This window comes from Fistularia commersonii, chromosome 20, assembly GCF_037954325.1.
Source record: "Fistularia commersonii isolate RoL2024-O1a breed Wild chromosome 20, RoL_Fcom_v1.0, whole genome shotgun sequence".
NCBI classification, from domain to species: Eukaryota; Metazoa; Chordata; class Actinopteri; order Syngnathiformes; family Fistulariidae; genus Fistularia; species Fistularia commersonii.
Window position 1 is genome coordinate 3773404 of NC_141303.1, and position 72089 is coordinate 3845492.

Here is a 72089-nt window from a genome sequence, read left to right on the forward strand (position 1 = left end):
AAAGCTCTTTATAATAAGCTTGGGCAAAGCTTATTGTTTGGGCCAAGCATTATTTTACTTTTTTAAATGAACAAACACACAATTATCAAAATCCCAAGCTGCAGATAAGAGCTTCAGAGGTGGCAGGCGGATTTTGTTTTGCCTCAGAAGTAGCCAGGCTGAACATATCTGCCACTTTTCTGGATGCTAACTTTGACTAATTGGCCGCTTTCTTTAACGCCACTCATCTAATTTCTGGCAGCAAATCCAATATGTGTTGCCACATCCCAAAGTGTCAACCTTCTTTTTTTTTTTGCGGCAAAGTTATTCCGTACGAGCGCGGTTGAAAAACTACAAGATGTAATATGAAAATGCTATCCGTGCTCGGAACTGCTTTGATGGCTTATCATATCTTCCAAAAAGTGTTCCCGGCAGCTGCCCAGCTGCTCTCATTGACTGGCTTTAAAAAGCTGTAAATTCTTCTGTACAATCTCATGTTTCTAACCCTCTGAATCTGTTTTCCTCTCACTCGCTTCTGACTTGATGAATAAATCTTTACAGAGGCATCTGGCTTTCTCCCCCCGGGCCTTGAAATCCATAAAATTAGTTCCATCTCTCCCCTTTTTTTTCTTCTCCTCACTCACAGACAACCTACAAGTGCAAAAGCGAGATAAAAGCTGGAGTTATGTGAAGACATGAAATCCCGCGCTTTCATTGCATTTAAAAAAGCTCTTTTCTGCAAATGAATGGCCTGTTTACTTCCAGAGGTGTGCGGATTCATGGATGGAGCTCGGTAACAAAGCAGCCGTAGGTTTAGGCTGCACCTTTTTATAAAGGAGGTTTTATTTCCTCTTGACGGGAGCTTCTCCAACACAAATGTGATATTCTGGAGTCGCGTCCCGGCTACCTGCATGCATACAGTTGGGGTTTCTCACGCTCGTGCAGGCGTGCTGCCGTTTTCAGCATTTATCAAATATAATTTTAACGTGCATCCCTCAAACTGGTGTGGAAAAAAAAAAAAAAAAGCATTTTACAAATAATGACAGCCAGTGGGGATGCGATCTTCTCTTGTTTCATCGAGGCCTAAAAAGAAATAGAAAAGTAAATACACCAATGAAGCATATCGGACTAAAATTTGTCCATAAAGCTAAAGAATCTTTACTCCTGTTTTTTGTCCACAGTGTTTTTCTTGTGAATAGCTGTGCATTTTAAGATTGCTAGACGTGGGTTTCGTTGTGTAACTGCAGGATGGACAGACATTCATAAACACCCGCCTCGGTCGGTCGGTCTCAGTTCTGAGATGATCAGATTTTAAGTGATTCATTTCAACAGTCTAAAACGGATGGAACTGCGGGTTTCTATGTAAGCCAAGGTGCGGAAAAAACAAATTCTGTATTTTCAAACCTTAAACCGAACCAGGGGGCGCGCACAGATCGAAGGGCTTATCTTTTACCCTCTCTTATCAGAACGCCAATAAAACAATAAGAGGGTCAACTCCCATGGGGAGGCAGGAGGCAGGTGTGTTCAGTCCTCTGGCAAAAAAAAAACACCTTAATCCATGAGTAATTCATTACCATTTTTTTTTCTGGTCATTGCCACAGATCATATGTCCAATAAATTTGCATTCAATGATCTCACCCTCTTTACTTTTGATCCGAAAATTCAACCATCCATCCATGAGCTGCTGCTTATCCTGCACGCAGGGTTGCAGGAACCTTTCCCAGATGCCACAGAGTGAGAGGTTTGGTTCACCCAGTAGATCCACTGCAGGGTCACGAGCATTCACTCTCTCTTTCCCACATTATATAGAGACATGCAATGACTTCTTGCCTCGCTCACACATCTGGGTGTTATTTTTGGAAACACATGCAGACGCAGCCTGGAAGCAAATACTAGAATTAATAGGGTATAAATAGGATGTTTGCCCTTAGAAAGGGTAAATATTAGAATCATAGGGTTAAGGTTAGTCTGTACCAGACATGGGCATTTTACGGCCCGCGGGCCACATGAGGCCCGTTTTGCTTTTTTATCCTGCCCGCCAAACGACTTTCTTTGAATATTTTAATAAGTATCTTCAATCAATATTGAATTTAGAATCTCCTTTTTCTTTCCTTTTGTTGAATTTTGTATGGATGATTACATGCAAAATAATGTCTGTACATTTATATGATCATTCATGATTTTAAAGTTGAAATAAAATGCTAGAAAAAAGAAACATTTAAATTGCAATTTTTCATTTTGTTCAATTGAAATGATACCCAGTTGGCCCGAGCATAAAAAAATTAAAGAAGAAATGTGGCTAAAATAATTGCCCAACCCTGGTCTATAACATAATCTGTGTCTATCTGATATAAATAAATCAAAAAAATAAGTATCTTTAATCAATATTGAATTAAGAATCTCCCTTTTCTTTCCTTTTGTTGAATTTTGTATGGATGATTACATACAAAATAATGTCTGTACATTTATATGACCATTCATGATTTTAAAGTTTAAATAAAATGCTAAAAAAATTAAATATTTAAATTGAAATTTTTCATTTTGTTCAATTGAAATGATACCCAGTTGGCCCGAGCATAAAAAAAAATTAAAGAAGAAATGTGGCTAAAATAACTGCCCAACCCTGGTCTATAACATAATCTGGGTCTATCTGATTTAATAAATCAAAAAACCATCTGGTTTCAATATCAAATCAATGCATTGCCAATTAAAATGAATCATCATTTCTCGAAGCAATTTTCTTTTTAAAGAATTGATGTGAAATCATTCTCATCAGGATGTGATGTCGATGAATGGTGTTCGATGAATCCGTTCCCGTTCCCTCCGCCCTCGCCATCACGGGCCGGCGTTGACCCGGTCCGAACGCACGCGGGGTTCGTCCGAAACGAGCGGCGTTCCAGACAGAAATGTGTCGGGCATCTGCTCATCTACACCTCATTTTCAAACAAACGTGACCAGCAGCGCTCACAGAGACACCGGTGGATTTGCTATTTTTGGCCGAGAGGGCGCCGGACAGGGAAATGACAAGCTGTGTGAGGTCCACCATAGATAATTCACGGGTGCGCTCTAAATCAATGCCTGTTTGTCCTGGTATTGTGAGCGTTCGGGAAAATCCGCTTTATCTTTATCCATCAAATAATCCATGCGGCGGCCAAAAACACGTCTTGTAAAGTATCATTTTTGTTTAAAAATGTTTCGACGGAGACCATTTGCTTTGCATTATTCTCATCTCCCTCACTGGAGCGGTATGAAATCCTCACACGGCGCCCCGGAATTCGGAAAGAGATCGAAAACCTTAAGGTTACCGCGCATCCGATCTGCCAATCTTCCCTGGGAAACTAAAATTTCTCGCGGAAAAAAAATCCCAGTAAAATTGGTAGACAAGTGCCGTCTTCTCTCACACCTCGCTCTATCCCTCTGAGAATAAGATTTCACCTTTGTAAGAAAAAAAAAAAAAAAAAGTGGATGTGCACCGTGGGGAAAAACAAGCGTGGCTTGGAAAGGAAATCACTCCGAAAACAATCTCTTGTACGAGATGAAGTTGTGTCAGCGGTGCAATAAGAAAGTTCTTGACATTATTTCAGGTCACTAATAATCTTTCTGCTTGTGTTTTGTGGACGCATCAGGCTGTGTGTCTATTTCTATTTTTTTTCATATCTTTCATTACCACCCACAATCTATTCCAGGAACCCACTGGAAGGCTCCGGGGGGTCTTTGATGGGGCGAAGCAATCCTTCAGTATTAGAGATTGAGTCTGTAAACACAGATCAAGACAATAAATCCAGCTTCCGCCTTGCGGCAAAAAGGTCCCTGGTATGATTCCGACACAGGGCCTTTCTGTGTGGAGTTCGCATTCTCCCCCCCAGTGTTTGCGTGGGTTTCCTCCTGATCCGAAAACATGCAGGAGGTTCACTGGAGACCCGAAATTGCCCGAACGTGTGAATAACGGAGTGAACGGTTGCATGTCTCTAGGTATGAGCGTGCAAAAGGACCGGGGTGAACCCCGTCTCTTGATAGCCGGGATAGGCTCAGTGGCATTGATAATGAAACAATGAATGAATGAATTAATTCATATTTATTTCTGTCTGAAAATTCTATACCAAATGTACTAAATACCCTAATTTCCGGCTAGCCGATCGCTATCTTGGGCTTCCTCCTGCGCACTAAAACCGTCAAAGTCGTCGTCTTCGGTATCTGAGGCGAACGGATTCAGAATTTCACGGTAATTTCATCGGTCCAATGTGACCAGGATAAATGTTTTAGCGGCGTGAAGCTTGTTAGCCCCCCCCTAAAAAAATCTGTATATTTGCCGCATTGTTGTTTAAGCGAAAAAAGTCGCGGCTTATTGTCCGGAAATTACGGCAGTTGTATGCTACGTCATCATAACCACTGATTGAAGTTTTCTTCTTTTAAATTCTCACCTTCATCTCTTCAAATTATGTCTGAAAATAACGATTTCTGTTCAAACAACTCATTTCTGTAAGTATTTGAAGACATTAATTTGAAAACCACAGAAACCAAAATGGATTTTGAAAATGTCTGCTCTTTGGTGTGAAATCAAAACACCTCTACGTCCTGAAATGCGAGGGACCAGAAGACTCAGACATGATACAAGCAGACGAACAAAAATGTATAAAAAAAAACGTCTTGTTTGCACGGGAACAAAAACGACTTCTTTTGATATATTTGCACATTTTTATTTAATCTGCCTGACTTCTGGTTTTGAGCTTGTCTACTTAGCATGCTGTATGAAAAAAAAAAAAAAAAAAAAAACAGCGCAAAAGGAAAATGTGGGGCTCATACTTTGTTTTGTTCCAAATAAGCTCCTCTCACCCCTGATGACAAGGCGGGCATCTCAACACGGCTGAACGCGTTGCTGCAGGTTTACCCACAGAGAAGCCGGTGAGTCACTCCTTCCTCGGATGGAGCTGCAGTTGCAAACGCCGCTGTCAAACTGAGACGGGACGCTTGGACGAAAAGAGATTTTACCTCCTCCTCTAGGTGACTTCTAGCTATTTTGGATAATAATTTCCTTGGCCCAACTCATTTATCACATCTATACGTAAATGCTTCTGTACCGAAGGCGCGGTTTTAAGTATCAATACAAAGATCCGATGTGATCTATGATAATATTCCAGAGAGCTGTTGTGGATTTTTCTCGTTTTGGTTTGTTTGAGATCGAAGGTGTTCATTCCCGAATGCCGACAACACATTTCGAACTCCATCTCTCAGGAAACCACCTACACTTCATGACTCAGTCCGTTTGCTTCTGCTTGAAGGACAACATAAGCATCTCAATTACTCGTCCAACTCTCCAAGCGTGTGTCTTTTTTTTTTTTTTTTTTTTTTTTTGAAACATGACATAGACCGCACTGATACGCAAGTTAAAAAAAATGCTCCAAAAAGAAAAGATGATTTATTTCACACGAAACACTCATTCTTGCATGCGTGGCATTTTGAGCAAAACAATAGTTTACAAAAATGTATACAAAATATGTGTACACATATTTCTAGTAAGCATCTGTGGAAGAGCCATGCATATGAGAAGAAGTATTTTGTGTTATATGTAAAATAAATAATCTTTTCTTTTTGGAGCATTTTTTCGGTGTGAGGATTTTTTCAAAACTGTACAAAGTCGAACTTTTTTTTTTTGCTCCAGCACCCGTCCCTTACTGGGCACCGGATGTGGGTGTGTTTTTCTTTTCTCACACTAATACACAAACCACAGTGCAAACATTTAGCTCTTTAGAAAGGCCATTCTTATTTTCGGATTTATTTAACATTACATTTTAACATGTTATTTTCACTATTTACATGTTGCTTTCATACACATTGAGAAATCCCCAAAAAACATAAATGTGATTTAAAATATCCTCATTCATTCGTCTGAGCACGACACAGGAAATATATCACCCCGGCATTAAGGAAATGCGGTTAGTAAATACGTTTGTTATGTGGAGGTGTACATCAGCTCATTACAGTGACCAAAAATAACAACAGCATCGAAAGCAACATACCGTTGTAACACATCGCACAGTAGCATTTTGCCAAAGAAGCCAGATAATAACACATCATTTGAATGACCAGCTATTTGACATTCATTGCGAATGAAACTTTATTAAAAAAAAAAAGAGAGCAAACATACAAGAACTCTTTTTTTTTGGGGAGTGTGTGTGTGTCTAGATACAGTTATGGTCATGACATGTGCGTATACTTGGATGGCATCGAGAGATCGTGATTGCGACTGGTGGTCCGGAGAGGTGAGAGGTTATAAGGCCAGATATACACGATAGAGGAGTAACCAACTTTTTAGATGACTGGAAAGTCAATGAGGTGATTCGTTCAGGGATTTGCAGGAAAAAAAAAAAAAAAAAAAAAAAAAATCAGTCGGCACTCAGCATTTGCTACCTTAGATCATAAGAAGACTGAGTGTTGACCTCCAAGATGAGTCAGCCTGGAGTTTTTAGCTGCGGTTTTATCCAAGCAAAGTGTAATGGAAGTGTCCCCTTGTGGAATATCCCAGCTTATACCTATTTTAGCACAACGGAACTGATTTACATGTCTATTTTGAAATGTTCGCAGGGCTGGGGATCTGTAAATGGATTGTTTACTTGCAGGGTTTGACAGCAACCGGCGACGCCAAAAGTGGCTTATTAGTAAAATTAATGTGGTTGTGCTATTTAAGGGCTACGCTCCAGAGAGCACACATTCCCTCAGAAAAAAAGCCATTACAGGGAGCTAATTGTGCACCATAAATGTCAGGTATGACTAATGTGGGTCCTGTGCAGGGAAACTAACTGTATAATGTCAGTTCTTGAAGCTTTACTGCTTGAGATAACATCTGTTGGGCTTATAATCTTATATGAAAAAAAAAAACAAAACAAAAACACCTGTCATTAATAAGCCCTTCGTAGAAAGATTCATTCAGTTTGACTGCACACAAGTGTCATACTTCCAAAAGTAGAGCTGTAATAAAAAACACAAATAAAACAAAAAAAAAAAAAAAAAATCTCCGTACTTTACCGAAGTATTCTATTCGCCTTTAAAACTGAGTCGATGGATGTGGATTTAAGTATTGCACATATCTAAATCCCTTTACAGCCCGATCAATTTTAATTTAAGCATCTTTATGATATGACAAAGACAAGCTCTGGATCCAATCAATCATGCATAGCAGCACACTGCTGGCATAGCTCGAGTCATGCAAAGAATTATTAATCACGGCAAAATTCAAAGCTGTCACAAGGCGACACCTTGTTTCTGCGTGCAGCCCTGGAGGACACGTAAGGCCTGCCTTATGATCTACCTGATTTATAGCTTCCTCCCAAACGGCCTCATTTGTTTCACACCCCCCGCGTGACATACTGGACATCACCTGCATTTCTGAAAATCTGACAACTGCGCACCCGTGCTTTACTTCCAAGGTTATAAAAGAATACTCCTTCCAGCCAGATGAGTCTGGGTGCCTGTACGAAGCAGGGAGCACGATGAAACAAACGGGAAAAACAAGCCCTATTTGTATTCATCGTCGAAGCGTATCGGGCATGAGCAGATTTTTGTTCGATTTCCGGGCATGACTCCAACAGATGTGCAGCAACACCTTCTTAGAAGTAAGACTCAAGCTGGAGGCTCCATGTAATACGTATTGTTCGGTGTGAAAGACATAATCTCTGTGCCACCTCTTTTTTTTTTCTTTCTTTTTTGATCACTTTCTCAATGGTTTGTTCTGCCGACGATGAAATTATTATGACTAGTTTTGTATTTCTTAAAAGTTTGTCTGAAAGCGCTCCTTTGACAAGACCGATCACCCTCAGCATCCCGGGAGGAAGTCTGAAATTCACGTCGAGGCTCCAGTTTTTTCACTGCGGCTCAAAAGACGGCATACGTACGGTTGGAATGTGGTTCTGTGATTTCCTCGATCCTTTGACAGTTTGCTCGAGTTCAAGCAATTCGAGTGATCTTTTCACCTCTCCTTTAGTTTCTGAAGGGTCTTGGAAGTTAAAAAAAAAAAAAAAAAAAAAATGAATAAAACAGCCGACGTGAAGATGTAACCACCGGGGGTTTAAGCCAATATGATGCCAACTGCGCTGCATCGGGGGAATACTTCCGTTATTCCAATCCTTCTGAATGTCTCAACAAAAAACATCCCCGAATGCGCCCTCTTCTCTGTCTCCATCGTGGCCGCACTCGGGTTTGGCTAACGGGGGGATCGGGAGGGAGGAGGGGGGACTATAGGGAAAGGCTAGAAACGAAGGTGAGCAAAAACTCTGTACGCCACCCCAACCCCAGAAAAAAAAAAAAAAAAAAAAATTCCCTTAAAATTTGCAGTAGTGACACATTTCCCCAGATGTAGCGCTTCTCTCGCCGGGCTCCCTGGAGTGTTTGAAAGGTAGGTGCTGCTATATGTGTCCCGGTTTTGAAAGGTAAGCAATGAGAGCTACCACCACCCCCACATACACACCGGTGCCTATAGTGATGGAGAGGGCGGCGAGGAACAGAGCCCGTCGGGAGGCAATGTTCGCAAGTGGGAAGTCACCTTTGTGCACCGCCTTGGAGGTCTGAAAAAGAAAATAGGAGAAGAGACAAACTGTGACCCACAAGAAACATATCCCAATTTTTTAAAAATAAGCATCGCTACAGAAGCTGTTCATTAATTCTGTTACAATGTAACTAGAGGAAAAAAAAAAAAAAAAAGGATACAGAATAAGAGGCCGTCAACCAATCAGCTCCGAAGACAGCTCGCCATGCGTGGTGAGACTAAAAAAAATGCCAATTAGTGCGAAAATGTCAAGGAGTGTAGTTAATGGTCCGATGAGCTTCCAGCATCACATGATAAACGGTGTAAAAAAAAAGTATATTAATTATATTTTGTCATTTAAAAGGACTCAAGACAGCAGCAGGGGCGACGTAAGGAAGGGCTCCGAGGGAAACGCTGAACATTTTGAAAGATTTGACCAAAGAACTCTGTCAGTCTATTCTGGAACATGTTCAAAAAAAATTTGAACAACTGTTTCAGAAAAAAAAAAAAAAAATGATGCATGTTGCTGTCCAGATAACCACAAGCCAGTTAACAATTTTTTTTTGTTTGTTTTGCAAGTACTGAGTAATGTGTTGCACAGACGCTTTAATTTTAACAAATATAATTGTTTCATTTAAATCTTTGCATGGATATTAACAAGCCTGCTTCTCTGCTTTATCTTACCCTGTTTGTGTTTGGAAAAACACCAGTCGCCTTTAGATGTCTTTAGATATGCCAGGAAATAAGTCTCCACTTACTTTTATTGTTTATCGTACTTAATCAGAGTTTCAATTCAAATTATTTCTGGTATTTTTCTTGTCTCCACCAAAGCAGGAACCAGTCAAACTGTCAATGGAAATGTGTTTACTAACCGTGTCATTTAGGAATAATAAATGTGTTTCGAGAAAGCGTTTTATTGCATTGCTCTGAAAACACATTTGTATTTGTCTCCATTATCTTCCGCTCCATGATGCGCTCTAACTATCCATCTTCGAGGGGTGAATTTACTTTTCCCATCACCTGTGACATTACATAAACGGGTCCAACTTTCGAGCGCTGGGAGGGGAGGATGATTACGTTCAATATGCAGTTATTGTGGTTTTAGTACTCTACTAACATCCCGCTCCTCCCCCGCCCATCAGATGGTTTGATCCAACATGAAGTATTTCACAGCTGGCGGGTCATCCTGCCTTCCACCATCTTGTTGCTCACGTTGCTGCAAGTTCTGGCCGTGTTGACCCTGACGAAAATGGCGGAAACTGCCAGATGGCCGGTATGAATCTGGGTACGGGGTGTTTTTTTTTACAACCCACCGAAGACAAACATAGAAGATTCTCTCCTCTCATGTGCGTTGTTTTTTTTTTTTTTTTTTTTTTTACTGCAGGCTAAAGCCAAAGCCAAAAAAAACGGATCCAATAAAAATGTTGTTTTTAACAAGCGTGCTGTGATGCAAAAAGCGAAAAAAAAAAAAAAAAAACTTCATAGAAAAAATCAACATGAAAAGTAATTTGTTCAGAAATTATTCAAAAAATTGTTTTTGAAAAGCAAATCAAAAATCTGAATTAAAAAAAAAAATCACAGAAATGTCTTTTCAAGGTCCTGATGAAATGAACCTCAAGAAGCGTCCTTAAAAACCGGATCCAATAAAAATGTTGTTTTTATCAAGCGTGCTGCGATGCAAAAAGCGAAAAAAAAAAAAAAAACTACATGGAAAAAATCAACATGAAAAGTAATTTGTTCAGAAATTATTCAAAAATTGTTTTTGAAAAGCAAATCAAAAATCTGAATAGAAAAAAAAAAGTAATCACAGAAATGTCTTTTCAAGGTCCTGATGAAATGAACCTCAAGAAGCGTCCTTAAAAATGATCCTATAAAAATGTTGTTTTTAACAAGCGTGCTGTGATGCAAAAAGCGAAAAAAAAAAAAAAAAAAAAACTACATGGAAAAAATCAACATGAAAAGTAATTTGTTCAGAAATTATTCAAAAAATTATTTTTGAAAAGCAAATCAAAAATCTGAATTAAAAAAAAAAATCACAGAAATGTCTTTTCAAGGTACTGATGAAATGAACCTCAAGAAGCGTCCTTAAAAATGATCCAATAAAAATGTTGTTTTTAACCTGCGTGATGTGATGCAAAATACAAAAAAAAAAAAAAAAAAAATCACTTCAGTTCATTAGGACTTGTTAACATAATTGAAAACAGAATATAAGGTAATATTGTGCCTTCAAATGAGTGTTTACCTGCATAATCGGCGAAAATGTGTTGAGCTTTTTTTACTCAATCTAGGCTTGTTCAATATACTGTATCAGTTCTTTGTATCCCATGTAGTATTATCAAAATTTCAAGATCAAATTGAACCCGATAGCGGAGTTTCCGTGTGACTAACAACATTTCCATTCAATTTTGCTCAGAAAACAGCTACAGCACTCGTAATGTGAGGGGAATGCCTACCAAGCCGGCTAGAGATGACATAAAAAAAATCACCATGAAAAGTATTTTATTCAGAAAACATTCGAAAAATATTTTAAGGGCAAATCAAAAAATCTGAATAAAAAAAAAATAATTCAGAAATGTCTTTACAAGGTCCCAATAAAATGAACTTCAAGAAGTGTCCTTAAGAATGACATTGAACGTTGATGTCTTTACCATCAGAATGGCTGTGTTGATGGGAGATGTAGTTCATGAAGGCTGTTTAGACGACCGTGCTCATAAGAAGAACTTGTAACCTTCTTGCAGGTAATACTAGGTTGTATTTACACTTTATATTTTATGTGGTACATACACAAAAACACTTAAAATTGGATCCAAACAAGCAACTGCTTGCTATCCCGTTTTACATTTTCCCAGGAATCTACAGGGATTGTTATTTAAATGTTGTACCGAGATGTAGCGCCTCTTTCCTACCTCTTCCTTCCAACGAATTTTGTGTGAAAAGTGGTGACGATACTCGGTGAACTACCCTCCGAAAAATCACGTTTTTTTTTTTCCATTGCTAATCTACCGTAATCAAGGCTCCCTCCCGCACCAAATGATGACATTAAAATTTATTGTAAAATTACAAATGATTTCCGAACAATAAATCTGTAATTCTCAAAAAGGATGGAACTACAATATTGCGATTGTTTTTTTTGTTTTTGTTTTTCATGCCAGCGCTGCTACTATTGTGCTTTCTAATTGATCACGGTGCAAACATCAATAACGATACCTTCCATGAAATAAGAGCGAAAGCAAGTCACTGCAAATTGCACTACTATGATAATAGTGGTGGAAATGTATAGCCAGGCATGTAGAGGAGTAATAATACAATGTTATGGCAGGAATTCTATTGGCATGAACAGAAAGAATGTCAATGACAAAAGCAAATGCGGTACGGATTCAAGCCTTGTAAGAGAAAGGATAATTTATCTATATCATGAGTCTTATTTTTATCAAATAGGGATTCCTCCTTGTGAAGGGGGGCTTTCGTCCGGTCGACGCAGGACAGCAAGAATTAACCGCAAGAGTGTGTTACTGACATGGATATGACCACATGCGATTGGAAAAAGATAACCCATATAATTGATGATTAGCGAAAAAGAGGACCTATCATGAAAAGATACCTCGGGTAGGAACTGAAAATTGAAAAACAGGAATGAACAGTTTTGGAATCCGGGCTGCTTCGAGTGGTTGTGCAGCTCGGGGTGGGTACCCTGCAGCTATTTTTCTTCTTCAGTGAACTCGGAGAAAAGAAAGATGAAGAGAAGAGTGTCATTTTGATTTGTTGTATTTATCAAGGGTGCTGAATGAAGGTCAGGCAGAGCACACACTGCAACACAGAACCATTGTTTGGACTTTGTTTTGGTGTCTGTCTCTCTTGTGTTCCCTCAAAGTATTTTCTGCTCTGCTTTGTTCCCATCAAGACAGTGTTTGTCATTTACTATTTATTTTATTCTATTTGTTTATTGATTTTTTGATGGTGTCACAAGTTCAGCCTGAGGAAAGTTTTTTTTTTTTTTTTTCAGTTTTCTCAAACAGACTAAATATGCCAGCATGGTACAAGCAAGAGCAAATTAATAGTATTTGCCCGCTTGATTAATTGTGACGTAAGTGAGACCAAGCAGCTCCATCCAGGAAGTTCCCGATGTCGTCTGCGATGAATCGCTGCAAGCGCTGCTATGGGACAAAATTAAAGGTTCGCATTTCTGAGTTGGGTTAAAAGAGCGTGTCGAACTGACCGGCAGCCCGGAGTGGACACCTGTTAAAAAACAAACTCGGAAAGCAACCCTGGAAGCAAAGAGGAACTCAAACACTCGTTACGAGTCCATCCATGTTCTTTAACCTTCACTCAGATTGTAGATTTCTGTTATGTGTTTTCTTCGCATGATGCCTTTGCTAGCTTAAAAAAAAAAGAGTAACTCTCAGAAAACCCCAAAGGAAGCTCACTTCTTGGTAATGCACATTCGGTAATGCTATGACGTTTTATAGTTATATTTTACGTGAACATAAAAATCAAATTCTGTCAAACAGAACTGATACGGTTTTATGCGATCTTGACGAAATAACTTCATAGAAAAAGGTCACCTTAGATCATCTCTGTGTAACAATCCATCATCCAATTAAGATTCTGACAGCAAATCACTTGAGCTTTCCTTTGGACAACATGGGCATAAATAAAACACAAAGCTTAGGTCCATAAAAAGGGAACTCGGTTTTTAAGTGTCAAGATGGATCAACGCCCCGATTTTCAGTCCACTGAAAGGGATCCGTCAGGTCGAGCTTTGGTCTTTCCTTGTCGAGCGCTTTACAAATCTGACTCTGGAGAAATCAAAAGCGGACTAATACTAAGACGGAGACTCGCCCTCTCGGCTAAAGACGGATGCTGTTTTTATTTGGAAGCAACATCATTTCATTGGTTAAATCTACGCGAAATTAATTCATTATCAAGAATTTGTTCGTTGTACCAGAGTTTCAAGCAAAAACATAACAATAATGTATACTAGTAGGAAGGAGGGAGAATAAGAAATACAATAATATATAAATTGTCAAGTCTAAGTCTATCAAGTGTTTTAGGGTCTTAAGTACAAAGATTTGAATGTGATATGAATATATAATGAATATATATACATATATGTAATGATGTTTTATAAAAATCCAATAGTTGTTTCACCACAATTTCCATGCATTGATTATTTCTACTTTCTACTTTCACTGCAGTTTCACAAGTCATGGCCTCTTGTGTCTTTAATAGCAGCATCGCTGCACAATAACTATTTTCTAATTCCAAATCGTTTGTTATTGTTGATCGCTTTGAACCTCTTGGATTAAGTATTTGCATTTTTAATCTTGCTTGACTTGGACAATCTCTCTGCAGAAAACAGGGGTTATAAAATGTCTTGGTGGCACTCCAAAAAATTAAAATATTGGGGAGTCAATACTATTTATGAAACTATTTCAAAATAATCTTGCATTTTCTTGCCTCTGTATGAGATGTTGTTTGGTATATACAGTATACCAGATTAAGGGATGAATAATCAAGGCAAACAAAAACAATCAATTGGAAAAACGAACAAAAAACGCAAACGGCTACTGGTTTTGCAGCGAGCACCTCTTGCTACAAATAGCTTAGAACGGAAGAGGTCGGGACAAAAGTCTTACTAAAATATGTGTTCAAGGGCCAACAGTAACTTCCATGTTAATCCAGCAATTACGAGAACAAAAGCCTCTGTTTTTGGAGGAATTAGATTTGATTTCGCTTTAGAAAAGACCAAGACGGCACTTTCTGGTTGTTCTGACCGGGAGAGGAAGCTCATCCACTGCTCTGGCGCCAGTGATGAGAAAACCCATGACTGTCTAGAATTTGATGTATGCAGAAACGGGTGAAAGGGACCAGAAGAGGAGTGCGATGTGGTAGAATTCAGATCGGGTGAAAGCCGGAGCTGCAGTTGCATTCTCAATGTGCTGGAAAGGCCCGATGACAAGAGGAGGCAATTCAGATAAGAGAAGTGCCTGAACCCCGAGATAAATCAATTAGAGGGAGATCGATGTATGTACGGATGGTTGGAGGGAGATAGAAGGACAGACAATTCCAGAAGATACAAACATAAATATCCTAATCAAATTAATTGTGCAATAATTCTCCATATGTGTAATATTTCCATTGTCTTTCCATTGATTTATACACATAAATACCCCATAGAATCATCTACATGTCCTTGTAAATACACATGTTCATACAGTACATATATTTTTACATACCTTTAACTTTATTTTCAATCATTTATTTTGATCTTTACTGTTTTTATTCGCTCGTGTATTCTGTATTTTCACATAGAGTTCTATTTTGGTTCTTCTCCACTTTATTCTGTGAGCAGAAGCTGCTTTCAACAAAAAGCAATTTCCCCCTTCGGGATCAATAAAGTATTCTGATTCTGATTAAGTAAGTCGATCGTTAGATTTTCACGAAGTCAAAAGACATTTTGATTGCTTCTCTCACTTATTGGATACAAACAATACAGCTGTACGTCCCAGGGCACGTCAGAATCTCTTTATCTCTTTCAGTTTAACTTTACATTTATTTTCATGCGGTCATTGAGGTTTTTTTTCCCCAAATATTGCAGATACGCTGACGCAGTGGGAGAGCAGCGACGCGAGGAAGCTGCGTGGCTCGATGATCGTGCCTGGGGGGTCACCGCCGTTGAGTGTGTTACAATGTGATTGCACCGCTTTGCATATCCGAAAGTGATATTCTTAATGGAAACAAAGATTAGGGTTAGATGGACAGGGTTGATCCGCTGTGGCGACCTCTGAAGGAAGTAGCTAAAAGGAAAATGTATTAAAAAAAAAGTGCCTGATTCTCAATAAGAAAACCGTTTGTGATTTTCATTATCTAACAAGGATGCTGTAATATTTCAGATCTGCAATCGTCCTCTTATCTTGAAGAGAATACAGATAACCCAGTTACAGTGAATGTTTTTTTTTTGTGTTTTTTTTTCTTCTAAATATCCTTTTTGTTTTTTAAATTCACTAAATATCTTTCATCTCAAATTGTGAAACAGTCCCATAATCATAATATTTTAAAATCAACGCATGAATCGTCTCATAAAACAAACATATTAACTTGCCAGAAGGGAAATAAAAATAAAGAAATAAAGACTAAAAAAAAAAAAAAGGAGGGTAACATATCGCCTGCTGTAATATTTCGGATCCGCAATCATCCTCTTATCTTGAAGAGAATACAGATAACCCTGTAACAGTGAATGTTTTTTTTTTGTGTGTTTTTTTTTCTTCTAAATATCCTTTTTGTTTTTAAAATTCACTAAATTTAATCTCAAATTATGAAATGGTCCCATTATCATAATATTTTAAAATCAACGCATAAATCGTCACATAAAACAAACGCATTGACTTGCCAGAAGGGAAATAAAAATAAAGAAATAAAGACTAAAAAAAAAAAAAAAAGGAGGGTAACATATCGCCATTGCCGACTAACTTTGCAAGTACGTCGATTTACATATGAATAATGTATAATAAAATCTAAACGATATCAAATAACAGGTACGTGCATTTTTGCTGCTCATTAATTGCTGGTGTGTCTCCATGGTTACCGTAAATCAACAATGCAAATTTTCTTCTGCTCTCTTAAGTTATTTATTAAATAACCAGTTGCAAAGCAATGCGGCCACTTTCGGCTCGACGCCACCCCCCCCCAGGAAGGCCTTTAACAAGAATGAGTCGTAAACAGAGCAGTAGTGTGTCGGAGGACAGTTTAACTCCCCCCAACCCTGGCAGGAACCTGCTCGTAAACGCCAGGCGCGCACGTTATTCCCGCTCTCTGCTGAAAGCCTTTTGTTTAAAAACCAACCGTCACATGAAATCGATGCGTGCCGATTTGTTTCTATGATGAACGGGACTGTGAAAGACTAAATAGATCTGGAAATAGATATCGAACTGAAAGGTGTGTCCTTATGCTGTTGATTCTACGAACCGGACACATTCGTCAATGTCCGGATTTTTCTCGAATAGCCTTGAAAGAAAAAAAAAAAAAAAAGTGGTTAGAAGCATAAAGGCTTTATCTTTGCAACCTTGACAAAACGATTGAGATTTTTATTCTGCGCAAAAGATAAAATCTCAGTGTAAAAAGTAGACGAAGCCCTGTATTGCCATTTGTTTTTTCTTTTTTTTAATGAGCTTGAGAAAAAAAAAAAAAAAAACACGCAAAGACCAAAAATATCGACTGAACAAAATCTGCACACCGAATGCTGAACGAAAATGTTGTTGAGCAAACGTGTATAAAAATGTGATTCCTCGCACCTGCCGTCCATCATAAATTAAACACGGGAACCTTGAGCAGATATTTATGTTTCTACCTTGAGATCAGCGGCAACAAAAGGCGCCTCTTATTAAATATATATTACATTATCTTCTTTTTTATCAGAAAAAAACAGATACTCTTAGTATATATGAAGAGATGGAACTGAACATTATTGATCAGAAAAAAATACGTCTGGAAAAACATTGACGACATGACGCTGAAAATAAAGTAATGTGTTGGGTGCAATATGTACAGTCCTAGAAGATTTCAAAAGCAATATATTCTGTTCCAAAAAATAAAGGGAACACAATATAACTCCAAGTCTATCACATTTCTGTGAAATCAAACTTAGGAAGCAACACCGATTCATTTTGTCTTGTTTTAAGGACATTAAATCAGCCTATAGTGTGTTTTTTCCACTTTAATTTGGGCTGTGGCTCCAAATCCAGACCTCCATGGATTCATACATTTGATTTTCATTGATATTTTTTGTTTTATTTTGTTGTCAGCACATTCAACTATTATTTATTAAGAATATTTCATCCATTCAGATCTAGGATGTGTTTTTTTTTAATGTTTCCTGTATTTTTTCGAGCGTGTATACGGAGGAGGAACTAGAAAAAGGACGGCAAAATCGACAAAATCGTCTCTATAGACAAGGTCTAATATTGAAATCTCATTTTGGTCCGGTGGCCGCATACGGCCTAATTTTATGTCAAGTGGGCCAGACCAGTAAAATCATTACCTAAACGTAACACTAAGTCCAAATATTTCCTTTATTTTAGTATAAAGGGGCTTAAAAGGTAAATGATAAAAATCTTTATATGTAATGAACTGTTCCTCTAAAAAATACATGACGAATTAATATTAAAAATGAATATTAAAAAAAAGAATTGATGAAATTATACCCTAAAAACATTGTTGAGTTAAAAGAGAAAATCTTGTCACTGTGGGAAAATTTGCCACTAGAATTTATTAGAAAATTGTTTGGCAGCATGTATAAGAAGAGGTATAATGTTTACAAGGCTAATCTGGTTATTAAATCAATCTTTTTAATTTGATTAATTTATTTATTTTATTTTTGGTCGTTGTTTTTGTGTTTTTTATAGAAATAAGAAAAGATCGTTTTCACAATGTCCCTAGATGTTTTTTCATCAAATAATCATTTCGTTCCCAAATTTTGAAGCAAAAAAAAAAAAATACATTGCAAGGTTACTTTTTCATTTCTTCCTTGGCCGTTTTTTTTTTTTTTTTTTTTTTTTTTTTGAAAAAAACCCACTGTATAAAACCCCCAGATGCGTGTGTGAAAAAAACACGTGGGCCGCACTAACACAAAGATTTGATTTCACAGAGGGGGCCACAAAATATTGCTCCGAGGGCCGCGAGTCTGAGACCCCTGTTTTAAAAAGGAAAGAGTTCAGATCCTCCCACTCTGCAAGGACATTTTACGGCCTCAATGCCTGGGTACTTTTAAGGCGGAGACATTATGTTCGGCTTCTTTAAAATTTAGTGCTACGGGGCTGCAGGCCACTTGATTTCTGATGGCGCTGCCATGTTCGGCAATGTGGGTTTTTAGAAGCTAAACCACATGGGTAAATTGCATGTGTGGTGGAACATGAAATCACACCTCTTATGTTGTATTTCTTACCTGTATGAGGATAATAAAAACATGTTTTATATGAGAAATGGCATCGTTACCATCACCATGGGGGATAGCACTAAGAAAATAAGGGGGTGATTCTTGGGGGAGATCGGCTCTCAAAAGCATGTTACGCAGGTTTGGGAGTCTTATCTTTTTTAACTCATTTACTCTCAAATCTCTTCTTAGAAGATTTATGGATGTAGTGAGAGAGGATATGGAGGTAGTTGGTGCGAGAGAGGAGGAAACAGAGATGGAGAAGGTCAATTCGCTGCGGCGAAAAGTCAAAAGTAGACTTTCTGTGGCAGCTGCGAGGTAGAGTGGGCGTCCCTCTGATCGGACGGTCGGAAGTTCGTTTCCCGGCTCTTCCCGTCCGGATGTTGGCGAGACACTGAACCAAAAGTTGCTCCCGCCTCGCACAGTGTACAGCGATCCCTCGCTGTAACGCGGTTTACTTTTCACGGTTTCGCTACTTCGCGGATTTGCATCGTGCATTGCGTTCTGCATTGTGATTGGCTAAAAAAGTCACTCCGCTTCTTCTCTACCTGCGCGTCGATAACGTTGCAGTTTAATATGTACACGTACGTAAAACAGCTTGCCAAATTTACATTACGTACATGCAAATTCTCTCGCAAATTTTGAGTTTCTCTAAAACCCATAATGTTGACAAAACGCTCTGGACCGACAAAAGCACCTGCGGCAGGGCCCAAAAGGCAGCGGAAGATGCTATCTATCGCAGATAAAGTTAAACTTCTGGACATGCTAAGGGAAGGTAAAAGCTAAGCGGCATTATGGAATTAATGAATCTTCCGTTCGTTCCATAAAGAAGGAAGAAAAAAAAACATAAGAACGACAGCAGCAATAAGTTTCGCAGCAGCAACGAGGTCGCGGTGGTCGGCGCTAATCTCCGCAATTTGAAGCCTTCTGTTAACATTGATGATTAAAATTATTATTTGACAGTACAGTACAGAAGTTATTTGTTGAAAAAAACGTTTCTAAAGTACAGTACTTTTATTTGTGAAACAAATGATTGAGCCTGTAAAATGATTTGTTCTTTCTTTCAATGTATAATAGCGTATTTCATTGTATAATAACTGTAAAAACAGGTTTCTACTTCACGGATTTTGCCTATCACGAGTTCTTTTTGGAACGTCACCCCCGCGAAAAACAAGGGTACACTGTATTGCCGTTTGAAAAGGTGTGAAAGGGCTATAAAAGCTGTATAAGCTGTATACACATTGTTTTCCAGTCTCCTAAATGCAAACACTCACCGTTGCGTCCCATTTGATCAGAATATACGCAACTTTTGTCCATTCATTTGCATCTGCACACTGAGCCTCGTCTCGCTGTCACGACAGAATCGCAGTGTTTGAATAGAAAACGAAAAAAAAAAAAAAATGAACAAACAAGAAGCAAAATCCACATACGCCCCCCCCCTTTTGTTTGTAAAGATGAATTTCTCCGAAGTAAACAGCACAGTGTTTGGCTAATCAGCGCATGGGATATACAGAATAAAAGATATCAAGAGGTGAAAACTGCATGCTGGAGAGCGCAGTGGGAAATATGCCCCGGAGCACATGTGCTATTTGAGCAGAACTGAATCCAAACCATCTTTCCCGCTGAACAGCGTCGTGGAAAAGCTGATCAATATTAAATGGACAACTCTGAATAATCTGTCCCATTTACGGGTTTTCAGCTCCATGAACAATTTCTTTTCTTTTTTTTTTTGACCATATTTATCTCACCAAACTCCACCATGTGTTATACATCAGTCACTTTGCAACTTCTACTGGTAATAAAACAAGATATGTACATAAAACATGCTCACTAAAACTCAGAAACCTAAATAAGCGTTGACTATTTTTCAAAAGATTTCGCTTTGCTTCGAATTCTTCTCACGTCCTAACAAGCAGTGATTTCTACGTTAATATATTTACAGTCTCCAGGTTTATGTAGAGAATATTGTTTTTCGTAGCCTACGAATGTGGCCTCCATGACACATTGACCGACGGCGACAATCTCGGCCTCCTGTATCGTGCGCAGCGTTTCAACGTGCACGTGGGTCGGATCTCAGACCGGCGTCGCAGAATGAAGTCGAATGAAGAGATAATCACATTACGGCTCGTGTTCTTACAAAACTTACAACTGTCCATCTGCTAATTCCTACAATTTTAATTCATTTAATTTGAACAATCCTTCCTGAACAATTTAATGAAATGAAGACCAGTGAAGTGGGTTATTGAGCTATAAAATGAAGCAATCCCATACCACCCCCACCATATCTTTTCCTGACAGCTCCTCTGGACTGCACCTTCTTAAGGGGAAGGATTGGCATAAAAACCATCCATCCTTAAACAAAGCCATCACTTTCCCATAATTACCCCAGAAGAATCAAATTAGCTCCTGACGAGATAATTCACTGACTTCCTTCATCTGCTCCGGACCGCTCGCGCCCTCAGATAAGACAGCTAAATGGTTGCCTTTTTAAAAACACATAAGTAAAGGTTAATAGTGAAAAATTGAGAATTTTATTGCAGCGCTCACCCGCTGTCCGTCCTGAGCTGTATCCATTCCATCTGTTTTTTAAAAATGGATTTGTGCCTATGCAAGATCTGTTAATGCACTCGCCTGCAGTATTGATAACACATGGACAAGACTTTATTGACTAGCACTGAGAGAAGTGACAATCACGCCGCTTTCAGCTCTGACTCAAACATCTTTATCTGATTTGTTTCCGACGGAGCTGATTGGCAGCGGGGATCCGGTCGGAATCCATTAAATGACCATTACCTGCGGGTCGTCAATGCAACTGGAAAGAAAGCATTGGTGTTGAGGAACAAGATTAAGTGCTATATTGATGGACACTTACAGAGTGAAGTGCGAAACTGCGAGGGCTTTTCTTTCACAAACATTAAACTGCCCTTGGATACACAATGCATGCACATTGCGACAACCAAAAGATCCTGCAACTCCCTCCTTGCCGGCGTCCCAGCAGGTGACCATCAGTCCTCTGGAGCTATTGGTCAAGCCCCACGTCCCTACCCGTCCCCTCCGATCTGCCACCTCCGGGCGACCGTCCACCCCATGACTCAGAGCCCGCCGCCGCCGCCGATCGAACCGGTCTCGGCTCTTCTCGGTCTCGGCTCCTCAGCGGCGGAACGAACTCCCGAAAAAGGTCAGAACAGCGGGGTCGCTGCCCATCTTTCGCCGTGAGCTGAAAACATACCTCTTCACCGAGCGCTACCGTACTAATCGCACTTAGTCCCCAATCCCCCCCCAAAAAATGAGCGTTTGAATGTATATGGTTCTGAGATGGCTATTTGGTTGAGTGGGCACTTCTGACTTCTGACTTCGGATCTTCGGTGACTGAATTGCACTTCTTGTAAGTCGCTTTGGTTAACAGCGTCTGCCAAATGACTATAATGTAATGTAATGTAATGTAATGTAATGTTATGTAATGTAATCCTCCTCAGACAAACCTGGGCAGATTCTGACACATGGGCTACATGAATGACATCATCAGAGTTATTGTTTAGACACGGGAAATTGGAGGCTTTCACAGAAAAGGAAACCCCAAAGACATTAGGTAGACATAACTACGGGTGAGGTGTGAAGACATAACCGGTTTATGACAACATTGTTAGCAAAATTGGAGGAAAATATTCAAATGTTTACTCGTGGGGAAATGGTTCTTGGGCAAAATGGAGACAGTGGATCGCTGAATCTTCATGGATTTACTACAGAGGGATGCAAAAAAACAGCGAGACGCAACGATATACAACAGAGCCAGCAGCTACATTACGTAATGCCAGTAACAACAGGTTTTTTGCATTTACATTGACATACTGACCTATGCTAAATTCTCACAATCCTCAGTTATCTAAGTTTTAAAGACTGCAAAAGAGAGAAATTCCCGCTACAAAATCTGTACGAATGCCGACAAAACGGTGAAGCTACTGAAAAGGGCACTGTGGAACTGGGAAAAAAGGTGCGTAGAATTTATGTAGGCAGCAGTTGAATAATGTGCCGTCGTCAGGGAGAGACAGAGGACCATCCAGACCTCTCCCCTCCAGAGTCCCATTAAGTGGACATGAGTTTATTTATTCGCATGAGCAATTTGCTGTTCATTCACGGTGCAACATTGCCATTTTGGCGCGTCTGTTTGACATTTGAGGGGTGGAACTACACAAAGCATCCGTCACCATCCTAGATAAGTGTCTTTCTGCATGAAGCCGAAGCTCAATCACAGCTGTTCAATCTGCCTCCTGTGAAAAAGCACATTGCTGTGGGTTGAAAAAGGAAAGGGTCAGGTTCGGCTAGTTTTGTTTTAATTAGCCGGATGGCTAATGATGGCGAGTGCTAAATGCTCGCTAATTTGAAAGAGCTACTGTGAGGCGTATGTCACTATGAATAAATCTGACAAGACACGTGGTTTCAGCCACTTCAGTCCCAGTGCACGGCTTGCAATCTATGACAAGAAGTCGCTTTCTCGAAAAGCCAATAGGACACGGATACTTTCAACTTGCAGGGTTTGTGCTCAATTCTAATTTGAACTATTTTCAAACCGCGAATTGCTGAGGTTTTTTTTTCAAAATACGAAGAAACCTTTGCGTTGACGGCAAGATGTATGTGGTTCGTCCCCTTTATAATCATTTGATTGTGAGTCAAACGTGTATTTTAGTTTGCGAAACCTCTTTTGTGTTTCTGACAGTTGCTAAATTTTTACACAAAGAACGACATGTGATGACTCATCCGTATTCCCCTGGATATTTTTTTTTTTTTCATATTTGTCTTTAAAACACCACCATCTTGAAGTTTACAGACAGAGATTTGAGAAGGATTTATTTTCCTTAAGCCGCGTGTCAACCCATTTACAGATTAACAAGCCATTGCAGCTCTGCCTAAACTTATCGACGGGTACCAAACAGCGACGTTTTTTGACTTGTGATAGACTTTGACATTCTTGAGGATATATAATATAGCTATCTCATTGCAAATGCATTTATTTGCCGATCAAACAAACAGCCGATCGGTCAACTTCCTTTCACCGTAACCCTTGATTGCAATAGCATGCAAAATATATTCCCGCTGGCTGTAATAATGGTTTGCAATGGCTAAACAGTGGTTAAGGTTTCCCTCCAAAAATCACTGTAAGTCAGTATAATGTCCTCTCAATTGAATCCCAAAGGAATGTGGTTGGAATCATGATTGTGTGTGTGTGTGTGTGCGTGTGTGTGTCTCCTCACCCCCTGTGAGAAGTAAAATGCTGCAATTCCCAGAGGCCAGAAACAGCAGAGCATGGAGAAAATGGCCAAGCCCAGGTGGTCTCGCGGCGGCACAACAATAAAGTTGTCCTCGCTCTCGCTGTCACTGGAGCAGTCCGTCTGCGTGCAGAAGAGAAGCTCAGGTCAAATATCAAATCTTTTTACCAAAGTAAAATGGACAGACAAAACCGACTAAATCATTGGCATTGATTCATGTTGCGTCATACATCTCCAGAGAGGATTTAAACCTAGGAAAGCTGTCCTGAAATGGTGGTTCCTTATCTTTATTGTGCAAATAATGCGAAAGTATACATTTTTCTGTCACTGTGTGTTTTATAAAACTCACAGCAACTCATTTCTGCAAGAAGTGGAAAAATAAAGAAAGAAGTTCTGCGCATTGATCGCCACCCTAATACAGAATACCAATATAAACCTACTACTGCATAAATATGAATGTTTTTTTGTAATTAAATTGTCCAAACCTTAATCACATCCAGGTAAAATCTAAGCCGCGAGACTCAATAACAACAATATAGTGGGGAACTTTATTCGGTTAACTTCTCGAAGAACAATCACCTCTCATCCATGAGAATACTTCGAGTTTTCTTTTCTTTTCTTTTCACTCTTATGGATAATTCAGAGTTTTCAGTTAATGTTCATGTTTTGGATTGGTAGAAGGAAATGCCAACACAACACAAAAAAAGTCCAGACTCCACAGTGGACACTGGAATCAAACCAGGAAGTGGGCGGTAGGAGAGTTAATCATAACGCCACCTAGGAGTGCATTTATTGAAAAAGATAAAAAAAAAAAAAAAGACATTTGTGTAATGGGAACCAAAACAGAGAAGCATCTCTGCCTGCAGGATCATTTGCTTCCTCATAATGTCATAGCTCATATTCATGGACTTTTTGTGATGGCCCATTAGTTTCTCATTAGTTTTGAGATATGCAGATTCTCACATTTCAGCATCTAAACAACAGATGGCATTGTAAAGAGCTATGGTTGAAAGTACATTTCATTTCAGATGTGGAATACTTATGAATGAAACACACCTACTCCCCAAAGCTTTATGAAACTATTTCACGCTCCACGCAACATTCGTCACATTCAACTGGAGTGCCTTCAGCGAAAAAGAAAAGACCTCGGCATCTCTGCGTATTGTTCAGGGAGTTCCACGATCTGCTTTGTGATACACACACACACACACTAAAAACAGATAAACAAAACAAAAAAAAGTACTTTAGTCGCTATTTCAAATTCTTGTGGTACATTTGGATGTATATCAAATACTGCAATACATGGAGAGAAATGCAGAGAGTTTGAAAAATGTAAAAAACAAATAATGTGTAAAACATGAATACAGATCTTCATGGAAATATTCAGGGATTTTCAGATTAGCGATGTTAGGTTAAAATAGTTTGGGAAGACATCTGACTGGACGTAAGCTCTTAAATATCAAACATCAATAGTCAAATATTCCCCTTCACCTCTATCTGACTGATAAGAGTATCATAATTGAACATACAATTTACATAACAATTCATAGGTGTCATTTGTTTTCATTGAATTTAAGCCTGTTATATTGATGTTATCGCAAACACATAAACGGACACACATTTTACCGCCTGTTCGTCTTTCCCGACAAAGGCAACACTAAGAACAAATAATCTATTTTTAGTGGCATCCTTTAATGAAAGATATCTGAGATTTAGGCCATTGGTTTCTGTCTGAAATATTAAGCTGCATCCTTCACACATCATCATCCTGTTTGGAGGATGATCCATCACGAGGGCGGAAAAAAAATAAAATAAAGATAAACATGAAATGACAATCTATTTTTGTCCGAGAAAACGGGAATATAGGTTGAAACGGCGATTGTTTAAATTGCAGAGGTGATGCTGAAAACTCCAATCATCACATTTAAGATGGTAATCTCACAAAAGAAATGAACCGTCCTTAAGCTTCCTTTCATTTTGTTGCTCTGTAATCCTTTTTATATGCAAGTATTTTTAGTGGGTCTTAATCCTCGCATGTGTCTTTGTGATTATGCTGTACTTTTCAATATTTATTTTGGATATGTAAGCCTTTTTTTCTCACGAGACCGCAGACTGCAATTTTACCTGGGTAGCCATGGTAGTTAGATATCAGTCCTGCAGTGTTTTTTTTTTGTTTTTTAGTTTCTCAGCCAAGTTGGATCACAACCTGATACACGGTGAATATTCTGAACTTTCCATTTTAATTTAAGACAGCATTTGATGCAATTTTAATTTACTCCATGTATTAGCATTGCAAGTCAAGTTCACTTGAAATCAAGCCACAAGCTTTTTCAGGAAGAAGCAAAGTTTATCGACCATTTTAAAACTTTTAAATTCATTACTTACTATTTCTACCATTGATTAAAAAGTCTGTCATATTTTACAAAATGCCGATTTAATTCTCAAGTCTGAGTTCATTGAAATTGACTATGCGGCGTTTATTTTTGCTTTAAATTTTTTTCTGAAATATCTTCTGCTAAGCCTTAACAGGCTAATGAGCTCTGTCACATATTTAAAATTTAGAAAATGGAAATAGAACTGGTTTCTTACAAACCCCCAGTTTCATATAAGGCATAAAAAAAAGGCACCGTGGAGTAATTTCAAATACACGGTTTTATTTTGGAAGCGTTTTCGTGGACCAAGTATAAGTTCAAAACAATCTAAATGCTCGGCATTTTAATTTAAATTACCGCATTCTGCTTTTAGTCATGCATCTTGCGTTATGAGGGGGGATTAGCTGGTGGGTGGTCACCCTGCTGGGGCCCCGTCCAATAAATGTAGAGAAAACGCTGGATTAATTGATACCAAAAGTAGACCTTTGGGAAAAAAAAGAACATTAGGTACAAAAATCATACAGGAAAGCGCCATTATTCTAATGTGTGCCTTCAATTGCAGACAGCTCTGTTTGATGTTGTCAAGCTTTACATACGACGCTTTCAGAGCCACGAATACGGTCCCCCGCTGTGTTGATTGATATATATTTTTTCATAACGCAACACTTAGGCCGAAAAAGGTTTTAACACTGAAGCACAATGCAGCTCTGCGTAGTATCGCTGCGCTTTCATGGACCGGAGCGAACGCCGGAGTGCAATCTCTGCAGAGCCAGCCCTGCTCAGACGTGCCTCAGAATCCACTGACAAAAAACATGCATTTCCTTAGGGCTATTTGAAGAATGAAAACTGACATTGACTGGAAATACTATATGTTTTAGTTGGCTAGGAAACTGAGAGCCAAGCTATGGGGGCAGAAGAGGACAGTCAGTAAGGCTAGAGAGAAATTGGATGTACATGTGTAATACATTTAGCCCAACTGGAAAATACAATGAGCACTCTATCGCTATATTTCCTATCTGCTGTAATGTATTCTATAATATGTAACAATCACATTTCATTTTTTTGATATTCAACATTTTGATATTAATTCTTGAATATTTGCATTCAATACCTCGTGAATTGTAAATCCTTTTCTTTAGCAAAAGGAAAAATGATGATAAAATGGCCAAGATATTAAATTAGAAAGAAATCAAGAAAAAGTAAACACTTGAAAAAGAAGACAAACATATTCAAAAGGCATCGAATTAAGTTAATAGTTTTGAGAAAATGAACAAAACATTTGAAATGACATTCAAACAGGCTAGATAAGCGCTGCTATACTCCAGGTCTATGATTCATGTTATCAAACATGTTTTAACATTTTAGTAACATGTCAAAATGGCTACTGCAAAAAAAAAAAAAAAAAAAAGCCTGTCCCTCTGCAACACTATCATATATAACAACAATCGTGTGATGACACCATGATCATTTTCCTGGTTTGAAACAAAAAAAAAATCCAAAAAACATCACTCGATCATCAAAAGCATGTGGATTGAATCAATGATCTGTTTGCTTTTCTGAAATAAACAAAATATATATATATATATATTTTTTTTTTTACATCAGTTTTCTGCAAGAGTTCTAATGAGTTGGCGTGCTGTCACATGTCGCTGTTCTCCGTGGCAGACAGACCTAATGACTTTACACACCACTGCTGCAAGCTGCGCTAAGATATGTCACGGGTAGTGTAAATCCTGTCAACACATGGGCAACACGCCGACAGGTAGCGCCGGTATAATGGATAGTCTCACCACGCTACTATGACAGTGTTTCCACCAGGGTGGCTTGTGAAGTTTATTTGTTGACATATTTCCACTGCGGCATAAATTAAACGTGTCCCCGTCCACTCTTTTTACAGACATCTTCCAATTTGTCCTTCACTTTATTTTTCGTTTTTACTTTATTCTGATTATATGTCAAATAAACGTCTCACGGCGTGACTTTTTTACGTGCTTTGAAAGTAGGTATCATCATGGCAATGGTTTGAGACCGAACACAAATTTTAATGTATCTCTGAATTGATCTTTTCCGGTGTGCAGAGCATCTCCGTGGCTGTCAGATTTATTAGATGTTCTTTTCTGTGCAGTGCTGACATGGTATTAAACATTTCAAAAGAAAGAAAAAGCCGAAGATGAACCTCATATGTGTCTCAATCAAGAAAGTGCAAATTAGGGCTTTGTCCCCGATACATGACAGTGTAATAGCACATTCTGGATATTTTGATAGACAGAAAGTATTGTTGTGACACATATGTCGTAGTTATTATCCGCATATTTAAATATTTGGTTTTGAAAAATTTCCCAGTGTATTTTGCGTATATTTTAGATCCGACGTCGCAAACAAGAGCATTTCTGAACAAACGAATTGAAGTTTTGCCACAATTTAGTCTAACAAAAGACAAAAAAGTGGTATTTTTATTGTCAAGGCATGAAAAATAATACTGAATTCGGAAAAGAAATAAATTAAACCAAGCACTGGCAATACCGGTGATGGACATTGAAAGCAGTCCAATTCTTATCATTTGTAGTGGAATTTTTTTCTAATTTCATTATGATAATATCCATCCCATACAGTCAGCGAGGCAGTTTAACAACAGAAGGTTTTACGAAAGGTGACGGAAAAGACACGGCAGCAAAGAAGACATGACACAGACCACACTGATTAAATTAGTTTTCTACTTTTCATTAAAAAACAACAAACAAACAAAATGAATTGCTTCACACAAAGGTAAAGCATAAAGTCTGGATTTTTAAAGAAAGTACTTCATTAGCGAAGGAAATTCATTTTCTCAGCTGAACGGATGAGCTGAGTTCAGGAGTAATTGCCATTCCAATTTAATGAGTATTGCCCATTAAAGACACATTAAGGTGAGAAAAAAGGGAGAGAAAAAAAAATAATTCAGAATATAACAAAATATAATGGATTATGGAAGGTCTTATTCATGCATTCATTCATTCATTGCAGGGGGCTTCATATGTGGAGACATGCAACCGTTCACGCTTTTATTCAGGCGTCTGCACGATTTCGGGTCTCCAATGAACCGACTGCATGTGTTCGGACTGTGGGAAGAAACCGGAAAACCCGAAGGAAACTCAAATGGGAAAACGTGGACGCTCTGCGCAGAAATAATGCAGAAAAAGGCCCCGCGGTCTGGATTCGAACCTTCTATCTCGCCACCACGCCGGAGGTTATATTGCGCATTTGCGAAAAAGGAATAGATGCGATTTTGAAAAGCGGCCAATTTGAATTCATTACGATCGGTGGCTTCGCGTGGGAACGCCGACAGGTCGCCGGACACATCCGTCTACGCTCGGCGACTCCGTCTGCATCCCAACGCAGCATCGGTGCAACACGTGCCTGGTCTATATTCATTACATTACATTGCATTGCATTTGGCAGACGCTTTTATCCAAAGCGACTTACAATAGAGGACATGGGGACTGCAAATACACTTGCAAATACACGATGCACAGGAAATATACAGAACAGTAAGCTTGGGTTAGTGAGGTTTTTTTTTTTTTTTGACAAAGACATACACAAACGTACACACACACACACACTGCATCGCCTGACTTGCTGCCTAACCTGATCTGGGGCATCAGCGCAGTAAAAAGTCCTGAAAGAGAACAGTTTTTACCTGTTTCTATATTCATGCTCTAGGTGGCCGTGTTAAGTTATGCCACAGCAGGATCCCGTGGCTCCGGAGGCGACAAGGGTCCTGCCTTACAACTTTCTATACCTCAGATAGCGGTAGAGTGGAATGCTGCTGGTAAAAAGAAATGCAACCTTAACATCACCGTGTGTGAGATTTACACAGTGACTGGGCTCAACAGCCCTATGAGGTCACTCAATAGGCCCAGCAGGACTCTCAGTCTCACTGTGTGTGTGTGTGTGTGATCCAAATGATAAGAACTTCATCATGACGCGGTCCTCTCGAGCGAGCCAAGCATGCACAAATTCTATTGAGATAATGAACGTAATATGTGTTATTTTTCATTCCATTGCACAGTGGCCTCTTGTTGACAGGTGCGCGATTTGGGATTTTGTAATGAGACAACAACAAGGAAACACCACACGCCGCGGTTAGTATTCATATCATGCTCTGTAAACAGGTAGAGGCACAAAAGAAAGACGGCGCCGTGAAGCGAGGAAATCAGTAATTGAATCTGTCAAAAATGACAACAAATTATTTCCACACGAGACCGAAATACATAATGTATATTTCATTGCAGACGGTGAAAATACTTTTTCCAAACTTATGTAACCCATATTCGGCCAGTGCTGAGGATGTGGGGAGAAAAACAATGCATAAAGCTTAATGCATTGCGAAGCCAAATGCTGAATCACATCCGGACCAATATAATCACAGTAAACAAGGAGGGAAGTATGTTTTGGTTTCGAACAAAATAGAAACACCAGCTCAGCTAATACCGTTGAAGGAATATTAGCAGTATTTATAATTTTGAAATGCATTTTTCCTCACATACGGTACAAAAGTCATCATCATCCCCAGAGACAAATCCCCACTGCAAACATAATGGGGACAAAAACCTTATTCGCTGTGATTGATTGGTCCACAGATATTTTCTACAGGGAAAAGACAAAGATATATTTTGTGAATCGTGTCAGAAACGCCTAAAGCAGCTTAATGCGCATTTTCTGGAGGAATAAAGTTTTATTCAAAAAATTACTGGACGGTCACTCCAAAACTGCTGCTTAACATTGTAAAATGTAATCACCCTTGACAGGTCACTTTTACCCAAAACTCTTTGTATTACAGTGGGAGTTTTCTCATTATTCCCTTTTCTAATACCCTGAGCTGCCATTCAGAAAAGACCTGGGGAAGCACGTTGACTTTCTGGTGAGGAGACAAGAACCCGCTTTGCTCGTCTAACCTCTTCTCTTAGCTTTAAAACCAAAGCGGAAAAAATTCTTGCAGCGCCCTTTTAATCATGTGAACATCCATCCATCCATCCATCCATCCATCCATCCATCCATCCATCCATCCATCCCAGCTGTCGCCAGTCAATTGCAGATCATGTGAACATGATACAGCCATGATGCTATGTTATGATTATGTCAAAATGATAAACATGTTAGATCTTATCTGTGCATATTCTGCAGCTGTGATCGTGGGAAAAAATAAATAAGAATTCTTCTCGCTGAAAAGGAGAAGTATTTTTACAACTTTACTTCATTAAATGTATTTAAATGGTATTTATAACTGTCGGGTTGCTCACATTTTCACACTACACGTCGCAGAACTCTAATTGTATAAAGGGAGATTCTCATGAAAACACATCTTTGGTTCCAAACAATGAATTCAAATGTTTTTGATCAACCACAATATCTTTTTGTGTCAAATGAACAATTCTTTTCTTTTTCAAGTGTGTATGTCTAAAATTTAAATGAATCAATGTGAGCGCATTTGCGTGTTAGTTTGTCACACTGGCGTAGGTAAAACATCGTAGACGGTTTGCGCTCAAAGGGCTTCCTCGTGAAATACGAAATAATTATTTCCTTTTTTTTTTTTTTTTGTCTTCCTAGCTTTAATCATCATTTATTATTCTCAATTATCAGACCTCCTCAAGGGTATCAGTTTAATTTTCTTCTTCTCTTGAACTCCACCTCCTCACTCCGCCGCTGTGCCGGGTACCATTTGTGTGACGTATTGTGCGAATGTTGTTACCACACGGCAAGGAGAAATGAAAGAGGGAATGTCAAAAGGTTACTGAGAAGCACTCATCATACCGAATTGCTCGTTCATTGCCGTTCCATGGAGTCGGGCTACGGAGGCTGTCGGCTGACTTGGGCTAGCTTCACTTCACTGAGCAGGTCGTCCTTGAGCGTCACTTAGCACATCATGTTCTCGTGACGGCACGAGACTAGGAGGGACGTGAATCGGTTAGAATATTTATGTCCGAACCCGGCGGAGTCTGACCGCATGATAATTGATCCAAACTAGGGTTCCCTCTAAGCTGCGCAACTGCGCAATTGCGCAGAAGAAAACCTAACCAGCGCAGTGAGCGCGCTGCAAATGTATTAGATATCGTCATCCTTTTAAAATTATCGCCTAAGTCATTTTTTTTACAAAAATTTTTTTTTTTTTTTTTTTGCCTAAATCATCTCCTCATGATGCTGCAAAATTGCCTACATCCTCAGTTAAACACATTGTGCCATTCTACCCCTTTAGAAGAAATTGAATATGTCAAAAGTGTGTCAAATGGTTCCGTTTTTGTTATTCCTGAGAAATCAGAAAAAATGACTTAGGCGGTTACTTTAAGAAGGTGACGATATACAACATTTTTTTTGTATCATTTTCTTTGTAACTCAGTGAGTGACAGGTATACAGCCAATCAAACGATACGATGCAATTACGCCAAGCAGCCAATCACGGCATTGACAGTACTTGCGCACGTGCTCTGCCCCTACACGCAATATAACAATAATAACAGTGTGAGTTAAGTGATGCTAATGCTAACCCCATATCACGGCGAAACGATGTGCAAATAGAAGCGGCGAAACTGGGTCCGATTTTTTCTTTTTCCAGTGAGAAAGGACTGTTCTGCAAAACATGCAGCGAAGCTAAAGTAATAATTTGATTCTTTTAATAAGCCATGAAACTTGCTATGACCCCAGGTGTAATAGCAGTGTGCGGCCACAGCGTGCACATTTCATGTTGCTCAGGGAGGTTGAAAAAAATGAAAAATTAGAGGGAACATTGATCCAAACCCCATGCGGACTTAGAGGAACTCAGTTTGATGCAGAATTGAGGAAAAACAAATGCGCTATTTAAAACTGACAAGTTCATCCGTGTGACCAGTGCCCGGCTCTCTTCCCACCCATATGCTGCAGAACGTGCACGTTTTACATCGAATGGTCCGCGCGAGGTGACTCGGTCGACATCATTTCTACATTTCCTTCTGAACCCGGCCAAGCGATGGTGTAAGAGAAGACCCGGGAAGTCGGCGCAAACCATAAGACCTTTGGCGTTCCCGTCATTATAGCAAATTATCGTTGTCTTCTAATTGAGTTTGATGAGTGTCATGGAAAAAGAACAGGGGATTTGGAGAGAAACCGACTTGGACGAGCTCAGTGTAATGTTTCCAGAGATCTCATTAAACTGTCTGAGGCCGTTTATACATTTTTCAGCACGTATATGTTCACTTATTGAAATGAAATCAATGCATTTTTTTAATGAGTGTGTGTGATTTGTGTGAACGTAAGAGACATATTTAAACAACAACGTGATTTAAAGTCAACGTTCACACGACTAAACAACCACGGTTAGCGGCCGCAATGCTGGTGCTTATTACTTAGCGACGCATTTCTGAAACGATGATTCATCTGAGGGACAATCTGTGAAATACTACTCATGACTCAAAGATCGGTACTTGCTAAATTACTTTTATTGTGAGAAACGGGCTCTTCAGTAGAAAACAGCAACAATACATACCGAGTTCTGGGTGAGTAGGATAAGCGATAGACAATAGATGGATGGATTGATGACGGTGTTGACTTTTGGGTATGAAATAAGCCAGACTTTATTTGTTTTACCTCACAGGCAAAAGCCTTTTTACGAGAAAGAAAATATCGTGTCATTATCTACTCATTCCTCTGAGGATGGAAGATCTGGGGAAGACAAAAATTCCAGAAAACACACATGAATTGCCGCCCCCTTCAGCTTACAGGAATGGTAAATGGTTTCCTTGAGAAGGAAAAAAAAAAGCCTGAAAAGGTGGATTATGATGTTATTAAGATTACAACCAGATAAAGATAGAGCTTTCATCTTCCTGCGAGTTGTTGCTTTGAAAATGTGTTCACCGCTAAAGTGTTTCTAGAGGTTTGAGATGAGGGGTTGCATTTTTACACTCCGTAACAAACAACTGAGTGATGAGGTGTTGAGCGTTATGTATTTTTTGCCTTTTCAAGGACTGTTCCAGTCTGTACTTGTCGCCGCAGTTAAATAACAGGGACAAACACCAAAGAGACCGACCGACGTATAACGTCAACAATAGCAATGGAGGAGCTCTTGAGCCAAAATGATAGTCCCTGCTCAGATGCTTCATAATGAGCCTACACGGCCCGCCAGTTGTTTTTTTTTTTTTCTGAGAATGTGCTTTTATATCGACATTTTTTTTACTAACGCTGACATTCTGCACCATGGCAACAGGGCCGTCTCGGTCAAATTAATGCTAAACTTCAAATGCACTCTCGGGTTCTGTTGGGCTTTTACAGAAAATAAACCTGTGGCTGATTAATTCAGCCCATAACATGGAAACAAGGTGGCTGGGGATTATAAGGGCCATACGGTAATTTCAAGCTGGAAATCAGAAGTTTATCTAAGGTGCGTTTGGCAACACAGGAGTTGGATAGCAACGTAACGCGAGCCTCTAGAGAATCATATATTAAGCGATGAGTAAATTTCACTGCAGCTAAACAGCACGTTTTTCTGAACCGAAAAAGGATGAGGAGTGAAATGTTTTCGAGTGAAGAAATTCAAGTCCGGTTGCCACGACGAGAAGATTTGGACAAGACTTCAGACTTTGTGAATTAGCATGGGTTTTATTACAGTGCTTTACCGTCATGGTTGTACTCGAAGATGTTTGATCGCCCTGTGATTCATGACTACTGAAGGGAAATTCCATGTTGTCAGCTAAATAGGTTTTCTTTGTCATATTTCCGGATATGTCTATCACTTTTTCCACAGCCACAGAGGGGCTGCACACGTTTTTAAAGCTTAGTGAGACGCGCAGCATGGGATAAATATCTCCAGTTAGCAGAAGGCTGCCCGCTATTTGACAGACTCACTTACTGGCAAATTGAAATGAACCGCGATCCAATCATTTTGTCATTTATTGCTAAATGAGAAAAGGGATATCTACAAAAGATTTCAATACATGGCACAGGCTCATTGGTTGTTGGCTTCTTGAGAAGAGGAATGATAAGTGTGTACTGAACTGAAGCATGACTGCTTTTTATATTTAATGAAGGAATAACTGCAAATGCCTCTTAGGTTCAAGACAATGGATAAACTAAGCAATGATATAGCATAGCGCAGCACGGAGCAGGCACACGGATAGAAACATAATTATTTAAAGGTCAATGTATTGATTTTACACCCTGAGCATTTTGGGATGGATAGATGGATGGATGGATAGATGGCACACGAGCATATGACTAAGTGAATTACAAATACACTGTTTAATGAAAATGTCATGATACGGTGTTAAATGGCCGACAGGCCGGCCCGTATCAGATAAAATTCAGCCTGGATGCTTGCAAATCTCAAATGTCATGGGTTATTAAAGCTGAGGGAACATTGCCGCCAAAATCAAATATTTAATTTTCATCATCAGGCTTTTAGAATACAATCTGGCTGGCGTGTAATCCTCTCTGCTGCTGGATCTTTTTAGTTTTATGATTTTCGCTACGGATTTTTTTTTTTTTTTTTTTTTTTTTGCACAAGTATCTGTTTTGCTTCTTCGTCATGTGTCGGCCGCGGCCCGCGAGGACACTCGGTTCGAAGGATGCGGCGTGTTCCTTGAAAATGACCCGCGGGTTTAAAAGGAGCGATAAAAAAAAAGTCCCCTTCATTCATTAATGGCTGCGTTTTAGGCAAATGACAGTAACCAGATGATTCTTTCTCATTTCTCCACCGTGCGACTCAAAAGGGTGCATTAATGAAAATGCACGGGTTGTCCAACGTGAAAACATATTGAAATATTCGTCCCTTAAATGTGCTATCTAAACACAAGATAAGGTGGACCCCTACCCCGCCAGGAATTTAGTCTATAATTTAATTTCTAAGCTGATGCTCGTCTCACTGTGGTTTGTTATTAGGGAGATTTTTAGTCTAAATTGCCCCTTATAATAATAGCGAGGATGTTCTCAACGTGAGGCTGGTGCAGACGGATTATCTACCAACTGTATCTTGTCAGGGCGGGACACACACACACACACACACACACACACACACACACACACACACACACACAGACATAATCTCAATGTTTCTGACTGGATTAGATTTTTTTTTTTTATTTTGAATCATTACTAATTCAGGATTCAGCTGCTTGACCTGCCTACACAGAGAGCAGCTGCGAAGAGAATGTACTGCCCTCTCTAGCCTTTGCACTGACATAAAATGTCATTAAAACCAAAAGTACACCCTTGGTCACCCCTGTTACTTTATGGCCATACCATGTCTTCTCCCATGCACCAGTATTTTTGTCTAATACTACACAGTATTGGATGTTTGCACAGTGTATTCACATTTAACTGCCGCTTCCAAAGATATATGATGAAAATAACACAAGTAAGGGTCTACGGTTGATTTGCCACTCACCGGGGGAAGCATGTCATATAAAACACATGGCGTGGACTGCGTTTACTACGATAACATAGACGATTCTAAAGGTTTGAATGTACAAGTCATTTCATGATTTTCTTATAAATGACGTAAGCTAGCTTATCGTCTGCTGCTTATCAAGTTTCAGACCATAGCCGGGCTAATGCATGACAAAAAACAATATATCGTGAAACTGCCCACACCGACGAATAAATAAATATTCATCATCAAGTGATTTTAAAATATTTATCTTACTGTTCAGCACAGACGCTCTGAAAATATTGATCAAACAACAGAATCATGTTCTGTGAATCATCTGGCAGAATAAATATAAAGGCAGGTTTACTTTCACAGTGGGATTTGGATTCAGAATGAGTTATCACAGCCAGCGGGAGAAAGCAAGGCTATTTCAAACCTTCAACTGTTTGAGAAGACAGACCAATATGCAGGCAGGGGGTCCACATAGCAAATCCTCAGTCTTCACTTGCTACTAGAGCTGATAAGGAGACATATGTAATTTGGTTGGTGGTCCAGCATAGCTTCGGTATACGGATTTTGTCCTCTAAAGAAAGAATTATCTTCTGCTGTACGATATATATCTATGTGGAATTCAAGATGTAAAAGCTACGGCACTTCAGTGGAATCAGTCCTTGCTATCTCGGAATGAAAGGGAGGAACGAAACACCGAAAACACACACAGAAAAAAAATGCGTATTACAGATTAAACCCTCGTTTAAAAGCTTTAGTATGCTCCACGGAGTTCGTGTGTGGTCCCCGTGTCTGCGTTCTTCGCTTTCCACCCACAGTTCCTTGAGACCCAGAATTGCGCAGATGACTGAATGGTTGCACGTGTCCGTGCGCGGCCCTGCGATCGACTGGTTCCTGCAACCCGTGACCCTGCACCCAGGAGACGCGACGAATGCATGACTACAACGAAGGTGCAGAAACTAAGCACAGAATTCCAGGATCGTATTTTGATACTAGTTTGTTTAAATGCAGGTAGGTGACAAAAAAAAAAAAAATTGGCTTATGGAATATTTCTTGATAAGGAATCACTTGATCACAGTCTTGAAGCCACGGAAAAAAATAGACAGGCTGGAAATAAATTAATCACTGTTTTGACTCAGAAACATGATTAATTCCCCCATTTCAAATAACAGCTCAAAACACATCTGTTTAAAGCAGCCTATTCCATCTGACGACAAACCGCACTGTCACTTTTATTTTTTGGATTTTTAGTTTTTCTTTTTTTTTTTTCATTTTTATTTTTACCACTTTGATACTCATATTGTTCTTATTTTTATTGTTTCTTTTACATCAGTATGCTGTGTATGTGTATATGTCTGTACAGTGACCCTGAGAATTGAGTAAGGCGCCTTAAATCAAATGTATTATCGTTATTATTAGTAGTATTTTATCACATATCGCACTGGTAAATGTGCAGTTGAGAGCAGAGATTGATTTGATCTATCACCATCTATAAAATATTCCTTGGCGAAAAGCAAAAAGAGAATAACATTTTAAGCAAACATACCTCTCGCCTATGTGTTGGGGAAATAAATGGAGTAATCCGATGCTTTCCAAAATATTAAGTGTCTGCATTCCAACAACAGCCTTAACACTGAGATATAATGTATGGGGCCGTCTGTATGTTTTGACAAGACAAAACTACATAACATTTAAATCAAGGTGATGCATTTTTTTGTTTTGTTTCCGTAATTCATCCTTGCAGCACTCTTGGCCGGCGTGATACACTGTGATATCGGGAGAGTATATTTAATAATCTTTAAGTACCGCACTCAATGAAAAGTTAGAGGGGAATCAAAACAAACAGACTTTGACAAGAGTGACTTATTTTTTATGTACTTTGGAGTCTTTGAGGCTCATTATTTTATACTGTTTCCCATCATGTAGGCGATATCTCATTAGAGTCAACAACTATAATCTGTCACCCTCTCAAGTACAAGCGCGAGGCATATTATATAATTAGAAGGGTCGTAAATTAAAAAATATTAGCAGAAGCCGACGCGAGGGACGAAATCGCTGCCTGGTTCGCCGAGCCCACGGAAGCGCACACCTTAGAGGCCGTATTTCTCCTGGATCGCCATTAAAAATTCTTTTTTTTTTTTTCGCACACACGCATTCATCAAAAGTGACACACGGCTGAGAATTCATAAAGCATAAGGAAGGATACGGTCGGAGGAGGAGGAGGAGAACGATATAAATAAATCAATCATGCAGTGTTTTTAGTCCAACAGGACATAGGTGCCAAACAAGCGGCGCATACAGGCAGCGCATGAGTGTGCATAATTGTAGCGAGTGTAAAACATGCAGCGTCTGGGTCTCGAGATGCTTCCTTCAGGTCCGTATGAGCTATCTTAGTTGCTGTTTTGTAAGCTGGCGTCAAGGATTTTAATTTAACGGGGGCAGCCTCTGGCAGCCAGGGGACGGATACAAACAGCAGGGACGGGAGGGTCGGAGTGTGTGTGTGTGTGTGGGGGGGGGGGGGGGGGGGGGCATGTGCTGTTTTTTCGGTCGAAGACCAGACGCGCTGCTGTGTTCTTGACCATCTGCGGCGGATTGAACGTACGGGCAGCAAAAGCTGCCAGCGAGGCCTTGCAAGACGGCGTGCACGACGCAGTCCGGCCCTCTCATCTGGTCACAGGCAGGTAACGAAAGCAATAATAATCATTCATAACAGCTGTATAATTGCAAATTGCAGGGCTATGATGATTAATTGGGTATTGTGAGAAATAATATGCGGGGATATCATCTGTTACATTCTGAATATATTTGAGCTTAATCAGGCGGGAGGATTAATTCCGTGTATCAATACGGCAGATCGAGACGGAGCGGCTAACAAATTCATGCAAATAGAAAAAAGAAAACAGTTTTATAAAGGTTAGAGATGTTAACGCCTCTTAACGCCGTTGAGAAAGACGAGCGCATTTAAATTCTAATCATTCAGCCGAGACTGGCACGGGATCACTTGCCTATATCAAAACGTGCAAGATGAATGCAAACATGTTCAACCCGTTCAGCGAAAAGGAGTTTTGGTTGTGAATCGTCATCGGTTTTGGTGTAATTATTTAATCCAACCATCGATTTGGGCCTCTAGCAACCATCAACATGAGCCTGAAACGGTTAGTTAAAGCTTAAACACCTCATAATGTTTTAAATATCAGACTTCAGGCCTGGAGTTTTGCATGTGTCAGTGGATCAGGTTTTTCCTTTGAGGTCTTTATATTGTGTCAGACATTTGCCGGGGTGGGTGAGACTTCCTGCACTTAGAGGAGTCAATGGTCTAACTCGTGGCAGACTATATAATGAGTCCCACTGCGCATTTTCCTCTTTACAACTCAAAAGTGACTGTGGGGCTTGCGGTACTTCATTTACGAGCAGGAGGAAGAGCGTGGAAACAAAACGAACCAAATCGCAATCGTGTTCACCGTTGAAGGCGCGACCATTCTGACCCGTCTTATCTTTGTTTACGAACGAGGAGGTAAACACGTCCAGCCATTTCACATCAATATATTGCAAATATACCCCCCGCCGGTGTTTAAAGCGGGATAACATTCGGTGTCAAGAAGCGCTGTATTTTTCCATGTTTTTACTCTTCTGCCTCTCCGCAGCGAGCCCTCTGGCGATATATAGCCTTGTCACGTTGCGTCGCAGACGGCTACATGTTTATCACATGAATTCAGGTTAATTCTAGAGGACTCGCTGGTGTGTGGCAGAGCTGCATGAGGCCGGTCAAATTCAACACCCCATTCCGGCGGCCCAATCCCCCTAAATCCTTTGGAGTACTTTACGCTATTGGCTGTGCCAGTTGAGAGAAAAAAAAAAGAAACTGTAGCTAATGCTGTTGTACCGCTATACCTAATATCCCAGGGTTAGTCAGGCATGGGTGATTTATTATTATTATCAGACGATGAATTTTACAACAGCGGGGAATTGAGGACAAGGTCAGTGGATCTAACAGGATTTGCGTGTGGTAAAATGTCAGTCGGATCCAGGCATCCAGCCCAATCCTTTGGTGTGGCGATACACCGCCAGAGGAATACAAGCAGGCTGCCTGTTCAAACACGAGCCCACTACAGGTGTCCAAAGCGTGTGTTACATATATATCATCCTGATTAAATAAGGACCGCAGCTGCTAATGAAGTTACTATTTGTAGCCGGCGCATTTTCCTTCCCCCCTTACCTCATACTCCACGTACTCCTCCTCCTCCACCTCGTAGGAAACGGTTTGGATCTTGATGTGTTCTCCGTCCTCCAGGAGCTTCGCCTGGGGGTCCTCTGTGCCGGGTACATCGCCCCCCGCAGTGTTCGACGCTTCCTTCGCCTTCTTCTCCGTGAACGTGGTCTCACAGCACTCGCTTTTGTATTCCTTCGCTTTGACGCTGTCGCTGTCCTCTTTGTACAGGATGAAGTTGGGCCTGTAGAAAGCCTCCACAGCCAAATGCAGAGATGTGGCATCCAAGAGCTGCTGAGATTTCATCTTCCCATTGGAGTTGTAACTTCCTCCGCTCACAACGTTGCCGTTGCTTGCTTTCCCTCCGCCGCCGCCGCCGCCGCCGCTCTCACCTCCACCTCCAGCGAAGTAATTGATTATGTTTTCCTGATACTGGTTATTGGGGAAGTCTCCACCATAACCGTTGACCATGTGCTTACTGTTTTTGTCCAACAAGGGGTTCTGGAGCTCGCTGAGGTTCTCCATAGCGAAAGGGGGTCGAGACGGAAGCGAGCGGAGGCCGGTATTCGGTTTTTTTTTTAGCTAAAGAGGGGAGTTGAAGGAATGCGTGCTGGGACGGCGTCCGCTGTGACGTGCGCAGTCAGGACGATGTCGGTATCCGGCATTAAGGACGGTAATATCTACGGGGAAGAGAAACAGTCACAGAGAGACAGACGGTATTCAGGTTCAACGTGAAACCGAGAAAGACGTCCTGCGAGTGCTACTTGAATTTGAGCGGCGATTCCCTTTTCACATCATTGCTGTTGTGATGAGCGGAAGCCTGCGGCGAATGAAATCAACTTTAATTTGCCTCTTGTTTTATAAATAAGCTAACACACATTCAAGACCAGTAACATTAATATGTCAAAGCAGGATATCCCGCGATCTCAAATTATCCTTTCCATTGATGTGTGTTTTGTGCTCACGCTGCGATCGTTATCTTTCTAATGTGTTGTTCTTCCTCGGCGGCTCGGCGGTCTCTCGCAACCGGGACGAATCAATCAATTGACATTAATCGTCAATATCTGATTCAAAAGATTATTTGAAAAACAACCGACGAGTGTATAATTATCATAATTTATAATGACTCTACAAAAAATTCCTTCATATGCCCCACTTACACAGTCCAAACTAAATTACAAGGAAAGCTACTGAGGTTAGAATGTGACATTTCACCACAAATGTCAACCGGGGATATTTAATCATAAATATAAACGGGTGTAACCTTTCGAAAATGCATAATTAAGTCACTATTGATCCGCATATTTGTACTATCGATTTCATCTATAAAGTAGAATGATAATATTTGTCTTGGCAGTACTCCTTGTTGTAATACGCATTAAGGTTTCGTAATAAAATACGTTTCGAGTAGAGAAAACGTCTGTCTTGGTGCAACTGAATTTCCAAATCTTTACCCAACGAACATTTACATTTTTTTAACTGCCGATTTGTCGACGCAAACGCTCCGTCCACTGCCCAAGATCTGGCTGTATATTCAACAATTTGTAAAGCTCCTTTATTTGTTAAGAGGCTGGAGGCAATCGGGATATTGCAGCGTTTGCATTTTATATTTTCTAAGCTGTTTTTTTTTTTCTTGATCTCAAAATGCACAGCACAACGCGGCTAATCCAATCATTACTTCAGTCTTACTGCTTCCATGGCGACGGATGATAAACATGACTCATTTAGAATCAGATTTGCAGACTGATGCATCTAATATAATGGACAACTTCCACTATTTGCTCTTTTAGCCAAACAAGCAACTCAATCTTTGGTGCTTTAACTTTGCTTTCCTGTCCGTTACCATGACCACTAAAATCAGCACAGTAGTTTGTTACATCCTCATTTTCAGAATTTAATGTGACTTGCAGACCTCTTCTTCCCCTCTTCTGGGCCGATGCCTTCAGGGGGCGCCACGGCGAACCGTCTTCCTCCGTCGTACCCTATTCTCGGCGTCCTACCGACTAACTTCGAGTCCCCTTTCGCTCCATCCGTAAATTTCGGTCTTCTTCCAGCCTTCCGACCTCGGCATCCCTCCACCGATATATTCGCTAGCCGTCCTCGGTACAAGTCAAGTAGTCACACCGATTATTACTCGCTTTGCTCGTTCCGCGAGCGCGCCGTAAAATGATTCCTTTATAATTCCACCTGATTTTGTTTCCCTGCAAGTCAAGTATTACCCCGTCTGAGCTGTTTATCCTGAGCTGTACACCGACGCAAAAAAGAACTGCTGATTTTGAAGAATCCCTGCCAACCGATGGTTATCAGCCTGATGACTCAGCTTGATAAGTTTAAGGGAGCGCTCATAATATCGATGCTATCTTCGTGACTTTTTAATTATTATTATTTTTATTTTCTTTTTATGATATTTCAACAGAGGATGAAGAAAGTGCTGAAAATGTGAATAACACCCGACTGGGGTTTTATGGACTATATAGCAGCAACTGGTATACGTTGCATTTGTTGAATGTCGGTATCGTAATCGTGAGCAAACAAAAACAATAAGTTGCCCGTTACTTGCAACATCCGCTACGATGTACTTTATCTCAGCTGTCGGTTTACGTGCTTAATTTTACATTAAAAGACGTATTCGAAGCAACGACGAATCGCACTCCCAAATGTATTGGCCCATAATCGGGATTATCACTGATCTCCAGCCTATGCGGAGTGTTTTCCTACCAGACGGGGCCAAGAGATCTGACTGTATCATGAAGTCATGAAGAAGAAATGAGCATTAAGTCCCTGTGCATTCTGTACACAGTACATAAAAAAAAAAAAAAATTCTGAGACTTGGCTCGTAATTTTCTTCTTCTGCAATATTAATAACCTTGCACTTCACCTTTGCACTTTTTTTGGGTCACCATAAATTGTTCCTTGGTTTCTTCCTCTGGATTGCTTTTGTTTGAAAGATTTTGTGTTTTTTCCAGCCCCATGAATAAAATAGGTCCCCCACTCCCCGGCTCCCTGAGAAAAAAAATCAGCATGCAAGGCAAGGCAAATTTATTTGCGGAGCACATTTCAAACTAATGGCAAACCAAAGCGGTTAACCGAATACAAAGAGAAGAAACACAAGAAAGTAAATTATATTAACAGCAAACAGAAAGCGAGTACAAAAACAATACAATAATAAAAAAGAAAAAGAGTAATGCAATTCAGTAAACACGCTGGAGGATTCCTCTCAAATCAACATGTCAAAAGGTGAAATTCGTGCGCAGGATTTATCGCTCTCCTGACGATTCGCTCCGCGTTCGAGCGGCTTTTTTAGCTAAAAGCAGATTAACCGTACTTCGAGAAGAGTTGCCCGACGCCCCGCGCGAGCCGACCACACCGATCCACACGGTTCACAGCGGGTCAGAAGTTCGAAGCAGTAAAGCCCTGACCAGCCAAGCAATTGTGTGAGGTTCCTCGGAGCGGCGCTCCTTTGAATATGCTGATACGGCTTTTCCAGACCACTGCACCCTTTGGTTGGGTTAAGAGACTCCTGCAGTTCTTACATATAAGAGCGTATACACCAATTTCGCTACCCACTTAAAAGTGCTGCCGTCGCTTTTCCGGGCCTAGCCAACCGTTGACCCTGGGTTCAACGCCCGCGGTGCCATCCACCTTCTTTCGGTCCCCGTCTGTGAATGTTGCAACCGCGCAAACTCTACCGGGTGAAGATTCAGCCCTGAAAAGCCGCCGCGATTTCTTTCATCAACTCGGGCGAAAAAATCCGGCTCGGTTAACAAGTGGACGTGAAAGTGTAGTTTTCAAAATCTGTAATGTTCTTTTTTTTTTTTCCCCTCACCAGTGAGCGTGACAGACAACACCGCGCACGTCATTGTCTCGTAATGTTTTTTTTTTTTTTTTTTTTTATTGTCATAAAATCATTTACTTCATATCGAACGATATACCCGTACCTTAAAAGGATGACAAGATCCATTTTAACACTGACAAATCCCCGCAGTTTAAATCCTGAAACAACCTTGCCATTATCATAATCAACCAAAACAGTCTACAGGAGATTCAGGAGATTGTCTGCAAACAAATTTCGTTGTTTTTATCTCAGATGTTTTCCAGGATTTTGTGAAAGATACATGCCGTTGGTTTAGTCGGGTTGCACGGGCATGAGATTGTTGTTCTATGTTCTAATCATTATTCAGTTATATCTGTTGACTTGAAAGATATTTTTCAAATCCGCAGAAATATCCATCCTGTTAGTTTGTTTTTGTGCGAATGGTTGAATTCTGAGCTTATCAAACACAACGGGATCAAACCTAACGGAGAGTCTGCGGCCAGAGTGACAAAAATCACTTGGAAAAAAAAAAAAAAATCTAGGTCTTTTTAGAGAAATCACAGCCTGTTCTCTTAAAATAAACCGCTGTCAGTGGGTTTATGAGGAACTATTTTCCCTCAACATGACCATTTTTCCAATAAACTGCTCTTGGCATTATTATGTGGATTATCTTGAGTCGTCAGGGTGTGATTTTTTTTTGGAAGGCAATATTAGTTTTGAGCTTTTCAAATGTATCTTTCCCATCTTTACCCATTGTGTCGCATTTTACTCGAGACGGGGCTGCAAACCGGAAAAGACGATCTTTTTTTTTTTTTTTATACATATATGATTATTTTGTCACTGCAATCGAAGCAATACACAGCAAAATGGAATTTTACAAAAAAAAAAAAACAAAAAAAAAAAAAACAATTGCATCTGCACGCAGATTTATTTGGTTGTTTGTGTTACAAGTGTACCCGACTGTGAGTAAAACGTGTGCGTATGAGTGGGTGGATGTGTTATGGGGAGAAAGAGATACACATCGACAGAGAGGGAGAGAGAAGATAGAGAGAGGTCATACTTTGTAGTGCGATTCTCCGGTTGAGTGCGTTCGTGCACGGCGGTAGAAAGCGTCGGCCGGGAGGTACGGCTAAAAGGGAACGAGGCAGAGCGACACGACACCGAGAGAAAACGGTGAAACTCGGCGGAGACGGCGCCACGCTAGCCCCCGACGCCAGGCCGCGGCTGAAACGAAACCCAAAAAGGTGTCCGACGAGGCTCTGGAAGAGGAGTTGGAGGGTGAGGTTGACACCGGCGTTGCTAACGTTGCTAACTGTGCTCTTCCATCCCATTAGACCCTGTCAGCTCTGCGGGTTTTCCTGTGTCAGCCCGCTGCCAATCCACCTCCGACCTCTGACCCCGAAGTGGGCATTTTTCAGAGCGGCCCCCCAGGCCAGAGTGGCACGACGCCGCCTGAATACTAATTTATCTTATCTGCCCGCCATGTTTACCACCGTTCCGTCGGTTCCTCACAGCTTCGACGGGATTTACTCACCGCGCTCCGCAATAACAAATCCATCTTTCTATAATTTTATTTTAGAAGCGGCGGCTGGTGTATAATATAGATAATGAGGTAAAGCCAGGTGGTTATTGGTGACCGCAGGCCATGGTGAGTTCATTGCAAAAAATGTAAATTCAACCCAATCCCCGTTTATCAATAACCTCTTGCCCCTCAGCACATGGAAGTCCACGGACAGATTAAGCATCGGGAAAGGATGAAGTAACTAATGGGCTTAACGCCATATTGACTGATCCTTTTATGAACTATTATCATCAAAGGAGACTGTAAAATATCATAATCCACTTGAAATTAAACAGAGTTCTACTCCCGTGTCAGCAGCCGGTGCCAGTAATCTGTCCCCTCCGTCTGCACGTTTATCTGTGAGGCTGATAAAACATGAAAACCCTCGGCGAAGAAGGAACCACAACTTCATCGGGTTCCCTTTTCGTCGTGTTCCCGAGCACTCCTGACGCTGAGCTCTGTGTTTTCCGCAACTCGGGCACATGATTATAAGTGTTTCTCCATGCGTAAATCCACCATTGGAAATCACAGCCATGTGTGTTTGAATAATTCAATGAGAGTGTGCCGTCAATAGCAGACATGTAGACGGCTGCAAGACCGAGAGAGAGAGAGAGAGAAAAGCTTTGGATAAATTGTCCTCATTGCCTATCGATTAGGATCTGTAGAAGCTGATGGCAAAGACGGCGGCATATAGATTGTGTTTTGCCTCCTATTTCTGAAAGTGTGTTTTTTTTTTTGTAGGAGCGCATAATGAACACTGGTTTCTCGTTTTGTTTTTAATAAAAAAAGATAAATAAAAAAAAAAACTGATATCTGTTATTGCTCTCTGTGTTTTGCATTGTTTGTTAGGAATGGGGACTTGAGGGTATTCTTGCCAATACGTTAAAATTGGACCAGGATTGGCTTCAACTATTTTTTTTTTTTTTTTCTAATGTAAGAGGCTTGTCAGCTGACATTTACCTGCATGGCAAAAAAAAAAAATGAAACAAAAACATTGTCAAACTAAAGTAAAACCCACATGCTTTACGGTGAAACCAAAACAATTCCACTTAAACAATGATATTTTACGTATCTTAGCAACAAAGTACTTGAACTACAAAAATAAAAATACTGCTGGAATTCCAGTAGAGCAGTTGAGGGGGAATACACACTTCAGATACTTTGTCCTTAAATATAAAATCTAAATCCGTGCACCTTGATACGTCTACAATCGGGCTGTTTGTGGGTGTTTTGCACCCCACCACATTTTTATCCAACCGACCAGATTTGAGCCCAATTCACTTATTTCAGTCATTTAAAAAGGAATAAACAAGGAAAATACTGCCTTGTAATCCACATAACCAACTGTGTGGCTTTATCACATGAACGCATCATAAGACACAGAAACGCAGGGGATGGGGTTCACTCGGTCCACGGCAGTGGGGGTCCAGCAGGTGGAAACTGTGTGCAGAGTACTTCTTCATCAACAACCTCCCCCTCTTCCTCCCCCTCCTCCTCTTCCTCCTCCTCCTCCTCCTCCACCACCATTGCAATGCAACACTCAACCACTTCTCTATATTTATCACCGGGGCAGGAGCGTGCGCGTCGGATCATCATTTTTTTCCATTGCAATATAAGGCGATCACTTGCAGGGAGGAACACACAAAAAAAAAAAAAAAAAAAAATGAAGTCAAATCAAATATAAATAAATAATAATAAAAAAAAAAAAAATATGAGGGAAAATTAATAAATAAAATGTTTCTTCTCTGAACACATTTTCCCCCTACCTTTACGTTCTTGACCATCCAGATATCGTCTGGTTCCCGAAGACGCTCGCCTCCTCTCGGCCGTGCTTCCCAGCTGGGGTGGAGACGCTGCCGCCCAGAGAAAAAGACATTTCTGTGACTTTCTTCCCCCCCCCCCCCCAGTAGAAAGAACCGATCACCCCGAGCGAACAGGTCTCCGCTCGGCTCGGCGGCACCACGACCAGCCTCCTCCTCCTCCTCTTCCTCCTCTTCCTCCTCCTCTGCCCCGGCGTCTCTCTCTCTTCGCCTTCGGCGCAAAGCCAAAGCTCTCCCTTCGCCCGACCTGCTTTACGCACAAGTCGGGTGGAAACAGTTTTTCCTCCAAAGGAAACTTAGAACACCGTTTCTGCCTCTGTGTGCGTGTGTGTGTGTGCGTGTGTGTGTGTGCAAGAGAGAGAGAGAGAGAGATTGAGGATGCGATAGGTGACGTGCAGAAAGGCGAAACGCGGGCGGAGAGAGGAGGCGATAATATGAGCCACCCTTCCTGCGCACCAGAACGCACTTTTCTCCCCAGCCTTCCAGATACCTTTTACCCTTGCGTGGAGTGGGTGTCCTTCCCGGGGACACGCAGGTCCATCCACCAAAGCATCAGCTTGAAAAAACAAAAAAAAAAAAAATTTTTTTTTTTTTTTGTTTTTTTTTTTTTTGTAATTCTCTTTCAGTTTGAGTGCAGAAGCAGAGGTTTTTTTTGAGTCAAAATACAAGGGCGAGAAAATCCAGACAATAGGAAACCGTTGCGATTCATTGTGATATTGTTTTTAAAATATTTTTTTGGTCAGATGTAGCTCCTTAAGGGTTTTCTCAAATGGTGATTTCTTTTAGTTTGATTAGACACACCTGATAGAAGCCTAATGGCCAAGAGGGCACATCCCATAGTTCACAAATGCAGCCTGTGTCTATGTGTTGGAGACAGAAAGATAAGATAAGATAAGATACGATAAGATAACTCTTGTTGAAATCTTTTCATGGCCACTAGACATGAATTTCTTCATTTGCAACAAAAATACTTTGACAAGAATTAACCATAACTTGGATGACTGAAAACCTCCAAAACCTTCAAATCTTCAAAATAAGATAAGATAAGATAAGATAAGATAAGATAACTCTTGTTGAAATCTTTTCATGGCCACTAGACATGAATTTCTTCATTTGCAACAAAAATACTTCGACAAGAAAGAAATAACCATAACTTGCAGACATTCATAGACATAAGATAAGATAAGATAAGATAAGATAAGATAAGATAGTTTTTGTTGAAATCTTTTCACAGCCACTGGACATGATTTTTGTCATTTGCAACAAAAACATTTTGACAAGAATTAACCATAACTTGGATGACTGAAAACCTCCAAAACCTTCAAATCTTCAAAATAGGATAAGATAAGATAAGATAAGATTCACTTTATTGATCCCATGACGGGGAGATACAATTGTCGCAGCAGCATTACAAGGTCAAAAAGTGTGCAAATAGCAATGACAAAATATGCAAATGAAGGATCTAGATACAGTTAAAGACTAAGTGCAATATATACAATAGAATATAAAAAGATATAAAAGAATTACTTTGTGCGGGGCATGGTAACAAGTGTACAGAAGGAGATGTGGGTGGTAAAAATGAAATGATAATTGGTAAGATGTCCTTGATAATGTATAAATATAATGTATAAAGAACAAGGTTGTTGGTTTGTACAGAGAAGGAGGTGAATATAGTGGTTTGAGGGTGAAAAGAGGACATGAAGTGAGTTTTTGAAAGAGAACAGGGTTAGAACCGGGGTGTCAAACTCAAATAAGCTCAAATTCAAAGCTGGGACAAAGTCATGGACCAACATTGATATTTATTGAAAAAAAATCTTCCTCCAGATATAACAATGAACCTTTTCATATGGACCCAAACAAGTTTTGCTTAAAAACTAAATATGGAATAAGCATAGCTTAATACTATACAATATATCACTTAATATTGCACTCGTACAAAATCCTGTTTTCTGCCTAGGTAGCAGGGTGCCAGTATTAGCATAAGGTCGCTATGACGACTGTACACAGAGGAGAGGGTGTTTATGGTCCTGTTGGGATTTTTGGGCCAAAACACAAGCAGAAAATTCTGGGATTTGTAGAATTAGCGATACATGCTACATGCAATACGTGCATTGTAGACTTTACGACGGCCCAGCTCTAATAGTCATTTTGCATGGCTTTGCAGGCCAAATATAATTACAGTGTGGCCCAAATTTGGCCCGCGGACCAGAGTTTGGCGCCTATGGGTTAGAGGGATGCAGATTTTTGGCCGTGGCGACCGCTGAAGAAGGTAGAGACAGGAAGATGCTCTCCACATCCCTGAATTTGCCTCAAGTAGTTGGACCCAAAAGGGTTGAAACAACTTCCTGTTCAACTTGACTCAATGCTATGATTTTTATGTTTTTTTTTTGTTTTTTTTTTTGAAAGCCTTGTCAGCCAAGGTCGTGAATAATTAGTTGTGAACCGGCAGCGGTAAAATTAAATGTTGAATGTTAGATGTCAAAAAAAGAGTGATACAAAAAGGCTCCAAGAGGCAGGTTCTGTTATGAGTTAACTTGGGAGCTGATGGTGGCTCTTAGTCATCAACCCCCACAAGAACACCTGGACGAGATCTTGTATTGATTTTCTTTGCACATGTCGAGGTGAACATCGAATAAAACGAGAGAAAAAAAAAAAGAAAATTAGACTTGTTTTGGCATGAAGAAATGTTTCTGTTGGTACCAAGTGTGAATCATTCCTTTGAATGATTGATAAGACCGCTGTGCTCCAATTAACCTGGGATCCTTTACAGTCAAGTCAGGTTAAGTCAGATTTTATTTATATGTCACCAAATCTCAACAGTCACCTCCCGACGCTTCCCGTGAGGAGCAGGCCTGATTCACACTCTTTAAAATGATTTACACCCGACAGATACCCGACAAAACACTGACTTTTTACCCGGCGAAAACCTCGGAAAGGTCTGAGCTCAGCGTGGGCGTCTTACTGATCCCAGTAAAGATGAATTGAATGGTCTTTTGTCGCGTCATTTCATTAATAATCGGGCATTTTGTTCAGATCGTGTGCGTGTGTTTGTCCTCAGAACAGTGACGTCATTCATAAACTGTTCTTTGTATTTGTTGTTTTAAGTGATCTCGGCTGCCCTGGATCTCTCTGAGATAAACAAAGGACAGAGAAGTCTTATGTTTCCAATTACATCTGCATTTTCGTTTATTCTTATTGCGTTGTGTCCTGATTTTCACCCAGAATAGAAACTGCATTAGTTACTTTCTGGGTGCTGACACTGAACCCCAGGGGAAAGCCTCAAAAAAAAAAAAAAAAAATTGTGCACCATCCTAAGATCAGGGGTTCTCCAAAGCTATTCAAAGAAACTTAACTTGACAAGATGTCTTGTGCAACTACACTGACGTACATATCAAGTTTACTTGCAGCCTGCCTATCAATTTATGTCATATTCACTTCAGTTTTGTGGGAATCAGCAGTCACCCTCGCGAGCAGAGTAGGAGTCTGTCTCATCCAGTATCACTGAATCTGCATGATGTCCTTGTAGAGCGTGAGTCAAACTCGAGGCCCGCGGGCCAAAACTGGCCCGACGCGTCATCATATGTGGCCCTCGCGAACGTCTGAAAAGGTCCGATTGTATTAAGATAAATAAGTCAAACGCGTCCATTAACCGTAAACTAGATTTTCCACGATTCTTGCCGATCATGTCGAAGTGACGGTAGTGACGTGTAGCCACATCGATGCTTTTCAACAAGTGGAATTGAGAAATACAAATGATCCCTGCATGATGCAGATGGAAGGCTGTTTCAAGAAAGATTGGAAAGCATTTGAAACATTTTGGAGTTATTTAACATTAAGGAGTAGTTACATTTATTTTACATTACATTTAGTTATTCATACTGTTACCGTTACATGTGGCCCTTTGAGGGTAACCATTATGCAAATGTGTCTGACACATGTTGCAGGGCAACTAAATATGGCGTAAGCAATTTCCCCCCTGTGGGATCAATAACGTATTCTGATTCTGATTCTGATAAATAGGGTTCCGGCAGATGTACTGAAACCTACCTAAACATAATATATGACATTTTGGGGAGAGTTTACTTCAAATTTGTGCAGAACAATCTATTTGTGAATAATATAAACAGCATTATTGCTAATTTGATAACAACCGATACATTTGAACAGGTTCTTGTGGTAACATATGGTATTTGTATTTTTTTCTGGTTGATACTTTCACGGGGGAAGTATCGTGACACTGCGGAGAGGATGTGTGTGGGAGTGAACCGTCATCATTAATTACTCGAAATGAAACTTGCTGCATGTTGTGTGTGTGACTTTCGAATTTTTTGATTGTTTTTTTTTTTTGTTTTTTTTTTGATAGGCTTCAACTTCCCCTGAGTTTGCCGTGTACAGTAACAGTATCCTGGCGGGAGACTGATGATAATGTGACAGGTGATTATGCGCTGCAGTTACAGCAACTCTACTGCAAGAGCTGTGCTCGGTGCACATTTTGTGTTCTCGCAAAGAGCCAGCACATATCCATCTGTGTATCCGTCCCCTTTGCGAATCACAATGTTGATGATAATTGGAGCAAATTGAAAAGCAGAGGGCACAGAACCGCATTCTTTTCTCTCTCTCTCATGCTTAAGCCTGGTTTATCCCCGTACCTGTTCATGAGAACTGACGCACAAGATTCGCTGGCCTAAAATAAGAGTCGGTTCATAGTCCTGCTGTTTCTCGTATTCGCAGAGGGGGGCCATGTGTTGTGTTTACTGTCATGGGTGATCATGATACCCCTGTGTTCAATGAGGATCGCTTATGTTAGCAGCAGCTGTATACCAGAGGCTTATACCACCCTTGGTGGGACGGTAAGGCCATTATCTCGACCGCTTATCCGGCACTCAGGGTCGCAGCGGTGCTGTAACAGCTGTCATTTGGCAAGAGTTTGATCGCCCGTTGATCGCAAGGCCACGTACAACCGTTCAACCCCCCGATCAACTTGCAGCGTGTTTTTGGCCAGCGGGAGGAAACCGGGAAACGCCATCCCGACAGGGGGGGGGGACATGCAAATTCCACTCGCCGCTGACCACCGTGCCAACGTGCCGCCCTCGGTGGTTTGTAAAAAAAATGAGGATAAAGTTTGTCGGAAAGAGTCGGATCTTTGTTAAACAAAGGCCGTGATTTCAAGTTCAAGTCAGCTTCGCGGGGTTGAGACAACTTTGGCTCATCTAAGTAAATGAACTTCAAGGCAGCCGGGCACCGAGTCCGAAATCCCGCATCATTATCTCGGATCTAAATCGTCTTTACCGGCACACAACTGGAGTATTGACTACTATCTTGGCATCGTGATCTCTAAAGAAAAGGCTCTTATGTTTGCGGCGAAGGATTTTCCGGATCGTCTCTTCCTCCCCCTTTCATGTGCACGTGAGCCGGGCAGCGGCTCTGCAGAGGGGAAAGAATGTCAGCAAATGCTAGATTGTTTTGTAGCCACACTGATCACTGTCAAGGATAACTAGGGAACAGATAAGAAGGCGAGCATCAAGGAGGATGGCTCTGACAGGCTGTGTAATAATGTTCTGAAACACTGGTCACACCCCTTGCTTTTTTTTTTATTTACTCACCCTCTATTTCTACTTCCAAGCATCGGTTAATGCCCCCCACCAGAAAAAAAAAAAAAAATAGTCTGTACTATCATTTCTCTCAAATAGATTTGCATCCACTGGCCAGCTGCACCAGAAGGCACACCTTGCATTGCAGATGAGCTGCATGATCCAATTTGTTTGTGGCGAGATGAGTCAGATTTTTTTGCCACTGATCATTAGGGTTACAAATTAATATCCCTGGGCCGTGAAGCTCACAGGTCTGTTTTCGAGACGTCAGACAGGCACACCGGGATGAGGACGGATGCATGGAGGGAATTCTCTACCGCTCCGAGTACCTTTTATACGCCATTGTTCCCCTGACATCCTTTTGTTTCTTCCCCTCATGGTTTCATCTGTCACCGTGAGAGAACATCTCCCAAATGATTTCAGAGGGTTGAGGGCTCTTCTGCACTGCTGTGCTCAGAGTTTTAACACCCACAGAAAGACACTTAAAGGATGGAATAAAAGGGAATACAAATGAGCTACAATGTGAAACAAAGTTTCGAGGAACATAAATGTCTATGAGGCAAAGTCGGGTGATGTTAAATGCAACACATACGTACTGGGTTGTAACTGTACGTTTGAACTGTCCTGTATCCGTTATTTATTTTCAATTTGTGCTCATCACGTACGTTGTGATGTTTTGATCAGTTTTTTTTTCGCGCCAAAACACCTGAATCTCGGAGAACGAGACAAATCGCGACCGATTCGGCCGAGGATCCGAATGACGTTTCTTTTCTCTCAGTTTCAAGAGACGCATTTCAAGACTGCGTCAAAAGCTTATTTCATAAGCTAATTATCAGTAATTGAAGATTCACGAAAGATGGGAAATAACTGAAGCTGACTAGCTTGTTATTGGAAACATTTTTTTTTTTTTTGAAATCGCTACAGGGTTACAAAACATAGCAATAGAATTCCTTCTGGGTTTCCTCCGGGTTGTTTGGTTTCCTCCCGCACTTGAAAACCTGCAGAAGTTTCATTGAAGACTCTGAATCGCCCAGATGCGCGAATGATAGAGTGAACGTTTTTTACGTCTCTGTATGTGCCCTGTGATCAAGTAGCAACCGGTCCACGGTGAATCCCGCCTCTCGCCCGATGGGAAGGAGGGATTCATTAGTAAATGTTCTCCGGTTATATAGCGCTTTCCCAAGCGTCCACTCATTCACACACCAATGACGGCCACAGCCGTCACCTTTATTTAAGCCTGCAGGCTTTAAGACACCTTAAACCAGACCTGTGCATTTTATGGCCCTTTTGCCTTTTTATTTGGCCCGCCAAACTATTTTTTTTTTTGAATATTTTAATAAGTATTTTCAATCCGTATTGAATTTAGATACTCCTCATTTTTTTTTCCTTTTGTTGAATTTTGGATGGATGATTACAAACAAAATAATGTCGGTATGTTTATATGATCATTAATGATTTTGAAGTTGAAATAAAGTGCTGAAAAATTTAAATATTTCAATTGCAAATTTCTTTTTGCTCACTTTACATGATACCCAGCCGGCTCGCGCATAAAAATTAAATTAAAAAATGTGGCCCGTCGGACAATATAATTGCCCACCCCTGCCTTAAACACACCGGGGACACGTTCATGAAAATTAAAATATAAGACTAAACTCTACAGTTACCTTACTACGATCACTACTAGTAATAATACCTTTTTTTATATCCTCCCACGACAGGAAGCGAGAAAAGAAAAACAACAGAAAGTGATGTTTGTGTTCAAGGTTACTCTTTTGTTTTCTGCCTTTGTGTAAGTTTGATTCGATCGTCAATAAATAAATAAATTCCTTTTATTTGAGGAAGGTTTTTTTTTTTTTTGTTTTTTTCCCTTTCTTTCTATGTTTACATTTCACGACCTGACTGGAAGGATTTCAAACAATGATTTGAGCTCTTTGTCCAGCGTCAAGACGGAACCCGTGGTGCTCGACGAACCCTGGTTAAAAGTAATCTGAAGGTCATTCGTGGTTTTTATTCTCATGAAGAAGAGCGTGACCGTGGCGCTTAACTTAGTATCGCATCAGCAATTTCATTTAATGTACATTAATGCCCACATCTAGAATTTGTCTTCATATTTCTCCAATGCCATTTAATGGTCTCCTCCGTATTAAACATTGTTTTTATTCTTCTCAGCTCCATTCTGTCCAGAGTAACTGGCATTTTCTAATAAGGCTCATTGGGAATCCATCGAGCTTTTCATATCACAGTTGTATGCGGAGGACGACGTTTTACCCGCTTACTTCCATTAATGCAGCGCAATCTAATTTTACTTGCGGGGACCTCTTCTCACCTTATTTGTTTATTAAATTGTTTTTCGCAAAAGAAACAAAGCGTAATATAATTAATATAATACCATCAGACTGCACCTGCTTTTTCAAAAAGGGTAGATCAAGTACTCGTCTCTGTTTGAAGGGCAATCTTTGCTGATCTCTATTATCCATCGCTGGTTTCTTTTTTTTTCTTTTTTTTTTTTCTTAACGGATTCGAAAAATACAAGCGTAAAAGAGGTGAGACAAGACAAATGAGTGGTTGTTCAGACATACGGGCTGTCATTAATCCTGCGACACTAAATTGCTTAAGAGCAAAATGAACATACATCCAACTGCACCGGTTCATTTTTCACTGTCACTTCTATTAATGAGAGGTTTTCAAAAGAAGAGAATTAAAGCAGAGGAGCTCAGTGACAAAGAAAATACAGTTCCTTCTCCGACTAACTTGATGGACAGGCTCGAAGTAACGCGATGGATCCGTGGAAAAAAAAAAAAAAGCCGGTCGCTTTGAAATATGAATATGGACAGAGATGATTCATGACAGAAAAACACGGGTAGAATGAAATCGGCGGGATGTGATTCTACGACCGTGACAGGTCCATTATCTCTTGAGGGAAAGTTGTGAAACTGTAAGCCCATCAGGGTGAATGCTACTTTGCATTCAAACATCAGCGGCGGTAGCGTCAGTATCACATTGACGGCTTCTCCGGGTTTATCTTTGTCTTTGATCAGAACTCCCATCCCCTCCGTTGCATCACTCGCAGCCTAAGGGGCTCCGGCGCAACCCCGATTCTTTGATTCCACCACCTGCCTGCACTCGTCCCGCTCGGACCGTCAACCGCTCCGGTCTCTTGACTTGTATGCCCGTGGATATCCTCCAATAACCGATTTATAATCATTCAACCCACCCACCCACCCACCGCTGAACACCGACCTAGAGCCTTTGTTGCTTGAAAAGAGTCTCGCCGGGAAATGCCCTGGTGAATTATACCGCAATAACTGTTGCAGCGCGGTCTCTTTGGCAATCGGTTAATCTGTGAATTGAGTCATCTCAATGGAAATATATTTTATATTGCAGAAACACCCAGGTACACCGAGGTTCTGTTATTAAAGTCTGGATTTTTTTTTTTTTTTTTTTTTTGTTGGTGCTTTTATCAATATATTAATCTTCTTTTCAAACAAGGAAAATCTGCTTCTTCTGAGATTAAGCGGCGGAGTTGGTATAAAATCAAACCCACCTCTATTTATATGTATATATATAATTACATCTTGTCGCTATGAGAGTATAATAAAAAAAAAAGATAGCCTGTGAGAATACCAAGCTTTATTTGACTCTCTCATTGCTTCGCCCCCCCGAGGATGTCTCGGAGAAGGGAAGATCCTCGGCACGTGATTGACAGCTGCTTAATGACAGCTGGTGTAGCTTTGATTATTAGGCTTCGCTAATGAACAGCATGTCAGTTTTGCCCTATTGGCAGAAAATATACCACTGGCTACCTTGGATAATCAGGGGAGTACCGTGTCCAAATGCCAATCAATGGGGAAAAATTGATATTGTATGCATCTCCCCTGTGGATGATTCTAATCATCTCCGATTCACATTTTTGACATTTTCTCTATTGGTTGCCATCATTTGCGTCTTATCAAGCGCTTCACCCTGACATTTTTTTTTCATCCTCTTTCCTCAGAGGTGACACGCACACAAACACTCACGCATTAATGCAACACAATCCAACGAAGCATCTCTACCTTGAGTTCATCTTTTAGACATTTCTTGCACATATACCAAGTTATATTACAACTTATCATTGGATTAATACTGAATATTTTGTCGGAATAGAGGTAGAACTTTACAAGTCATTCTGTCCTCCTCAACTAATTCAACCCAAGTGCCAACTGCCAATTTAATGTAATTAATAAACATGCTAATCACTTTATTAAAATGGTAATTAAAAAATAATCAACATGCCTATTTAAGGCAGAATTTGTAGCGAGGCTGTTGTTTAGGTGAGTACGTATTTTACCGAGCACAATATATAGCAGGGTAAAATGATTGCATAATTCCAGCCGAAGCCATTAGGGACAGTCCAAATCCTTTGAGGCAAGTCTTGTCATTTGGCAGCCATGTTGGTAAAAGCCACAGGCATTCATTTAGAACTAATAAGACCCACTTCCTATTTAAATTAGATGAGTAAGGATCTCATAACTAACACCACGGTGAACCTCAACGGTGCGCTTGGATCAGCACACCGGCATGATTGCCGTCACGGTTCAGGAAAGCGGTGGCCGACTGGGCGCCAGCGGTTTGATGTGTGTCACATAGGTAACGTTTTAGGAGCGTTATTTGCGGCGAAAAGAGGCCCAGAATCGGGCCGACGCGCTCGTTGATGTTGTTGCCGATAAAAAATGTATGGCGATTTCACCTTGACGTTTTACTTATTAATGCAGAACATACACGAGTAGCTGCTATATATTCCCTGTAAAATATTTGCCTTACTTAAAAAAAAAAAAAAAAAGAAGAAAAACATTTACAGTGAAAAGAGAGCATAAGTGCCAAATGCTTTATAACTGATAATTTGCCTATCATTTATTTAGCATCGCAAATAAGCTAAGGAATCTGTAAAAGTCGTACTATATACATTTTCAGTGAAAATGATAATTAGTGGTTATCATCCTGACATCATTTACTTTGATTTTATATTGCAGGAGAATCATATCTTCTAACTAAAGTATGTATTCATTGTCTGCAGAGCAGAAGCTGCTTCATAAGACCACATTCCACTAAAATATAAGAATATTGAAGTTATGAATTTTGTGGTCATATAAATCTTATTACATTCAATTAGCCCATCATTTGGCATGTCTCATATAACATAATTGCTGCGCCAAAGATCTGGAAAATCAAACAGGCGTATGCATTCAGTAAAACATTAATTCTCACTATGGAGAAAGCAATGACACCCTCCAGCTACCGAGGTCGTGACTGAATGATTTGGTCTCCTTGGATATTGAAAAATTTGCCTCGAATTTATTGCACCACTCGGAGAATCTGGCCGTCTTGGTTTTTCCTCTTTAAACCCAATGAAGACTTGTGGTTTGTGCATTACGCCGGGGTGTTTGATATATCTTTGGGAGATTTGTAAGCACCGAGCTGAGGTTGAGAGGAGTGGCTGATCTGTTTATTACACCTTGCAGGGTATTGGTTGTGATATTGCTTGATGAAGATTTCATTTGAATATTCAGTTTATAAAGACAGCCAGCATTTATATTTTGCTGCTAACTTAAAAACATACTGCAGCATCCGCACCGCAATGTCGTGTATTTACCAAAGCACATCTTACTCGATTTGCAGCCGGTAAAGATGTAACCGGCGTACTAATTGTTAATTTCATTTTATTTTTATTTCTCTTTTCGCTCGCCCCCTTTTTTAACATGAAAAGAATGTTCAAAAAATTACTCTTTGACACGATCCAGTCTTGGAAAACCAGACTATTTTTTTTTTTTTTTGTTTTAGGGCTTTTTACTTCCTTATTCACTTCAATATTATATGTCTAGATTTCCTTGAAGACGTTTTCTGTTTTGTTTCACCGTGCAGCGGCATGTTGGTGCAATAGTGAACGCACTCACTTACAGCAAGAATATTTGTGCGCTCTCTCGATGTCTACCCGTGTTTCCTCCGGGACCTTCGGCAAACAGTCCAAAACACACACAACCAGTTCACTGGTGATTCTAAATTGTCTGTGTGTGTGTGTGTGTGTGTGTGTGTGAGCGGGAGAAATGAATGGTTGCGTGTCTCTCTCTTTTTTTTTTTTGTGGGTGGTTTGTTCAGTTTGAATTCTAGCTTCTTCTTTAAGTCTAACACCATATTCAGTCCTTTGCATTTGTTCGCTGTGCCCGTGTCAATGTCACGCTCAGTGCTAAGAGCATTTTTCCTTTTTTCGTGTCTGTTTGTGGCAAGTTTGTTAAAAAACATGTTTTTATTTAGTTATCTATTTTTATTCCTACTTACCTGTGACTTTTTTTTTTTTTATTTATCCCTGCATTTGGGTCTGCCCCATTTACCCAACGATAAAATCCCTCAGCCGTGTGGTCCTGAGGCACAAACGTAGCCCAATTTAAACAGCTTAAAAACAAAACAATATCAGTGAGGAAGTTTTACTTGAACAATTCAAGTCAGACAAAATGTTAGTGGAGTGGAAAAATATAGAAAAAATACGAGAATTTCAATCGAGACGCAGTTATCCGTCCTCGAGTGTACGAGTAAAAAAAACCCTTGTCATGATTCTTTCTAACTACATGAACTTTTGGGATTTTGCAGTTTGACTTCTAATCCACTATACGATATAAGAATGTGAAATCGTGGTGGCGTCACTTTTTTTTTTTTTTTGATATCACCCCATAAGAGAATCCCTGTATTCAGAGAGTGATGAAAATGAAAAGTGCACGGCCGAAGTGCTTATTATTTGTTGGTGGGAAAAGAACGGCATGACAGGAATAGAAGAACATGATAACAGCTTTCAGGGTCTTGATGCAAGAATGGACTCTGAATTCAAGAAAACCAAAAGTCTGAATAACCACTTTTGGTACAAGCTGTATTTTTCTTTTTGAACGGGTTAGGGGTGAATTCAATTCATGAAAAAGAAATCCATTCATTGATTTTCTATCCCGCTTAACGTGCAGCTTCTCCGAGCCGTTAAAAAGATGCATTCACAACGTTCTTGTCATACAAGTCTTACGAGTGGCGGTGTTGATAAAATAAAATTGTTGAAAACAAAACTGTTCCACGTGTCGAGTATTGGATTTATTACTGCTTGGGAAATAAGAATGTTTGCAACTTATTTGGACTTGTTTTTCAAGTCGGCAACAGTGGAATTAGTCCGCTTTGAAAATATTTCAAAATATGGTAAATGGAATTTCTAGAACATTTACGAATAAAACAATTCTAACGCACCCAATGGCGAGATTGTGTGAGCTCGGATGAATCGAGCGTGGGTTCGCGAGCGGTGCTTGTGTTGCACCTTTGGTGCGAGCACTAACTCTCCAAACCGTAGACGAATTGAAATTTGCCAAGCTACTGCTAAATCCGTTTCTACTGAATCCTCCCCAAGTTCACTAAAATAATCAAGATTCATCATCTGGGACGATGAGCGATACATTGAATATTAATTTGCAGATTGATGTGAAGATACCGCAGCTCCAAGTGTGACCGGCTAGATAAGGTGACAATGGGCCTAAATAATAGAATAGATACGATACAACCGGAGAAATATCATTAGCACCTGATTCGCTACGATACTCCAGCAACATGGAGGACTATCGCTTTCCAAATTCACCCAGCGTTTGTCTTCATTCAAAAAGTATGAGTTAAACTGTCAAAAAACGATAAAAATGACATAAAATGACATAAAATGAATTGAAATATAATAAAAATAGTTCAGTGAATTAACGGCAGCGTCATTCCACCAAATATGGTAACACCCTTCTGTTTTTTTTTCATTTGTAGATACATATTTTTAAAACTATACTTGTCATTTGAGGTATGTGAGGAAAGCGACCGTGATATCTGACTTGTTTCCGAACACGCCGTATTGATTTTAAAAAAGCGGGCCCCAAAAATAGCATGATGTTTATAACAACACCATTACACTCAACTCATACCCTCCAAAAAATTCTCATGCTTGAACAGCCAGAGGCAATTTTCTCTCCATTATGGTCTGAAAAGCTGAATGGACTAAATGAACAAGCCTAGAACAAGTCAGGCCATTTAATGGCTTTACATGTGAGGCTATTTTTAAAACAGTGGAAGAGTGTCGACCAATTTGGCTTTTAAAAACCCATCTCGTTACTTTTTCCGCTCACGATTGTTTACGTGGGTTCGGGAATGAATTTAAGGCCACCTAATTTGTCAAATGGTTTTCCCTCCATCTCTTACGCAAATCGCAATCAGTGTTTCTCTGGGTGACGGACAGAGACTGACAGGCCTTTAAGGTTGATGCTTTTAGATGGTTTGGGTCGGTATTTTCTTCGGCCGCTCGAGTTTGATGTCTCCCTCTGTTCGAGGAGATGCCTTGACGGTAGGAACATAAACGACCTGCCGATTGCAAATATCTGACAGTGATGTCATGTGTCTCCTTTGGCATTTACTTGTTCTTTACAATTATCTGCAAGGCAACAAAAAGGGAATGCATGAATGTATAAGTTAAAATGATGTCATAGGATTGTACTTGTAATCATTTGTTTTTATATGCGCATCAATAAACCGCTGCACTGAATATATTGAATATCGGACATTACAGCGTTGCTAGTATTGATAGCGATGCGTTATCAATTAAAGTAATGAAAATGAAAATCCCTTTTTTTTTGGCAGATTTTTACTTATAAATAAGCAGACATTAAAAGCAGACGGTCGGATCGGTGAGCTTTTAAGAAACATCGCCAGTTTTCATCACTGTATTCATTTAAAAATTGCATCTGTCAGGGCAGGATAAAGCATCAATGAAGTCATGCAGTCTGAGGGACTGAGAGGCAGCGTGTCTGGGCTGCAGTAACTCTCCGGGGGTCCAGCTGTTACCAAATATCGGGACTGAATCCCGATGTAACCCTTTGCAGCGAATTATAATAGCTTTGTTTCAAGCATGACGGTATTCTATAAGAGTATTGATTGAGGAGCGTCAAAGGATTTGTTATCTGCTTCCTGTTCTTATCGCTCCCAGGTCAGTGGATGGTTAATGACCATTTTAAAGTTAATCAGTTAGAGGTCTGCCGTCCCTAATAAAAGTATGTCCAAAATAAATTTTACCATGCCCAATTGCCCACCCTTCACGGGAAAACGCTGCCGGGAGGTCAAATCAGTATACATAACTCTCATACGCTGCAGCCAGTGGTGTGTATTTCCCAAAGCATACATTTACATAGGTAGCCGTTCAGGGGGGACATAAAGAATCATGACTGAAAGAGTCATCACATTTCATTTTTAGTTTTCTCAATCTGACATTTCTATGATTAAAACAAAGGAGGTGTTTCAACAATACCTTTGCCATCACTTGGCATTTCATCTAAGTCTTCGGGGGCATGTTATGGGAACTGACAGACTTCTGCAGGAATGAATGAGCCTCCCGTGTTCTGTGTCTAGAACAAGAGGCGACAGTCTCTGTGCAACAGAGATAAATTTAGGAGAGAAAATGTCAACTTCTGTTGTGTGCTAGATTTGAAATGTGCTGGAGATGTGAAGATGAAGCTGTAGCTGCATCTTTTGATTAAGCGTACACACACCTGCTCATTCGCAATAGACACACACATGCAAAAAAGAAACAACGTGCAATGCATTCATTAGCATCAAGTAGCCTAACGGCGTATATTTAAATGATCGGATTTTTATCTCTCATCCATTTTCTTTACGGTTTATTAGAAAATAATTTGGAGGTTTGTAAATTCAAAGGGTGATTCGAACAGACCTGTGGTTTTTATGAGCTGGAAATAAGAGTGTGTGTGTCTCACAGCTGTGTTTATTTAAAGCATTGGAATTAGCTGTTGCGTCGCAGCATTGTAATTCAGTCGCTACAAGCATTTTGCAGCAAAAGTATATAATGACAGCAGTTAGCTTGCACATAAACTTGTACCGGGAATAAAAGCATACATGTCATGCCCCCGGATGACCTGCGTGACGCAAAGGTCAGATACATTAAGATGCACGATTTGCACAGTGAAACGCCGAGGTCCCACTGGATGCATAAACCCATCACAGGAAATATTAAGATGTATTAGAGCATATCACATATGATTAATCTAAGACAGAAACTTAAAAATTAAAATGCCTTCCATAGCTGTATGTTCTGAAGAATGGACACTGTTGTATCTGCTCTTTTGAAACTGTTTGTCCACCTCTGGATCCGCTGGTAGGGATTTTCATGAGAATATCAAGATCATCAAGATCCAATTCCCTTACACGTGCACCATAAAGTATACTTAAGACATCACGGCTGATGCACGTTGCAAGAAGTCTTTGCAAAGCTTACAAAATCAAATTTAATGAACCACAAAGAATCCTCTGCATTGTGTACAAACTGTTATGCTAAAAGACGAATTAACTGACTACACAAGAGAATGTTGGACTGTTGCTGTTTACGCCACGTAGCAGAATTTAATTTAGGTGTTTCATTAGGGAAAGGGGAAAAAAAAATCAATTCAATTAAGCACTGTGATAATCTTGTTTGAGTATCTTGAATAGTTCTTTTTCTTTTTTTTTTTTTTCTAAATCCTGTGGGGTTATATGTGACCTCCAAATTGAGCAGTTACTGGATTGCTTGATCAGAGTTTCTGCCGTTAAATGGGCTCAAACCAGATGAACAGTTCGAGTCACCATTAAAATTAGATTTTTTGCTGTCATTTTCACCCGTTTTGCTCACAATAATACGATCTTTAGTTGTATGTCACACAGCAAAAAGCTGTGCTTTAACCCTCCATCGCATAATTATTCTCATGTAACTGCTACATATGGCTTTTGTGAAATAACTTTAACATGCACAATGAAATCTAGTAGATTTCAAGGCACTGGAAAAAGCACTTTTTTCTTTTCCCCTGATATATTTAAATCACTCAGGATGCCAAGAGAATTACACGATACATCTGATGTTTTGCAAGGAGTGTTTGTGGGTGTGTTGTTGTATGTTATCCTCTTCAGTTTGACGAGATTCCAAGCCAATCGCTGTCTTTCATCCGAGCCTTTTGTAAAACGTAAACGTTCCCGGATTTAAAATAAGTCGCGGTTATTTTATGATATCTTCCCTGGAAATATTTGCGTCTGTGCATCTTTGTATGTATCGCTTATCTTTGTTGCTGCTAAACCTTAAATTTGACTTACATGTCAATAAAAGGATGATAAGGACTTAACACGTCACCTTTACGGTTTCAGTGTGCGCACGGACCAAATTAGCCGTCTTAGTGACAGTAGTGAAAAAATTTGTTGATGGTGTGACTCTGACAGGCCTTTTAACCAACTATGACGCCGTTTACAGAGCTAAGATTAATTCCTTCAGCAACTGGGGTCGGAAAAGCCACTGGTTTTGTACGCTTACAAAACCATATTTGACTTTGGAGGCAATTCTTCCGTCTCCTCCGATTATAAACTGTGCAACCACTGAAACGGAGCATGTCTGACACTTTTCAATTGCGAAGCAACACATAGCCGGGGACTTAAGATCATCTCTGTGACCAGAATAGGACCGTTTTACCTTCCAACATCAGAATAGTGGGTTCAAGAAACCATTCAACATTAATATTTTCCTGATTTCCTAATTAAAACAACCAAACTTGACTTGGTTCTTTTAATCATTTTGTTTGTATGTAGAATTTGAGGATAATTTCCTTGTCCATAAGTGGATGAATATATATATATACATGTTAAATCCGACTTGTTTGAGGTTGTAAGCTTGAGATTTAGGTGTTAGGTTTGAAACTTACTCCCTTTGGATGAAATTCACCCCAACAATACATGTGGCAGTTCCCCTTTATCCACGTATCAAAGAAAACTTAGGCCCTGGATTCACAGTCCCTTTGTCACGTCTGCTGGATTATGGTCTGAAAGATGTAGCTTTAAAAGTTTTCCAAAAGTTAAAATGTCCTTTGGTTCCTCCTGTTAAAGTATGATAAGACATCTTTTTGCCAAAGTTGGATGGGCATTTTCGGATGAAAGATGCAACAAATGTTATCTTTTTAAATTATTATTATTAATTTTTTTTCCCATTTGTTCCTTCTTGATAGGTGTTAGGAGTCCGGAACATGCAGGAACCCATTTCATGGCTCAAAGAAAGTTTAAATATTATTTTGGGGGGGGGTTTAATCATTTGAAATATTGAATTTTCAGAACAGTGTTTCCACAGTAACAGGAGTGACAACTATGATTTGAAATGACACTCAGAATCCAGCACAAACTTGGCCTTCCTTCCGACCTGTTCATTGGTACGTCGTCTGCAACTCGTCCACTCCTGAAAGTGCATTTACTGCTCACCAACGTGTAAACCAAGAGCTTTTAAGCATGCAGTGGAAACAGGAAGCGGCGATATTCTTGAGATTGATGCCACCGGATACTATTCGGTCACACATCCTTCAGACGTCTGACGCGTCCTCTGGTCTCAAGCAAATATGATATAAAGCGATATTTTCGCTCCGGTGTTTGTTATCTTGCCGTTCAGGAAGTTTGAATTAAACCATCAGTACCCGGGAAAACATCGCCACCGTATTTTAGCGCGCTTATCGCCAGCTCAACGAATGTCCCGGCCATTTTATCATAGCACCTCCGTAGCGGTGTGCCAGCTGTCAGTGACATTGAATGGTACATTCCACAGCTGCTACTTTTTCAGTTTCACAGCTCAGACCAATTCAACACTAGAAACATCAAGGTTCAAAAACATCCTGAGCAGTCCTCCGCTGACATTAATACTGTCGGGCGGATCACCTTGGAAAATGGCTCCTTAACCCAAATCACCCGTTGGTTGATTATCTACCGATCTATCGCAAATATTTCTTCCTGTGAGTACCAACATTGAAAACCACTGAGGTCTGCCAGTTATTAGTTTCTTCTCAAGTTAGAATTCTGCATGTTACACATTTGCTGTGTGAAATGCTACTTAAATCTATAACGCCAGAGGCTTTTTATGTTTTTTAGAGGGGCTTTTGCCATTTTAAAGCTCAGCTTATCCAGTGAGGGTAGGTGGTCTTCAGTCTAATAGACTGTAAGATTTTATGTCCATCCCTTTTATAGCTTACACTCTAATCTTGTGTTGTCATTAAATCACTCTTACACTAATCTCTGAGAATTAGCATGCACTGCACGAGTTGCCGAGTGACCTCACGTTTTGACTTTGTATAATCTCACTGGAATTTTATACTTTTCAGAGAATTTTCAATTTTGTTTCGCGTAACAGGTCGAACAAATGTGAAGGTCCACTGGACTGAATTTGTCTTTTTTTTTTTTAGTGTTCCTACAAATCCAAGCTAGGATATGCTGTAATTCTCCAGTATCTCCAGACTCAGGGGTAAATTCCATCATCTATATCTGAATCTGTGATGTCATCGGCGTTCAGGATGAATTTCATACGATGGAATTCGCTACTTTCTGATGCCGCCTAAGATATCTCGCCTTCCTCCCTACAGCAAATGGGAAAATTTGATTCAGTGCATTCATCATGCAACTACTTCCTCCTCCTCCCCCCACAAAGATCTCTTTAGCCTTAATCTTATAAGTATGTTTACCTAAGGCAGTGTTCTTTCTAAGGAAGATTGATATGTCACCCAAAATCCTCTACAGCTTCCACAGCTGCATTGTAGAAAGCATCTTGACAAGGTGGTGGTATGGCAGCACGACCGCTGCGGACGCGGATTTCAACAAAGAAATCTTTCTTTCCTGATGGCGTTAAAGTCCCCAAACAGTCGGGGAAATTCCTTCTGCTCTAAAAGCATCATCATATTTTGAAGCAGGTCCTTGTAATCATGATATTCATCGAAGAAGAATCGAGAAGACGCGAGGAAAATGACATCCGACTCTCGTCGCCGACAATCCGTTATTTGTGACCTCATATTCTTAAACATGACTGATTCATTTATTTCTTATTAGCTTAGCTTACATATTGCAATATGGTCCTGCTGTGCTTATTATTTCTAGATTTAACTGCACATAATTGCTTGTAGTTAAAGTAAATATTGAGACTGATCTTTCTTGAATTTGTTTTCTTTTCACTTTTTTTCATTTCTTTGAGGTATATCTCTCCCACAGACCCCCCCGACCCCTCCCCACTCACAGACTTCTACTAATAATAATAATGATAAGATGGAGTGTAATTTGAGTTTTGGATTACCGTTGGTGAAAAATCAATATTTCCAACCACATATAATATTAAAATGAAGCTAAGCACACATTTTCGGTATCCTCTTCTGCTTTCGGCCGTTCCCTTCGGAGGTCGTCACAGCAAATCCCCTTCCACCATCTCACCCGATGCTCGGCATTTTCTTCCTTCGCACCAACTACCTTCATGTCCTCTTTCATTGCGTCCATAGATCGACTCTCTGGTCTCACTCCGGACCTCCTGCCGGGCGGTTCAAATCTCAGAATCCTTCTACCGGTGGACTCACTCCCTCTCCTCTGTATATCTCCAAACTATCTCATTCTGGCATCTTGGACTTTATCTTCAAAACACCTTGGATGTGCTGTACCTCTGATGGATTCTTTCCTGATCTTCTTCAGTCCTAAAACGAACCTCACCGTGTTCTTCTCTTCTACGTCCAGCGTGTATTTTTATCAGAACCACCGTCTCTGAGCCTTGTCGAACACCTTTTCTTTCATTTTGGTTGTTTCCACATGTTTCTTCAGTACCCAAGTCCTTAAGATCCTCCATCTTTATTTCTACTCCGTGTAGCCTCACCGTTTCTCATATATTCCGTCTTGCAGCGACTAACCTGCATTCTTCTCCTTTCCAGAGCATACCCGCTCTCTAGATTTCTTTCTACCCGTTCTCTGCTGATCACAATGACATCTGCAAACCTCATAGTCCGTGGCGATTCACGTCAAACCTCATCTGTCGGCCCGTCCATCACAGCTGCAAACAAGAAGTGATTTCTGATGCACCTCCACCTTGAATTTCCTCTGTCCCACCTCACCACTGTCCTTTCCCTGGTCTAAAATAGTTCTCTCTGCTCCAGACTTGCTCATACAGTAACATCCTGTCACATCCTTTTTCTAGATCTCGAAAAGACCTTCCCCGCACTCTCATCTATCGATCTATCTAAATACCCGTTATATCACAAAGCGGTTTTACTGCAGCGGCTTTAAGTCTTTGTAAAAATCATTTACCCTGGTTTCAAAATCATGAAAATTGCCATTTTATATGTTTCTATGAAAATAATAAAAAAAAAAAAACTCACATGCTTCAATTTCAACAAGTCCGACCGATTTCTACTTGAATATCACCAATTATTTTTAGCCAAATTGTGAAGGTGGCACACATATGAAAGCTCTCAGCATCTCAATTTATTGACAAATTATTCCTGGTTGTGCAGACACAGAAAACCTCAAGAATTTTGAAATGTTCGGTTCGGTTAGCCTTGGAGGCTGTGTGAATTACCACCACGCCGAGCACGCCGGTCACATCAGACAGCGAAGGACATAAAATTATGGAACCTCCGTCTTATAAATGTTTATTCTGAGGTGTGAAAGAAGAGTGAATCCTAGGATGAACCAAACCCGATGGTCGTACGAGCAAAAGGCCGAGGAGGATGAGTAGAACACCTCAGCGATGGAAGCGGTGGTTTGTGATCTTCCATAAGTGAAAGAAACGCTTCAGAAGCTCCTCCCTTAGCATGAGAATAGTTTTGATCCTTGCTGCTACTTGTGGAAGCAGGGGGATTTAGACGATTCATCACCGGTAACAAATGCGTGACACATGCTTGCTGAACTTTTAATGACCCAGAAACCCATGAAAAGAAGAAGAAGAAATACAACTCTTTAAAACCAATACCCCATTGGTGAACCCGGTATATATGTGAAGCATGTTAAAAACGATTTTCTCATGGGAACTGGAGACACGCTTCATCTATCCCTGAGAAAAAGAAAAAGCGGGATATGAGTCACACGTGTCAAACTCAAGGCCTGCGGGCCACATCGGGCCCGCGGATGAATTATCTTCGGCCCACGTGATAATGGCTAATTAGTATTAGAGCTTGGCCACCGCTATATTCCATGTGCTAACATAATACCACAAGTCCCACTATGCACCGCCAGCGCGGTCATCAACATCGTGGAATACTTGCCTGAGTCGACTTTCAGCCACACCGATTCCCCCGAAAAATGCAAAAGCCAAAATTGGACTATGAAAACTGTTTTTTTTTTTCGAAGCATGGGTGTTTGTCCGCAGACGGAAAGGACAGAGTTGTGTGTCTTCCGTGCTGAGACGCACAGACTTGTGACACCACAGAGCAGCAAACTGAGCTTTAAGGCATTTTCAATTCATAATGCAGTTTTTTTTTTTTTTTTTTTTTTTTTGTATTTTTGTATTTCTTTTCTCTTGCTACAACACCACATTAGATTTATATTTGGAAATTGATTTTTGGCTGTTATTTGTCTGTAGAAAACAAATATTTTCACTTGGATGTTGCAGATAGAGCCATAAGAAATAAATGCAACAAACTATATATATTTTATCTTCTCGTATAATTAATTTGATTAATATTTATAATCAAATTACATTACATTACATTACATTGCATTCGGCAGACGCTTTTATCCAAAGCGACTTACAATAGAGGACATAGGGACTGCAAATACACTTGCAAATACACGATGCACAGGAAATATACAGAACAGTGAGCTTGGGTTAGTGAGCTTTTTTTTTTTTTTTTTTTTGACAAAGACATACACAAACGTGTACACACACACACACACACACACACACACACACACTGCATAGCCTATCTAATTAACTAAAATTAAGCCTAACTAAAATTAATCAAGATTAATCAAATATTAATCAAATCGGCAATAACTAATACGCTTTGTGCAATAAAGTAATTTCAGTAAACATAACCACCAGCCCGCCCCTCGAATTTTCAAATTTCATCCCACTCTGTATTTGAGTTGGACACCCCTAGATTGAGTAGTTTAACATTTGGCCCGCTTTCATTACACATTTAAAGCGGAAATCGCATTCTCTTCTCCCACCCTAATGATGCCATACACTAGGATAAACCATCAAAGAGAATGATTATCAGTGGATCCCATTTCGCTAACTTCCTCATTCCTCTGCCTTATATTCTCTTTACCGTCTTCTCCCCACTCATCCTGCAGTGTTTTCCTCCCTGTTTTTCACCTTTTTTTTTTTTTTTTTTTTTTTTTTTTACAATTTCACCATGCGTGACACACCTTATATTTCCAATCTGAATGCCAGGATGTTTTATGGCTTTCCCGGCTGAGTGCGTCACATAACGCGATAATGGACCCTGTGGATGTTGCTTCACTCCCATGGTAATTCATGCAGATTCAGGACACACAGCTCTGGCTCCTGCATGTTAGCTAAACATGTGTAGCGCTGTGGGAAATCTTTTAACCGTTGCATTGAGACTCACCAGCTGAATATGAGGTCATCAGCCTTGGTTTTCTGTAAATGCATGTTATTTAAAAAAAAAAACACAAGGTTACGTTGAAGCGCTTCTGGATTATTGAAACATTACATGGATGCAGGACGTAACTGAATAACATTCTTTGTAGTCAATGCAAAGCATCAAAATGTTCATGAAGAAGATCATTGGAAAATTTCAACTTGATTAAAATTTGTCATTCCCAGATATATATTTTTTTGTATTTCTTCCCAATCACTTAACAGACTGGCATGCATATCTGCAAAAATTACATATGTTTCTTTAATAAAACTGAATCATACTCGGAACATTCTCAGCCAATACAATTTCTCTCTTTTTTGTCACATTGCTTTACTATGATTCATTTGATGAGCACTGATATTGAATGACTAATGTGCAGACTTCTACTTTTTAAATGTTTATTTAGACACTATCTTGCAGTGAAGCACAATCAGTTTGATCAATTTCCTCCTTTTAAGGGAAATTCACCGCAGAGCATCTGTTGCATCTGTTCTGTTTTTACCCCCGACAAGAAATGAAGACAATGTCAGGATCCATTTTGCAAACAAAACACATGCAGCAGTGGCAATGGCAAGTGATTGGATTTCTGCTGCTTGAAGAAATCTCATACAAACAGAATATCAGATCACATGATGTTCTACTCAGCCAATACCATTGAAACATTCAGAGGAAAGTTAAAAAAAAGTAACCAATAATTCAAAGACATCTTTAAACATTTTGAAAATACCAAGCTGCTAACAGTTTGCATCTTTGAACACAAAGATCATTTTCCATTGTCTGCACGCATGGAGTTGATCTTGGATTACATCAACCATTTGAAACTGAGAGATTTTTTCTCTATTTTATTATAAAAGATAAAGTTAAACTACTACTATCTATTTTATCTGTGATTTGTTTTGTTTTTTTATCCCCCCATAACTTTTTTTAATTAGTTTTCCCCTTTCAAACCATTTAGCTATGGCCTTTTTGTGAACACATCAGTCTAATTCAAAATATAAAACCAGACTAAACACTGGGGCCATAAGTGAAATTACCCATTTAACAATAGCCATAAACACTCCGCACATCAGTTGCATCTTTTGTAATGATACTTTGTTAAATTGTGATCTCGCCATCCAAATTCTATTCTATTCTATTCTATCGTGAATGCCAAAAAGTTAAGGCTTCATAGGAAATTCATTTTTAATCACATTAATAAGTTTTTTGT

The 72089-nt window shown here is 40.0% G+C and overlaps 1 protein-coding gene across 2 annotated transcripts; it reads right to left on the reverse strand.

The window, feature by feature from the left end:
• Positions 1-5715: 5715 nt before the first annotated feature.
• Positions 5716-48033, reverse strand: syndig1l (synapse differentiation inducing 1-like). 2 transcript variants are annotated; one of them, XM_086166608.1, is made up of 5 exons: positions 47788-48033; positions 40656-41326; positions 23675-23812; positions 8441-8537; positions 5716-7969 (listed from the first exon to the last, which is right to left on the reverse strand). In XM_086166608.1, exons 2-5 carry the CDS (start codon positions 41169-41171, stop codon positions 7839-7841), a joined length of 882 nt encoding a protein of 293 aa, XP_086022734.1. In that variant the 5' UTR covers positions 41172-41326; positions 47788-48033; the 3' UTR covers positions 5716-7838. The 2 variants fall into 2 exon arrangements, with proteins under 2 accessions (XP_086022734.1, XP_086022735.1); XM_086166609.1 differs by having other exon boundaries at positions 5716-8537.
• Positions 48034-72089: the final 24056 nt, after the last annotated feature.

What these genes read in the sequence shown, in the direction of transcription:
- syndig1l (XM_086166608.1), bottom strand. Translation starts at nt 41,171, where the DNA reads ATGGAGAACCTCAGCGAGCTCCAGAACCCCTTGTTGGACAAAAACAGT. An exon ending in CATTTTACTTCTCACAGGGG is followed by an intron (nt 8,538 to 23,674) that starts GTGAGGAGACAC and finishes TTTCTTTTTCAG; the next exon opens with ACCTCCAAGGCGGTGCACAA. An exon ending in CTCCATCACTATAGGCACCG is followed by an intron (nt 7,970 to 8,440) that starts GTGTGTATGTGG and finishes TTAACTTCCAAG; the next exon opens with ACCCTTCAGAAACTAAAGGA.